The sequence below is a fragment of the Nerophis ophidion genome, linkage group LG26, assembly GCF_033978795.1.
Source record: "Nerophis ophidion isolate RoL-2023_Sa linkage group LG26, RoL_Noph_v1.0, whole genome shotgun sequence".
Taxonomy (NCBI): Eukaryota; Metazoa; Chordata; class Actinopteri; order Syngnathiformes; family Syngnathidae; genus Nerophis; species Nerophis ophidion.
In genome coordinates, this window is record NC_084636.1 from 12,813,169 (window position 1) to 12,885,257 (window position 72,089).

At 40.3% G+C, this 72,089-nt stretch overlaps 2 protein-coding genes across 9 annotated transcripts in view; one reads left to right on the plus strand and one right to left on the minus strand.

The window, feature by feature from the left end:
- Positions 1 to 500: 500 nt before the first annotated feature.
- Positions 501 to 28,578, minus strand: exoc1 (exocyst complex component 1). 7 transcript variants are annotated; one of them, XM_061888809.1, is made up of 20 exons: positions 28,476 to 28,578; positions 25,919 to 26,050; positions 23,031 to 23,161; positions 19,687 to 19,846; positions 18,796 to 18,983; positions 18,498 to 18,725; positions 15,818 to 15,950; positions 14,375 to 14,484; positions 11,994 to 12,062; positions 11,446 to 11,595; positions 11,182 to 11,290; positions 9,449 to 9,493; positions 8,375 to 8,538; positions 8,172 to 8,288; positions 5,635 to 5,714; positions 5,326 to 5,554; positions 1,513 to 1,696; positions 1,249 to 1,448; positions 982 to 1,176; positions 501 to 788 (listed from the first exon to the last, which is right to left on the minus strand). In XM_061888809.1, the coding sequence occupies exons 2-20, from the start codon at positions 26,040 to 26,042 to the stop codon at positions 636 to 638; spliced, it is 2,769 nt and encodes a 922-aa protein (XP_061744793.1). In that variant the 5' UTR covers positions 26,043 to 26,050; positions 28,476 to 28,578; the 3' UTR covers positions 501 to 635. The 7 variants fall into 7 exon arrangements, with proteins under 7 accessions (XP_061744793.1, XP_061744792.1, XP_061744798.1 ...); XM_061888808.1 differs by having other exon boundaries at positions 8,375 to 8,553; XM_061888814.1 differs by lacking the exon at positions 11,994 to 12,062.
- Positions 28,579 to 64,031: 35,453 nt separating this feature from the next.
- nmu (neuromedin U) overlaps positions 64,032 to 72,089 on the plus strand; it is a 22,956-nt gene continuing 14,898 nt past the window's right edge. The window contains exon 1 of one of the 2 annotated variants that reach the window (XM_061888243.1): positions 64,032 to 64,372. In XM_061888243.1, coding sequence (XP_061744227.1) covers positions 64,204 to 64,372 — 169 coding nt within the window. In that variant the 5' untranslated portion in view covers positions 64,032 to 64,203. The remainder of the gene's footprint in view (positions 64,373 to 72,089) is intronic. The other variant, XM_061888242.1, reaches the window with a different exon arrangement.

Consider the following 72,089-nt stretch of genomic DNA (forward strand, 5'->3'; position numbering starts at 1 on the left):
TTTGCAAATATGTATTTTATATAAAACAGTTTTTTGTGTTTGCAAATCTTTTTCCAGGTTACATATCTTTTGGAATTTTTTGGTTCCGCATCCATTTTTTGGGGGGTTGCATACAAATACGCACAGCTCACTGTCAATTGTTTATCTGTTGAATATCTATGTCCTATTTTTAATTTATGCTTAGTGTGTGTCAAATTACGTTTTATTATTGCACATTGGAGTATGGAGGAAACGCAATTTCAGGCTGCTTTGTAATGTACTGTGGCTTGGTCTGATTGACAATAACATTTGACTTGAATTTATACCTCTATATCGATTAGTGGAGCATTAAAATGTAAAAGAAGCCAACAATGGGATATGTACTCTCCTTAAAAAAGGGTAAAAGTTTGAGTTCATAGCCTTAAAAAGGTCAAAATCAGCAGAAATCAAATCTACCCATGTTTCATAAAAAAAAACTACAAATTCCTTTAACAATTGAAGAATTTAAAACAATAGAAGGATGAGATCAAGAGTGCAGTTTTATTAATAATGAATGAGATACTGCACCTGGGAATAAACTGTCTGTTGTATGTTCAGCCAGCGTGTGGCAGTAGTGAGTCATTGTTCTGGTCAGACTGGATGGCAGCAGAGTTAAATTAATGAGACTGAGCGATACTGGAGAAATACTCCAGCATGTCCTGAATTGTGAACTCCATGGTGATTCCAGATCCAGGATAACATCTGCCGATCAAATCTTCAAAGTGCTTGTACTGGCGGATGAACTCGTCTTGTGTGGAGTGCCACACCACCTGTGAAGAAGTGAAGTGAAGTGAATTATATTTATATAGTGCTTTTCTCTAGTGACTCAAAGCGCTTTACATAGTGAAACCCAATACCTAAGTTACATTTAAACCAGTGTGGGTGGAACTGGGAGCAGGTGGGTAAAGAAAAAAAAGTAAAAAAAAAGAAGAGCAGGCACTTTGAAAAGGCAAGAGATCTCACCTGTAGAAGACTCTCCTCTTCACACAAGTGTTTGTCAACCTTCTTGTAGAGGTTATCTAGACCCTTTTTAACCTCTTTGCCGGGGTATTCTTTGATGACCTTGCGTAGTTCTTGCTTGTTGAAGGCCAGCTGGTAGCTCACCTCCTCTTCCCGGACGCCTTGCGCCACGCGGGCTTCCACCCCCTCAAAGAAATGCTGCAAAGGAACCATAAAAATCAAACAGCACTTGCAAAATGTATGTTTTTTTTGGTGCAACATTTTTCTTACGTTGAGTTTTTCCAGAGGCTGACCCAAGGAGTTGATGACATAAGACTGCAAGTGGTCAGTGTACTTGTACTTGGCATCTCGCCTCTCTGCATCCAGGCAAGAGATCTTCAGTCGGGACAGCGTGGAAAAGATGTGGTGGAAGTTCTCCATCATCACAACATCCCGCGGCGTCTTCTGGCTTTCATTGGCCACCTTCTCCACTGATGAAGACAGTGCATTGTCAGAGCCTCTATTTAAACAAACAGTGCTCTCTCGCGTTCTCACCGTTCATGAAGACCGCCCTGATAAGTTTGACGTAGGCTTTATCCAGGTCCCCTCGGCGCTCCGCATTCCGGAAGATGGTTTCAGCCAACTCGGCAAACTCTTCAAAGCCGGTGACAAAAGGCAGGATTCCGACTTTGCTCTTCTTGGATATCTTGACCTCCTCCATTTGCCTTATCTGACCCGACTGTGAAAAGAAATACACATTCTCAGCTATATCTTATAATTACTGCCTTTTACCCCAAGTAAAACGTGCTATTTGTGATAACTGAAAAATATACTTTAATATAATCTTTTAAAAGTAATGCTTTTTTTAATATTACCCACCCTGAGTTGTAATGCGTCACACTACTTTTGTGTTATTTTTACTGAAAACAACCCAGCAGATTTTAATTCTAATACTAAAACAATGCCAAAACAACGATAATACTAATCTTACTAAAACTATTTTTCTATTGTCAAAGATCTGGCCAAATAAACAAATAACGGAATTACATGCTTAACGTGTAGATAGACTTAATGTCATCACCACTGTGTACGTGTGGTGTGGCATTAATGATTTTATATCAATATAATTGATAATATGGACGGCGTGGCGCAGTGGGAGAGAGGCCGTGCGCAACCCGAGGGTCCCTGGTTCAATCCCCACCTAGTACCAACCTCGTCACGTCTGTTGTGTCCTGAGCAAAACACTTCACCCTTGCTCCTGATGGGTGCTGGTTAGTGCCTTGCATGGCAGCTCCCTCCATCAGTGTGTGAATGTGTGTGTGAATGGGTAAATGTGGAAGTAGTGTCAAAGCGCTTTGAATACCTTGAAGGTAGAAAAGCGCTATACAAGTACAACCAATTTATTTATTTATTTATAATTATGCATCTATAGATACAAAGTAACTCGAAAGACTTGTATCTCAAATCAAGTAAATTTAATTGGTGCTTGCACCCTGAAACCACCACCAATTTTTACATTCAAAATGCCGTTTAAAAAGAAAAACTAGTTATGCAATATCTAAAAACAATAAAATTAATGTACCACAAACAGCTACAGTAGTTTTATGATGTCATGTAATAATAATGTACAGGATTTAGACTGTAAAACTGTGTTTGATCCAGCTGCTAACTCTCTGCCACACCACAATGTCAGCGTGGAGAGATTGGACGAGATGCGGAAGAAGAGATGAACGGGTCTGCGGAGCTAGCGTTGAGCTCCCCGTAGCCCTGGTTGAATGAGCACTTTGGTCTCCTGGACGGATTGTTGCTAATCCGCGCGGACTGGACATTCACTGACAGCTAGTGGACAGCCTCGGATGCAGTCAGCTCTCTTGGTTGCTTTGTTGGGCCTGTTCCTGTCTTTGGCCGTGTAAGTGGGTGTTGAAATTGTGTTTTTGTTTTGGTTTTGTTTGTCTATGCATGGTGCAATTGTATGTGAACTATGTGTATTATTATTGCTCTGTTTTGTTTTTTCATCATGTTTTTATTTTATAGCTGTATGTATGTATTTTTGTCTACTTTATACATTTTGTATGAGCCCTCTTTTTGTGCCCTTTTGTGCTTTATCATTTCCATCCTATGTGACTGAGCTACTGTGTGGAACAATTTCCTTCATGGATCATTAAAGTTTGTCTATGTCTAATGTATAAAATCGCACTGCTGAAGTGGCAACTGGTTGCATCACCTCTGTCCTTGTTTACTGTTTTTTTTATGTCCTTTCATTTTTTGTATCTGCTCTGCAACCACATCATTTCCAAATTGTGGGATAAATAAAGTCTATCCTATCGCATCCCCCATCCTAAATAGTTGGAAATGTACCAATAATACACCCAATCTGAAATTGGGTCTGTTTTGAGGAGGAACATGGGTTTTTGCTTTTGGACTGTATAATTTGTTTTTGTAGCAATCGCTTTTATTTTGAAAATACACTGTCAATAAAGCCACATAAATAATAAAAAATTGATGTGTTTATATTGGAAATATACATATGTGGTAATAAATCAATTGAATCAAATCTAAAATCTTAAAGTAATGCTCTTTTTAGTAAGTCAAGCTGAAAGAACTAGCTCTTCGTATTAAAGAAAGTTGATGCAACAGCAGAAAATACTTTTTTTTTTAAAACCGAGAAAAACTGTATTTTAACGTAATTTTCGGACTATAAGGCATATTCAAAAATCAATAAATTTTCTCAAAAATCGACAGTGCGCCTTATAACCCATGGATTATAATGCATGGATTCATTATGGTTGTGCTTACCGACATCAAATTTATTTTATTTGGTACATGGAGTAATGATAAGTGGGACCAGTGGATGGCAGTCACACATAAGAGAAAAGTGTGGACGGCAGATTGACTCCCATGTCAATAAATGACGCTAGGAAGTACCCGTAACAAGCAACACAATAACTTTTATGTCTAAATGAGAATATAAACACATTACACACTGTGCTCAAAAATCTGTCACAATGTTTTCGTACAACTTTGAGGTACAAAGCAGCACCATTTGGATTGTTGGAGCATTACGGCTACCATAGTCATTCATACATGCTGTGCTTCAACATACGAGCATTATTAAGATGTATGTGTATATGGACGCCAAAATGGCACCTATTAGAAAATGTATCTGGCGTTTTGTCCTGCAATATTTTGCAAAACCAACTTTCCTTACCTATTGGTCCCTGCTGTTGTGTATTTGAGATCTACATATGTCCCAAATAATGTGCGCGCATTTGCCATTGTAGTCAATAAACTCCTTTTGCCCTCGCTAATAAAATGTAACTTATATTTGTCAGTAGACTCGCTATGGCAGCGCTAAAAACAACCAGAACAACAAAGATGACGGGGAGAAGATGCAGTTTAAGTGAAGGCATGTAAATAAGACCACCCAAAAAGTGTTGCATCCTGTAAAGATGGTCAGAAAGCAGCTTGAAGATGATCTGTAAACCATAATCTACGCAACATTTTGACCAAAGAACCGCCATTACATGTTATGTGGACCACAAGGAACCTTTTTAAAATGTAGGAAAAAAATACACAATATGACTCCTTTAATGCCCTTAAAGTCTGGTGTGCCTTTTTTTATGAAAATAGACATGAAGAGACCCGCTTACGGCAGTGCGACTTATAATCCGGTGTGTCCTATCGTCTGACTTTTTGATTACTTATGCCTTACTACTGCGTAACATCACAAACTGGAAAGTACTCAGGGTGTCAAATATTTTTTTCCCCCCAATGAATCGCAATTCCTATCTGTAACGATTCTTAATAGATTTTGAAAAATATGAAATTAATTAAAAAAAATGTAAAAGTATCTATTCTATTTTATTTTTTAAATCTGTCCTGTGAGAACACTCAGACAAATCATATTGTTGATGTAGATGCCCATATCTGCTGTACAGGTTTACTTTACTTCTCTTGTTGCCTTATATGTATTTCACTTAATTAAATGTTTGGGTAGAATTTTATTAAACAAAACCAGTTTTTTTTTAACTAATAAAAATGTATCAGAGCTGTTGACAATTTTATGGAAGAATGTACTTGATCATAGAACTGGCACCCAATGTTATTAAAAATGTTTGATTTTGAATCGAGAATCAATTGTGATTTGAATGGTTACCTCCAAGAAATGAATCGAATAGTGAGGTGCCCAAAGATTCAGAGCTGTAGTAGTTACTCACATTGTCTTACTCTAATAACCCACAAATGGAACGTAAACCTGATGTCTTTAACCACAAGCCTGGTCATAGGAATAAACTCTCTTCAACCTATACAATCAATCAATTAATCATTCAAAGTCATAGGAATAAACTCTCTTCAACCTATACTCACAATGCATTTGTCAAAGTTCCTCTTAACAGTCACCAAGACGTTTCCCAAAGTGGTGCTGAGGTAAGAGGCCGGGTCCACGTTCTCGGCCGTCCACACGTGGTGACTCATTTTCACCAGCATGTACAGCGAGTGGAAGCTGTCAATCTTGTCCCCCAAAGCGATGAGGCTGTTAAGCTCCGTCTCAATGCTCTGGAAGATTTTATTCATCATCAGCCGCACCACGTCTTTGCTGTGGCAAGGGGGGAAACAAGTCGGGGAAGCGTGAGTTACACAAGTATGACGCTGGATGATATTTGCCATTAAACTCACTCTGATGACAAAGAGTGTCTGTGTTCTGCCTGGGGAGGCATTTTTGACGACGTGCTGCCATCCGATTCCTCTGCCTCTGGCTGACAGGACAACAGAAGTAAAACAATGACAACGCTTGGGAGATGGTTACTGACATCTTTGAGTGATGAAAGCTTGCCAGTGTCTGTTATTGCTTCACTAGATATTGTTTTTATGGCGACATAAAGAAAAAATAAGTGCGTCATTGGCCACTAAGAGATGCCAGAGAGGTATTTTTACTTTGTTTTGTTTGGTGAATAGCAAAAATAAGATGTTGACAAAAAAACAAAAAACAAATCCATTCCATTCTCTTAGAAAGTAATGTAATTAATCGGTTCCAGGGTAAAACTGTCACCATCAAAAAACCTTTATTGGCAATATTTAATGCGCATGAAAAAAAAAAAAAAATTCCAATAGTAAAATTCTTACTTATAGTTTAATTTTTTTGTTTGTTCTTCAAGTGTGAGAAGAAGTTAACCACTTAAAATTAGGGATGTTCTGATCAGGTTCGTAAACTGCTGATTTCGATACTAATAATCCATGAATGAGATCGGCCAATAACAATACCGATCACATGTATTAAATGTACATTTTTCAATATACGTATTTATGGTGAGTGCTATTGTTACTTCAGCAATATCAATACACTATTTAAACTTGTTCCATATTCTCTTGCATTGCAAAAAAATGTTTGAACACCACAATGTCAACAATACACAATAACTCCACAAAAGGAACAACTGATATCTACAACTCATCTAAATCTTTTGGGATGATAAAGATGATAAAAAACGCTTTGAAGATGTGGCTAATGGGAGTCACCATTGTAGCCTTCAAAGCCCTCTAAAACTTAAAAACCCTCCAGCAATGTTATAGATAGATAGATAGATAGATAGATAGATAGATAGATAGATAGATAGATAGATAGATAGATAGATAGATAGATAGATAGATAGTACGTTATTGATTCCTTCAGGAAAATTGAAATACATATTTTGTATACATACTGCAAGTCTATATAGTCACTAGAGAAAAGCGCTATATAAATATAATTTACTTCACTTCACTGTTTCTAAAAGCGAGCACAACGGAAGAGTAAGAAGTTGGAGTAGACGGAAGCCGAGAGACTGAGGTGAAGGTGAAGCTGCAAAATGTTGAATTGGAATCCGTACTATTCCAACATGAATGGAGTGCTTCCCCAAATAAACCATAAAAAAATGTCCTCTGCCAGCTGGATTAAAGAGACAACTGTCCATTGAGTGAGTAACACTTTACATTGATCATCATGCATGTTATTACAACAAGAGTACATATGCTGTCTGGCTAGCTGTGTACAAACAAAACATGAAATGTGGGCTAAAACATTACAGATACTGTAATATGATTGTTCATGTTTTTCAGTCAGTACAAATTGGTGTCTTATCACATTGTGTTGTGCAATAGAAACTCAAAAGTGTTTCGTGCTGACGTAGAAGCTAGCTTGTCCCTTGCCGTAGTTAGCTTTTACCGTAGCACGCCAATGTGTTTACTATGTTCTCAAGGAACATGTGCTTTTTAATTTTTTCTTATTGAGTTCTGTAACCCGCGTCCAAATGTTAACTTCATTTTTCCAGCACTCGTATGGCCTGGACTCGTCAAACCTCGGCGGTATTTTATAGTTTGCAGCCGTCCTCAACCATCCTCTGCTACCAATGTTAAGTGGGGGTGAAGAAACACAACGTTAATTCTCGTTCACAACTTTTAATCACACTAGCACAGAGGGGAAAAAGCGGAAAAACTCAATTCCTACTTCCTGCTCACAAACACTGCGCATGCGTTATCCCAGTATATGGAGAAACATGTTAACAACTACGCTATAAAAAGAGTTCCTCAGTGTTTACTCTTACAATAAGCTTGGTTATTATACAGGTTATAGAACGCAAATTAATCAATTGACATTTTTTTATTGCATTTTTAAAGGGATTTGGAGGTAATATTGATTGCTCCCATTAGCTGCATTGCAAGCCACCAATAATGAGCTGATTTTTTCATGTTAGATTGCAACAAAATCCAAAAACGTTTGTCTTCTTGTCTCTCATGATTGTGAACAATATGTCAAATAAAATAAAAATGCAGTTCACCTTTAAAATGTAAACAAACCATCCATTTTTTACTGCTTGTCCCACTCCACTTTGTCTGTTAGCTACCCCTTCTTTTTAGAATGAGAGACGCAAAAAGCCAAAGAAAAAGCAAAACACAACCAGAGTAAACACTTTACTGTTTGCTGTCTGAAGTGATGCCCTCATTATTTTTGTTAATAGTAGAAAATCCTAACAAAACAAAAAATCCAAAGTTTTGCATCTCAAGTGACGGTTCAACTTAAAGAGTTTAGTACAATAATTAAAAAATGTGTAGCTACGTTGAAAAATAGGTGAGGTCCAAGTAAAAGTGTGATTGACGATGATCAATACTGGTGCTTTCATTTATGCTGCATTTATTTGTGGAAAAATTACAAGAAAGCATATGAACAATGATTATACCTGAGCAAGAGGAGGCGATATGGTCGGGTGCTGCTGCTGCAGCTTGAAGAACTTGGTGACAAAGTCTTGTTCTGCGAGACACAGAGGCTCCAGTTCACTTAGGACCTGCTCAAAGATCTGCAAACACACATGGCATCCATTCCAGTTCATGAAATTTCGCACACAAAACCACGTCAGAGATTCTCCCCGATGGGCTACCTTACCTTGTCAAACTTGGTGCGGTCGGCCACGTCCAGGTCCGAGGCTGACATGTTTCCCATGTCCAGCAGTGAGGACGACTGGGAACGCCGGCTGTTGGCACCTTGCACAGTCAGCTTGTTCAGGCTGGACGTGGAACCTGTCAGCTTCCCTGAACTTCCATGAAGGCCTGAGTGCAAATGTACTGTGTTCATTACACACACACACACACACACACACACACACACACACACACACACACACACACACTAGACGTCAAAAGTCACATGAATATTCCTGATTTTTATGTTTGATGGTGCGTTTAGAGGTGACTATGAGAATGCAACACAAGCGTCAGGGCAGGTAGCTTCACATCAGACAGGGGTTGTTTAAAGTGTAGTTATGGAATAGGGCAGTGGTTCTCAAATGGGGGTACGTGTACCCCTGGGGGTACTTGAAGGTATGCCAAGGGGTACGTGAGATTTTTTTTAAATATTCTAAAAATAGCAACAATTCAAAAATCCTTTATAAATATATTTATTGAATAATACTTCAACAAAATATGAATTTAAGTTCATAAACTGAAATGGAATACAACAATGCAATACTCAGTGTTGAACACTATATTTTTTGTGGACATGTTCCATAGGTATTGATGTTAAAGATTTCTTTTTTTGTGAAGAAATGTTTAGGATTAAGTTCATGAATCCAGATGGATCTCTATTACAATCCCCAAAGAGGGCACTTTATGTTGATGATTACTTCTATGTGTAGAAATATTAATTTATAATTGAATCACTTCTTTATTTTTCAACAAGTTTTTATTTATTTTTATACCTTTTTTTCCAAATAGTTCGAGAAAGACCACTACAAATGAGCAATATTTTGCACTGTTATACAATTTAATAAATCAGAAACTGATGAAATAATGCTGTATTTTACTTTTTTTATCTCTTTTTTTCAACCAAAAATGTTTTGCTCTGATTAGGGGGTACTTGAATTAAAAAAAATTTCACAGGGGGTACATCACTGAAAAAAGGTTGAGAACCACTGGAGTAGGGTGTGTGACAAGTGACCTTTTAACCTCGTGGCTCACTTACTTTCCGTCTCCTGTTTGAGTGCACTCTCTTTCCGCGGAAGCGTGGCTGCAGCCAGTTAGAAAGGGCAGGCATCAAAGACAGAGAGAGGTTAGGCTTAGTACAGTACATGCAGCACAGGAGGCGGCGGGCTCAGGGTTAGATGGGCAACTTGACATAAGCTCACGTGCACCGCAGTGGAAAACAAATCCTTTGTCGGCTTATTTTGTACAACACAAAGTGCAGAAAGCAGCTCAAACAATTGCTCAACTTGCATATTAGACATTATAAAAAGTCAAGAACATAGCACATTTTACACATGAATAACAATAATGTAGTGTAAATGACAATAGGCCTGACTCCTAATGGACATTTTATCCTTATTGAATCAACTGTGATAAATAATGACATTTTAGTGTATGCAAGTGATTATTCAGTAGCATACACGGCCTCTGCAGTGGACATAATTAACTTTTTGGTGTATTTCTTTTGTCAAAGTTAGTAAAAGTCACTGCAGAGGACCCAGGTTCGCAGGAATATATATTGTAAAAGCAAACTTGTAATGTTTGAAATTAAAGGGGTTGTTTGCAACATTTACACATATGCCTGCCTAGAGGGCGCCAAGTTTCCAATGTATTTTAAGCATTATATGCCGCCCTTTTACGGCTTTTAGAACGTAATGACATAATTACGTACATGTGTAATAGAAGTAGGGGAAATAATCGATTTTTAGATGCATCGCAAGTCGAACATGGACGATTATAGAATTGATTAGTAGACCTCAATAATCGATAATCGATTTATTTCTTGTAAATAAAGTAATGCAGACAGTTTTTAAATTTGGCTGACTGCAGCGAGCCACCTCACTGAGAGATCCAACCAGCTCCTTTACCATCGGGCACTTATGGTCCAGTTTTGCAAACATTTTCATTAGTTTAATATATGTGGGAATTAATTTAACTGTTTCTTAGTACAAACTAATATTTCTTTAACGTTGCAAGTGATAAATAACTTATTCAGTGAAACGGAAAGAGATGTAAAACTGCATCAATATACATAAATAAATGATCGATATTTAATCGAAATGTAGCTCCTGAATTGCAATCGTAATCGAATCCTGAGGTGCCCAAAGATTCTCACGTCTAATACATAACATGTGCACGCGCATTACCTTTGGGTGTTGTTAGCTAATCACAGAGATTTGTATTGTTAGTGTTTGCTGTCGTTGAACATGGCTACAAATTGTTTGTTGCTTCATTTTGACTGTTTTTGTATGTGTGCACGTACTCCCTGCGTCTACGTGTTGACGAGACAGGATGAGTGACAGCCGTAAACACCAATCATATTATTCAGGCCGTAAATGTTTTTTATTATATGAATTTAGCAATTGTGAAAAATATATTTCAAAACAAATGTGTTGTGTCAAACCACGAAGGGTAACATTGTCTATCCAAAAGTGTTGTTATATTTCTTGGTTTGGAAAATTCCACTGTGAGCAAGTTGCAAACAGCCTCTTTAATTGAACAACTTAGGATCTGCACCCAATTCCAAACAAAGTTACATGTGATCATGACTTCCAAAATACACAACCATAATTTCAGGGAACAATGAGGATCCCGAACCTGACTCCAACCTTGAAGAATATGCTACACTGGTACAAGTCTGAAGTTATGTCCTGGGAAATGATAGCGTTTAATGTCAAAACCGTAACGAAAGAAAATCAAAAAGACAAAAGTTTCATTCAATGAACATCTTACCAAACTTGCCCTTGGCCTCTTTGCTCGTTCCCGCCATCTTTATCTTGGCAATCTCAAAGAAGTCTTTGATTTCTCGCTCATACAGTCGACTCATGTAGTCCACATAGGTCTGAAAACAGAATATGATTCCACTGTTAAACCACTTTACTTGTTAACATTAAACACACCGCAGTGCAATTCTCCTGGTGTGACAGTAAAATACTTAAAGGTCATCAGGATGTATTAAACATGGGCTCTTGACCCCTGAGAGGAGAGCACACTGACCCTTGACAAGCCCTCATATTTCTCCCTTTGGGTGTTCTTCAACCACTCCATGAGCTTGGCGTAGCGCAGGAGGTCCCGGTGGAGGGGGCTGTGTTTGGGCAGGGTCAGCTCTACGGTGTGCTGGGACAGTGTGGAGCTCTGGTCGTAGCCCTGAATCGCAGAGGGACATGAGCCCATCAACAACACATCAAAAACCACAAATAAAACTAGTAACTCTCACGGTAGTTGATATATTTCATTAATGATTTACGGTAAACCCCTAATTGCCGCTAATGTGTCTCGTTGTCCATCATTGTCGCACGTTTTTGGCTGCCTACTACACCCCCGATGCATGCTTGTTAGGGTGAATAAGAATATATTGTAAGACAAAAGCAATTTGCATGTTAGGACTCAGACACTGCAGACACTTGCAGGACATGGCTACAAGACAGGGTCTCTCTTGAGCTGAGGGGCTATAAGTCGATTAGAGATCAAGCCCATGCAATGAAATGTGTATTAGACTTGAGACAAGGCATGGAGGTACAGGGTAGGAGTGAGAGTGTACTTACTGGAAGTGAGAGACAGGAGGACCTATAGAAGTGAGGGATGGTCATTTTGAAGTGACTGAAGTGGTTGAACTGACAGAGACAGAGACAGCATAGAGCAAGAGTGCAGGATGATTCAAAGGGAGTTCCACTGACAATCAACAAGAGGAAGGAAGGAAAGAAAGAAACGAGGCGGTCCAGGAAGACGAGTCAGCACAAAACAGGAAGTCCGGTGCCACAGTGAGAGGAATTGGGCAGAAGAACTATAAGTATAAGAATTTGTGTATTGTAGTTTGCAGTAGGGTATATGCAGTGTGTCATGCTGTTTCTAACATTTTAATTACTGCATTACTTAGAAGAATAGGATAACATGGGGGAAAAAAAGCCAAAAGTAATAAACCAGAAATTCATTATCCTAGAGAACCACATATTTTACACAACACAATATTTGTATTTATCATAAAGGATGTTCAACAGAACGCTGCAGTTCTAACAACAAAGCCCACAATAAGGAAACTGATGATTATCTAGAGAATGACAATAATTGCAAGAGGGGAAAAAACAACTACTTTAAAATTGAAATTTAATTGTTGGGCCATTTTAATATCCTAAGTATTGTGCAAACACAACATTTTAACATGATGCAAATAAAACTGTCACCCGTGTTTTGTCTGCCTTATGTTTGTAAAGGCAGCATTTCCTTGAATCACTTTAACATACAGTAAATGTACTAAATTACCAGTAGAATGAGGAAAAACAAGTTCACTTTATATGCCTAACTGTGTTTCGCTGTATCCGTTAAACCATATCCAATTGTATTTACAATCCACACAGCATGTGAAAATACCATCTCAACATCACAAATGCCACTACTTCAGACGGCCGTTTACAATATTGAGTTTTGAATATATTTGGCAATTTCCGTAGATTCGACGACGTATGACGTCGGGATGGGAACGCCTTCTGCACTCGGACCATATAATCAGATCAGTCATACTGGAAATATGCAAACATTGGAAAGAGATCTGCTTTCTATCATTCACAATCCTTCTGTAGGACAAGAACACACATGCTTGGCTTTTTTTAATATATTGGAATGTGTAAATAAATAGCTAACAATTGAGTCAACAGATCGAAGGTCTATTGCGCCCAAAAAATGCACAATATTGTTATTATAAGCGCTAACGCAGATGGCCTATTTTAGCGACGCATTGATAGCAGTGAGCTAATGCTATCTTACGTCGCTACTGATGACACACTTAGCCGGCGGCTGCTTTTGCTTTGTCTCAAACTTGATAAAAGTAGATTCTAGATTATAATTCATGCATCTCTCATCTGGTAGTAGTCAAATGTGGCCATGGACCGACAGGCTCGTTGACTATGACATCCCCGGAGATGGCGAAAAAGACACAAAAAGGACGTAGTTGCGGAAACTTTTTTCAACCCTTCTTGAGGAGTGAGACTTATTCTTCATCTAAAAATATTTTTGAAGCCCAAATACCTTTATATTGCGCTTCATGCACCCTCTTTCTTAACCAGTAGAATTGCCTTTATTTGCCATTTTTGTTCTCCGCCCCGTTTCTCCTTGTGAGCTCAGTGAGTGTGCGCGCGCTGACACACTTAACATGCTCAACCGCTCTGTACGTGACTGCAGCACGGCATCATGCGGATGAAAAAGTGAAGTGAAGTGAATTATATTTATATAGCGCTTTTTCCTCAAGTGACTCAAAGCGCTTTACATGGTGAAACCCAATATCTAAGTTACAATTAAACCAGTGTGGGTGGCACTGGGAGCAGGTGGGTAAAATGTCTTGCCCAAGGACACAACAGCATTGACTCGGATGGCGGAAGCGGGGATCGAACCTGCAACCCTCAAGTTGCTGGCACGGCCGCTCTACCAACCGAGCTATAAAAAAAAAGTAAGGTATTTTTCAAAGGATAGTACATAAATAGGATAGTACCGTTTTCAATTCCTTAGCACCGCTTTCAATTATTTAGTACCGCGGTACTTTATTAGTACCGGTAATACCGTACACCCTACACTTGGCTAATAAAACTTATTGATCATTCTTCTTATGTTACGACTCAAAAATATAAGATTCTTGATCATATTTTTTTCCCAAAGTAATCATTGTTGGCCTCACAAGGTCTGCTTGATTAGCAGACGGATCATGAAATTGGCTTGCTCATTATCTCTAAAAAAGGCCTGGGAATCTCCGTGAGATTTACACAATTTAGATCATATCTATTTACCCACAAACTTCGTAAGTCTTTTGGTGTCATAAATCAGATGTATATGATTATAGCATCAATATGGGGGCAACTTGTTTTTCCATTCCACTTGTACTCAAACACTGTATGTAGTAGTGAACTAGAAAGGTTCATCGTGATGGTATGCACATTACCTGGTGCACAAACACATTGTTGAGGTGATTGGTGAGGCGGCGAGCAAACGTGTCTCTCAGCTCTGTAAAAAGGTGCTGCTGCTGCTTTACGGCCATCAGCTTGTCGTGGCCTGTGTAAACAAAACCGGGAGATCTCATACGGATTTGAACAAAAGTGTGTACATCTTTCGCATTCCAGCAACTATTATATTGTATATTCTCAAGGGACAAAACTATAGAAATGAAACGTGAATATAACATTCGAGAAATCTGTACTGCATGGAAAGCTGTTTGGATTTACTACAAAGCTGGCAACACCACGCAGTTAAGAGTTTAAACAAAAATGGTTGTGTGTTAACTCCTTTTTAATGGATTGTATATCTATGCTACCATACATGCTGTACACTGACTACTCCAAAATAAGTTTAATTTCTAAACTACAGGAATATTCAACTAAATTATTTGGTGGCCACATTTCCAGAAAGCTAAGGATTGGGGGCGCCAACTTCTCCCTTCACTGTTATTCTTATTTTGTATCTACCGGAGAACCACAGTCTTCGACGTTCGACATTTGCTTTTTGTCTATTTTGTCAAAAGTTACAGGGGTGCTCTGCTGTTTTTAAAAACCTTGTGCAAAAAAGTACCTCAAACATCATTTATATGACAGCAGTTTTTATGAAATGCTGAAGAAATATATCCCTCACAAGTTTTTTGAACTGAACTCACTGGCCACCAGTTGAATAGCCCAGGTGATGGAAAAGAGAGGACTTCAAATGGAACCTTGAGGAACACCACTTGTATAACTAAAGAAGTTAAACAAATGACTACTGATTGCATCTGAAGTAAACAAGCTACAGCAACAACTTAGTTACGTAAATCTCATTACAAATGAACGTCTAACTGCCAAAAAGGAGAGGACTTAAACGGGTGCCTTGAGGAACACCTCAATCATGTAAATCAAAAGTTTGGACCACAGTGTTCTATGTTTGCTGGCAAGGTTACTACGTCAATGCAAATATCTGCCAATGTGTTTACAGTGGTCCAAGTTCCTCTTGACAACAGAAACACTACTGTTTTTAGGAATATGCTACGGGGCGACTTGTGGCGACCCATCAGCGTTCCTGTTTTGTAAACCTGTACACTGTTTGTTTGTCTAATCTTGAACGGGCTTGTGCTGAAAACAAAGTTTTGTTGCACTTGTGCAATGACAATAAAGACCTATCTTATCCTATCCTTTAAAAATATTTGTACCCCAATGTTTTGAACTGAAATCGCGAGCCAGTATGGTGTTATTCCTGGGCCGCCAGTTGAAGAGCACTGCTATAGTATTTCGTAGAAAAACGTATTCGGGTGTTACCATTTAGTGGTCAATTTTACGGAATATGTACTGTACTGTGCAATCTACTAATAAGAGTTTCAATCAATCAATCAATTCCCTTTCGTGAAATATTGTGTTATAAATACCGGGAAGCAGGGCCACGTTCATGCACTGCAAAAGGGCTTCGGCAGCGTTGATACAAGCCTCGATGCCTTTCGGGGAGGACAGGTCTCCATCTTGCAGGGCTCTGATGTGTCCCTTGGAGAGGTCCATGTTGTGCTACGTGAGGAAAGGTGACACAGTCAGGCGGCAGCACTACAATTAACATTGTGTCCGTGAGGATTTCCACACATTTCACAGTGTCGCAAATAGAATTTAATTATAGCTGCTTTGTTTACAAGAAGATTAGAGAGTGATTAAGACACAATAACACTGTATGACTTAAAATGAGTAGAAAGCATGAATAGATGCTTGGGCTGAACAATTATGGCAAAAATAATACAATTATATTGATTGATAATGTAATCCCGATTTGTAACACGATTATTCATTAATTTGAAAAGATCAGTATTTATTGTAACCAGCCAAAACTCAACTTTAAACATAGATTAAATAAACATGTACAAACAAACATGCACATTAGTAACAAATAAAAAGTAATATATAAAAATATTTAGAAGTAACAATAAATTAAAATAACAATAGCAATATAAAAAACAACCAAATTCAGTTTTTTAGTTTTTATGGTTTTTAAGTCCATTTACCTTCTATACTTATTTTACCACCGTAGATTTTGTGCTTTTTGCGTCATATACATATTAATAAAATGTGTGTTAATCAAAAGGCAAAATCCTCATATTAATTGGTTCCAATAGATCTTTGGACAAGTTTGACCAGTATTTTAGTTCAAAGGACGTTCAAAATGTATCAATACGTGCTTTAATTATATTATGCTTGTGTAATGTACTTTTTTGAAACGTTCATTTTCTTAGCATACCGCACTAATATTGTGAAGAGAGGAAGTGTGTTGTGCCGCTGTTCTTTTCTTCACGACAAGTAAGGAGACAATTGGAGGCTGAAAAAAATAAAGAGAGAAAAAGCCTCTCAAATTGCGACTGCTGTTCTGTTTGTACATTGATTTTACATGGATGATGTGGGTGTATGGATTGTTCTTGCTTAAGCTTCGTTGTTTAGTCAGTGTTTCAAGTGGCTGTCTTGACATTGTTTGGTTCAGGACGAGGTGGTTGAGTGTTTTGTGGATAAAGGAGCAATACCGGCCATATTATTTTTCCAAACAAATGTTTCTTCTTCTCATTATGACATTATTTCACTTACCGTATTTTTCGGATTATAAATCGCAGTTTTTTTCATAGTTTGGCCGGGGTTGCGACATATACTCCGGAGCGACTTATGTGTGAAATTATTAACACATTACCGTAAAATATCAAATAATATTATTTATCTCATTCGCGGAAGAGACGAAGAAAATGTGAGCAATCGTCACACACACGTCAACCAAAAAGAATTCGGCGGGGGCGGGTCATGGCAGAAGTGCATTGTGGGTCATGTGATGCTAACTGCTATATGCTACTGCCGTAGCTATTAAAATAGATCATTTCAACATTGGCGGTAACATATAAAAACTGAGAAGGGCTGAACAAAAAAAGCACCGAAAAGGAAATCATGTACTGCAGATTACAAGCTGGACCTAGTGAAATATGCAGCAGAAAACGACAAGAGGAAGCGGCTCATACCTTTGGAGTTGGCAGAGTTGTTTAGAAGCGATATCGAGGAAGATTTCATCGGATTTATTGATTAGGAGTGACAGATTGTTTAGTTAACGTATAGCATGTTCTATATGTTATAGTTATTTGAATGACTTTTACCATAATATGTTATGTTAACATACCAGGCACCTTCTCCGTTGGTTATTTATGCGTCGTATGAGGTACACTTATTCAGCCTGTTGTTCACTATTCTTTATTCATTTTAAATTGCCTTTCAAATGTCTATTCTTGGTGTTGGATTTTATCAAATAAATTTCCCCCAAAAATGCAACTTATACTCCAATGGGACGGATATATGTTTTTTTCCTTCTTTATTATGCATTTTTGGCCGGTGCGACGTATACTCCGGAGCGACTAATAATCCGAAGTTTACGGTACGTTTATGTCAATTTCCATAATATCCTGCATTTAACAGCGCATTCAGTGTTATTGGCAAATTATTGTGACTCCGTCCATGATTACCGTATTTTTCGGATGATAAATCGCTCCGGAGTATACGTCGCACCGGCCAAAAATGCATTTATTTTCTCCGTCTCTTCCGTAAATAAGATAAATAATATTAATTAATATTTTACGGTAATGTGTTAATAATTTCACACAGAAGTCGCTCCGGAGTATATGTCGCACCCCCGGCCAAACTATGAAAAAAACTTCGATTTACAATCCGAAAAATACGGTGTATGAACGCGCAAATCAAATGCTCTAATTTTTTTGTTGAGGTAAGTGATTATTGATTATGCATACTAGTGCTGTGTCCAAAAAAAAAGTCACAACCATGGTGAGATCCCAAACTTCTAGTAAACTTGGTCTTTTTTCACTAATCTGCTCCTCATTTGTGTCACTGTTACAAGTTCCAGAATTTCTGCACGTTGCGAGACCCAATAATATATTTTTGTCTATGATTGTATTATCATGTTCGTGAAAGCCATAATCGAAATTGAAATAAAATTGTTATTAATAGTCCAGCTCTAATAGATGCATACACGGACACAAAAGCCATGCAAGGTTATTTTACATTCTTTCAAATAGGGTTCCTCACCACTAAGAACTGGATCTCGTCCAGCAGTTTGCCGTTGTTGGTGTTACTGATTTGGATGAGGCGGTTGCTCTGCGAAATCTGGTCCATCTGCTCCTTGACACTCTGCAGCATCTCCTCGTAGCTGCTCAGCTTGCCCTCGATGGTGTCCACCTCGCCTAGAGCCTCATCCAGCAGTTTCATCAGGATGTTGACCTGTTTCTCTGATGCCATGATGGACTGGATATTGGCCTTTAAAAATCAGGGATGAGAAAATAACGACTTGTGTCCTATACTGATGTTACCTTTTTGCATCACATACCCCATCTAGCACCTGCAGCTCCCTAGAGAGCTGCTCTGTAAAGGCCTCAGCATTGGAGATGGCGTAGTTGCACATCTCCATCATGCTCTCGATGTCCTGCTCCTCACGGGCACTTAGCTCCTGGTAGTCATCCAGAGCATCCTCATCGCCGCCGGCAACATTCTGGCTCTCGCCACTAGGCACAGACTCTGAAAAAAAAAAAGGAGGCATGCAAAACATGATCAAACATTCAGTTGTGTTCAATACAAATTGAAGTGTTGTTTTGTGGACTTGGACAGGTGAAGACATTCAGTTACAGGGAGGCGACTGACCTCATGATATTTTTGTCTTCAGTTTTAGAAATTGACGCTATAAAAACTTATTCATTTACCACAAGTTGGTCATTTACCAGCAGTTATGACAAAATGCAGCACACGTGTAAGGCTGTAAAATAAAATAAAAAATCCAGTACTCCAAAAATACACCAAAAAATATGGGAAGAAAAATTTAATTTTTTAAAACTATAAAATTAAAATATGGAGAACAGCTTTTGGCTAGATTAGGTAGAACATTATGAAACAAACACATTGTGGCGTAGACAGGTATGAGTTAATGCAAATAGCCAAGTTTATGGGGAAGTGTCAAATAATGAGGGTAATGATTTGATGTTATGGAGAACAATGGAGAGGGGGGCGAGAAGAGGGAGGAGGGTGGGGGGGAGTTAAGTCCTACCAACCTTCCGCTTTAGGAAGTTCTGGCCAGAGAAGGTTTAAGAGAGAAAAGTGAGAAGATATTTAAAAGCCATAACACAACCCAAAATGCAGAGACAAGCTTTGAAAACTCGCAACATGCTCGTCATAAATCCAATCAACACAGCAAACAAGAGAATGTGAAAGGGGGTAAATTACGCACCTTCCAGCAGCTGGGAACTGACATTGACAAACTCCACCTTCTTCCTCAAGTAGCGCTGGTTCAGCTTCCAGATGCAGGAGATGAACGAGTTCTTCTCTGCGGCGCTGCTGGCCACCCAGCGGTAGACCTTCTCAAAGTGAAGGTCAAATTCGGGATTTTCCTGAACAAAGGGAGCAAAAAACAGAAAGACTTTTACATAAATACTGAAAATATATATGGTGGGTGCATTTACTCAACAACAAGGCGATAATTAGCTGAATTTACTGTACAAAAAACTTTTTTTTACCTTAATAATGATGCGAAAATTAAAAGAGTCCTTTATTAACAAGAGCATTGCACATCACAGAAGCAACAAATCCAACTAAAATTTATTTATTTATTTTTTATATTATTTTTTACAATCTGTCCTTTCTAATCCATTTTCTACTGCTTGTTATTCTTGGTGTCTCCTAGGCGCTCAGGCAAATCATATTGTCTAAAAATGCATTTTCCCATCGATAACGTGACATCATCGGCAAAGTGCGCGCTCTTTCAGTCAATTATTGCGCAAACATTTTTTATATATATATGTAGAGTATATTTACAATAATAACAATGATATGAAATGTTCATAATTCATTACATTCCTATTTTATTGTAGACAACAGTGTGGCAACGTGCATTAGTTTCACACTAACATCTGAGTCGCGTCATTTTAAAGTGCATACATAGGTACAGTGGGGCAAAAAAGTATTCAGTCAGCCACCGGTTTTGCAAGTTCTCCCACTTAAAATGATGACAGAGGTCTGTAATTTTCATCATAAATACACTTCAACTGTGAGAGACAGAATGTGAAAAAAAATCCGGAAATTCACATTGTAGTAATTTCAAAGAATTTATTTGTAAATTATGGTGGAAAATAAGTATTTGGTCAACCATTCAAAGCTCTCACTGATGGAAGGAGGTTTTGGCTCAAAATCTCACGATACATTCTTTCCTTAACACGGATCAATCGTCCTGTCCCCTTAGCAGAAAAACAGCCCCAAAGCATGATGTTTCCACCCCCATGCTTCACAGTAGGTATGGTGTTCTTGGGATGCAACTCAGTATTCTTCTTCCTCCAAACACGACGAGTTGAGTTTATACCAAAATGGATACATGGATGATACAGCAGAGGATTGGGAGAATGTCATGTGGTCAGATGAAACAAAAATAGAACTTTTTGGTATAAACTCAACTCGTCGTGTTTGGAGGAAGAAGAATACTGAGTTGCATCCCAAGAACACCATAACTACTGTGAAGCATGGGGGTGGAAACATCATGATTTGGGGCTGTTTTTCTGCTAAGGGGACAGGACGATTGATCCGTGTTAAGGAAAGAATGAATGGGGCCATGTATCGTGAGATTTTGAGCCAAAACCTCCTTCCATCAGTGAGAGCTTTGAATGGTTGACCAAATACTTATTTTCCACCATAATTTACAAATAAATTCTTTGAAATTCCTCCAATGTGAATTCCTAGATTTTTTTTTCACATTCTGTCTCTCACAGTTGAAGTGTACCTATGATGAAAATTACAGACCTCTGTCATCATTTTAAGTGGGAGAACTTGCACAATCGGTGGCTGACTAAATACTTTTTTGCCCCACTGTATACAGTATACAGTAAAGTTGACTGCACATGATACGTCAAATGCAGCTGCTGTCTTCATGTTAATCAACTATTTAAAAACCTGGTAGTTATTTTTCTGTAGAGAAAAAGCGGTTTATAAATAAAATATATTAGAGGTTGAAATATATGAGCACCTTACGATTTGATTACGATTCAGAAGCAACGATTCGATTAAAAATGGATTATTAAATAAATGGGTTGTACTTGTATAGCGCTTTTCTACCTTCAAGGTACTCAAAGCGCTTTGACACTACTTCCACATTTACCCATTCACACACACATTCACACACTGATGGAGGGAGCTGCCATGCTAGGCGCCAACCTGCACCCATCAGGAGCAAGGGTGAAGTGTCTTGCTCAGGTCACAACGGACGTGACGAGGTTGGTACTAGGTGGGATTTGAACCAGGGACGCTCGGGTTGCGCACGGCCACTCTTCCACTGCGCCACGCCGTCCCTCATGCCTCATGCCTCATTAATAATATTATAATGTTGTTTTCATAAATTTAGCGTAAAATTAAATTTTTTTGTGTTTTATTTATACATTACATTGCAGTATTTGTCTTATTTTCTATTATTATTTAGTGGCGCTTGATAGAGACACAGTATTCACCAAGCATGACTTCTGTTTACAGGTTAAGGGTGACCTTTAATATAGAAAAACACAACCAGCTAATCTTGGCGCTACTGTATCTTATATCTTAACAGTGACAATCTCAAGTTGACCAGCTTTTGACAGACGAACTTTTTGCCGGACTTCATCTTTTAACTTCAGCTTCATCAATAACACATTTCTACATTGATAAGATTTTGACACGAGCGATGTCAAAAGACAAAACGCAAGACAGAACAGACTCAATTTCACAGCGCCATTATTGATAACAAGATAGCTATCTGCTATCAGTAATTTTAAGAGGGTATGCATTATTTTGATGCACTTCATCTTTGACATCAATAACACAGCTTTGGCTTAAGCTATGAGGAATAACAAACGCATACACACAGTGCTAACACGGAATGCTAAAATCACAGCTAATGATTGCATTTGCGAGTGTCAAATAGACACTCACCTGTGATTTCAGCACAAGTAAGGCCAAGGTCTAACTTAGAGGAATTACCCAGGATATGATGGAGTCCTTCCATCATAGTGGCCGGGCAACTGCCGTAGCAGTCATTGTTGGAGGATCCTACCGGGTTCCTGGTAAGAACTGGACTTTCACAATATTATGCTAGACCCACTCGACGTCCATTGCATCCGGTCTCCCCTGGAGGCTGGGGGGTGGGATCACCTACATCTGCGGTCCTCTCCAAGGTTTCTCATAGTCATTCTCATTGACATCCCACTGGGTTGTGAGTTTTTCCTTGCCCTTATGTGGGATTTGAACCGAGGATGTCGTTGTGGCTTGTGCAGCCCTTTGAGACACTTGTGATTTAGGGCTATATAAATAAACATTAATTGATTGATTGATTGAACTGTGATATACAGTAGACCACACACAAGACAATCATTTTGGGAGAAAGTAGTGTAAAGGTGACACTAAGGGTGTAACTTAATGCTTAGAGGGCTCTATTAATGTTAAAAAAACATATTAAGTAAATATCCTTTTAGGCCATAACTATGACGATATTTAATTTACTTATAATCAGTCTTTGCGGAAGTTTGTTAATCGTGGACTGTATAGCACCACATCGCTGACCTTGCTTGCATCTTTGGCGTCCACTTCCGTCAGGTCGCGAAGCTCCCAGGTCAGTTGTCGTTTGTAAAAGTCCCCTTTGTCAGATTTTTTCACCTTGACTACTTTTACCTGCACGGGCCGCTCGGTGGTGACTACAAAGGAATGAAAAAAAAAGGTCAGATTTTATTGGCAACATTCACCCATTTTGCTTCATGTCTCTTGTAGATTAGGGGTAACTAATTTTCATTAAGGGCCACATCCCATTCACGAAAGACCCTAGAGGGACGCTTTATTAGTCTGTCCCTTCAGAATTTTGTGATCGCGCCAATTCACACCATTTCAACCAATCACTGCAAATTATGCATGGCCTCAAAACTTTGTCCAATATCTGCAGATTATGCGTGGCCTCAAATCTTTGCCCAATCTCTGCAATTTCCCCACCCAGTTCAGCCAATCAAAAAGGTCCCGGCAGCACTCAAATGCAAGGCAACTGTCAAACCAATAAAATGTCTACCCTGCATCAATGGGGTTTATTATGCTGAAACTTTTAGAAAATGCTGCGGCTAATCACACATCCACAAAAAAAGCCCGCAAAATCCTCGAGGGATTTTTTTATTTATTTTTTTAATTAGCTTTTCATGTGATTTTATAATTTTTGTGTACCAACAAAGTGATGGACAACTTGCTTTGGAATCAGAAGGCAAAGTGACAGGCTAGAATTTAATTTGAAAAGGCTGTCAGTATTACAGAGAATCGCCGTGGGCTTTGCTGGGCCCGAGCTCATCTAAGATGGACTGATGCAAAGTGGAAAAGTGTTCTGTGGTCTGACGAGTCTATATTTGAAATTGTTTTTGGAAACTGTGGACGTCGAGTCCTCTAGACTAAGGAGGAAAAAGACCATCCGGTTCAAAAGCCAGCATCTGTGATGGTATGGGGGTGTATTGGTACCCAAGGCATGGGTAACTTACACATCTGTGAAGGCACCATTAACACTATCTCTAAGGGAGATCCCCGCCACACGGCGGAGGAAACACATTTCGGCCGCTTGTACCCGTGATCTTATCCTTTCGGTCATGACCCAAAGCTCATGACCCTCGGTGAAGATGGGAACGTAGATTGACCGGTAAATTGAGAGCTTTGCGTTCCGGCTCAGCTCCTTCTTCACCACAACGGATCGGTACAACGTCCGCATAACTGAAGACGCTGCACCGATCCGCCTGTTGATCTCACGATCCACTCTTCCCCCCACTCGTGAACAAAACTCCTAGGTACTTGAACTCCTCCATTTGGGGCAGAGTCTCCTCCCCAACACGGAGATGGCATTCCACCCTTTTACGGGCGAGAAGCATGGATTCGGACTTAGAGGTGCTGATTCTCATTACGGTCGCTTCACACTCGGCTGCGAACCGAACCGAACCGATCAGTGAGAGCTGAAGATCCCGGCCAGATGAAGCCATCAGGACCACATCATCTGCAAAAAGCAGAGACCAAATCCCACGGCCACCAAACCGGAACCCCTCAACGCCTTGACTGCGCCTATTTAATCCATTATTATTATTATTATTATTATTATGTGGCCCTCGGGCAGAGTTTGACACATGTGCAACGGATTTTCAAAGTTTGCAAAGGTCTGCTGAATTTTAAAGGCCTACTGAAACCCACTACTACCGACCACACAGTCTGATAGTTTATATATCAATGATGAAATCTTAACATAGCAACACATGCCAATACGGCCGGTTTAGTTTACTAAATCGCAATTTTAAATTTCGCGCAAAGTATCCTGTTGAAAACGTCACGGTATGATGACGTGTGCGCGTGACGTCACGGATTGTAGCGGACATATTGTTCCAGTCCGATCCCAGCTATAAGTCATCTGCTTTAATCGCATAATTACACAGTATTCTGGACATCTGTGTTGCTGAATCTTTTGCAATTTGTTCAATTAATAATGGAGACGTCAAAGAAGAAAGATGTAGGTGGGAAGCGGTGTATTGCGGCTGCCTTTAGCAACACAAACACAGCCGGTGTTTCCTTGTTTACATTCCCAAAGGTGAAGCTTTACTATGGAACAGAGCGGTCAAGCGAACATGGTTCTCTACTACGTCAACCGGCAAGTTTCGGTGAGCAAATTGTGGTAATAAGTCGGCTCTTACAGTAGACATGAGCAGAGCTTGTGTCGTTCCTCGTGCACCTGTCAAAGAGGCAGCTGCGGACTCTCTTGCCTCCTCCGACCCGCCGTCCCCGAACGTGGGATGCTTCCATCGTGAAGGAGTGGCAAAAAAAGCTCAGCCCAGCCCGACCGGCTGCCTTCGCTTCGCCTCGTCGATAAACGTGGCTTCCCTCAGAGACATTGGCGGTCACCACACCCGTGGCCACACCCCTCCGACTTTCAGGTACGACTATATAATCTCACTAAAACACTAGTAACACAATAAGCAGATAAGGGATTTTCCAGAATTATCCTAGTAAACGTGTCTAATAACATCTGAATCGCTTCCGCATCCCTGTCTTTTTTTTTTCTTCTAGTCCTTCACTCTCACTATCCTCATCCACGAATCTTTCATCCTCACTCAAATTAATGAGGATATCGTCGCTTTCTCGGTCCGTAACGCTCTCGCTGCTGGTGGCCATGATTGTAAACAATGTGAGGATGTGAGGAGCTCCACAACCTGTGACGTCACACGCACATCGTCTGCTACTTACGGTAAAGGCAAGGCTTTTTTATTAGCGACCAAAAGTTGCAAACTTTATCAAAGATGTTCTCTACTAAATCCTTTCAGAAAAAATATGGCAATATCGCGAAATGATCAAGTATGACACATAGAATGGACCTGCCATCCCCGTTTGAATAAGAAAATCTAATTTCAGTGGGCCTTTAAAAAACGATTTTGTTACGATCCACATACCCGTCGCACACAAAAAGCAGTTCTTTTTCTTCTTCCCCGCCTTACAGACGTTCACAATGCCGAGTAGACGCTCGTCATTGGGTGTGAAAATGTCCCTCTGGAGAGCGTGCTTGATGGCTGTCATGATGGATGCTGTCATACAGAAGAGGCAGAGGAATTATTGTAACCATTATTCATGGTTACACACACAAACACAACCTTATTGACTACGTATGTTAGCTTCACTTCTGTTCTTCCCATCACCCCTAGGTTGCATTGTTATACGTGGATAACCAATGATACATTCTATTGACATGACAAACATATGTCCCGGCAAGAAATCTGCGTTCAAAGGACTCCGGCTTATTAGTGATTCCTAGGGCCCAAAAAAAGTCTGCGGGCTATAGAGCGTTTTCCATTCGGGCTCTAGTACTCTGGAATGCCCTCCCGGTAACAGTTCATGATGCTGCCTCAGTAGAAGCATTTAAGTCTCATCTTAAAACTCATTTGTACACTCTAGCCTTTAAATAGACCCCCTTTTTAGTCGAGTTGATCTGCCGTTTTTATTTTATTTTTCTCCTACGTTCCTCCCCTTCCCCTTGTGGAGGGGATCTGGTCCGGTGGCCATGGATGAAGTACTGGCTGTCCAGAGTCGGGACCCAGGATGGACCGCTTGTCCAGAGTCGGGACCCAGGATGGACCGCTCGCCTGTGTATCGGTTGGGGACATCTCTGCGCTGCTGATCCGCCTCTGCTTGGGAGGGTTTCCTGCTGGCTCCACTTTGGACGGGACTCTCGCTATTATATTGGATCCACTTTAGACTGGATTCTCACGGTTATGTTAGATCAGTGGTTCTTAACCTGGGTTCGATCGAACCCTAGGGGTTCGGTGAGTCGGCCTCAGGGGTTCGGCGGAGCCTCCGCCATGGAGGTCAAGACAACCCGACTCATCGTGTAAATAAAAACTTCTCCCTATCGGCGTATTATGGATATCCCCAAACAATATTCCCTCTAATTTTCCATATGCGTGAGCAAACGCAAAAACTCCTTGAGCATTCAGTGGAGCACATGTGAGCGACGTTAGACGTGCACATGCACTGTGGCCACACCAGCAGCACACCGGTCCCAAACCTGACTAAATAAGTTAAATGTTTTATTATAATCAATTGACAGCAGTCATTTCCATGAGATTATTTTCTAATATAAGTATTTTGGCCCAATTACAATAACAGTAACAAAAAATATTGTTTTTCATGAGCTGTGTACTAGTATTTTATGTCTGGGTGGGGTTCCTGCTTTGGAAATAATCCGTACCCCTTTCAGATATCGCATTTCGTTCCCACTATAACGTTCACATGTTACATAATAAGATGCAAACATGGGATCATGTGTACATTCCTGTAACTTTGTTTGTAAAATAAATCTTTATTAGTATTTATTTAATATAATATAATTTAATGGTTGATATTTATAAATTATGAAAAGTTTTTATTGTTCACTAAAGAAGAGTTAGGTTTCTGTGCATATGAAACTGGTGGGGTTCGGTACCTCGGTTAAGAACCACTCTGTTAGATCCACTATGGATTGGACTTTCACAATATCATGTTAGATTCGCTCGACATCCATTGCTTTCGGTCTCCCTTTGTTGCAAGTTGGTGTGATATACATCCATCCATCCATTTCCTACCGGTTATTCCCTCTAAATGTTTGCCATGCTATGTGAGGTTTTTTCCTTGGACTCAGTCTGGACCCTTCCTGAGGGTCTAGCCTTAGACTGATATTTTCTTTACTCCCCCTCTCTCCCATCGTCACCCTTTTCTCACCTTTTTAAGGAGCACCATAAGTGGGTGTTCCGTTGGCGGTCTAGTCTTGTCCTCACCTGTAACGTATGTCTGCTCTTAGCGGGACTTGTACCAAAAAATCAATCTCGTTGTACTTGTGCAATGACAATAAAGATCTATTCTATTCTACGTGGGGGGGGGGGGGGGGGGGGGTGTTTGGTTGCCCACATATGGGGTCCTCTCCAAGGTTTCTCATTGTCATCATTGTCGACGTCCCACTGGGGTGAGTTTTTCCTTGCCCTTATGTGGGCTCTAGCGAGGATGTCGTTGTAGTTTGTGCAGCCCTTTGAGACACTTGAGATTTAGGGTTACATAAATAAACATTGATTGATTGATTGATAGATTGATTGATTGAAAAAAACAACAGTGATGGTCTAACGTTCACAATATTTTAAAATCCACTTATCTCAGTGGAGGAATGACAGCAGAACAAATGAACAATATAAGCAAGAACTGCGTGTATGCCTGCAGACGACATCAGGGTCGGACTAATATCAACATTAGCAACACGGAAAAAAAACATGTTTAAATCCAAAATGCCCTAATTTGCAGCTCGTAAATACATTCTGAAATGACAACATCCTAACTAGCTCAATGCTAATGCTAGCTTGAACGCACTAACGACTCCGCTGTTTGCTAGTAATATGAACGCCGCACCTACAGCACAACTTTGACCAGGTTCCCATATCGGAGTCCACATTCGAGACATGATTAAATAAACACAGAAAATGTCATTACCTTGTTGGAGTCTAGCCCAGCACCGCCATCCTCAGACATCCACCAAGCAAGCCCCGCCCGCTCACTTCCTGGTCTGGCAGAAACCACGTCACGTGACCCCAACAGCGCTCATTGTTTGCGCATGTACGGCCTTCAAAGGTCACTTTTTGGCAGCAACAAAGTGACCGATTAGGTATATTTTAGCTTTGGGTTAATTGAACAAGTAAACAGCACAGTAGGTGTTTAATGTTGATATATGTAATGCTCATAAGGTTATTTTGGTAAAATATGTAGAGCAGGGGTCTCAGACACGCAGCCCGCGGGCCAATTGAGGCCCTCGAGATGTTATTTTGCGGCCCCCACCTTAATATGAAAGTTTAATGTTAGTGTGAGTTTTATATGAATGGCGCGTTACAGCATTGTGTTATTTAGGTCCAAAATGTCTCTTTCAACGTTCTGGGTTGCCTACCCTGCGTTAGTGGAAAAGCGGCAAATAAGTGAAAGCGACAGAAACATTGCCATGGAGACAAGGGTTTTCTTATTTGCCTGGCTGCAGTCACACCGCGACACCTGTCCGTCAGTAATAACAGTCCCTGATTAACCTGGACCAATTAAAACCGTTTTTTTTTTTTTTTGTTTAATTTGCATTGCCTCACACGATGAACACTACATATATTTCTATATGACGCCGTATAACACTACGGGGGCCGTCACTCGCTATCCCGGTACTTTCCCGGCTATTACCGCCGTGTTGCTGTAGTGAGGATAAGCGGAACGACACACATTGCGGAAATAACATTCTCCGTGCGTCGACTGAATACAAATATATTCCGCAACACCAAACATTCCTTTTTCAAAGTTTGCAATGAAGAGAAGGGTTCGTGATGAGCAAAGAAAATTCCAGGAAAAGTGGGAGATACAATATTTTTTTGTTGAGCACATCGGCACAAATACGTGTTTTATTTGCACAGAGAAATTTGCAGTGAAAAGGGGATACAAGTTGAAATGTCATTATAAAACTAAACATGCTGAAGAGTATGCAACATTTTTTTAAAGAAATATTTTTTTGCGGCCCAGCCTCACCCAGACTCTGCGTTCAGTGGCCCCCAGGTAAATTCAGTTTGAAACCCCTGATGTAGAGATAACCCTGCGATGAGGTGGCGACTTGTCCAGGGTGTACCCCGCCTTCTGCCCGATTGTAGCTGAGATAGGCGCCGGTGCCCCCCACGACCCCAAAGGGAATAAGCGGTAGAGAATACATGGATGGATGTAGAGATAAGATATGTGTCAGTGTCAAAATATTACTTAAAATAAATTTTGGGCAGCAACAAAGTGGCCATTTGGGTATATTTTAGCTCTGTCAAGGGTATTTCAATAAGTAAACAGTACAGTACGTCAGTGCTTTTCAACCACTGTGCAGTCTGGTGTGCCGTGGGAGATATCTAATTTCAGATATTTGGGTTAAAGATATTTTTTTGCAAATCAGTAATTATAGTCTGCAAATGATGTTTTGTTGTCGAACCATGTAATACTCTTCCATATCAGTAGGTGGCAGCCGGTAGCTAATTGCTTTGTAGATGTCGGAAACAGCGGGAGGCAGGGTGCAGGTAAAAAGGTATCAAAAGCTTAAACCAAAAATAAACAAAACGTGAGTGCCCCTAAGAAAAGGAATTGACGCTTATGCAGAACTATGCTATGCAGAACAAAACTAAAACTGAACTTGCCGCAAAGTCAACAAAAACAGAATGCTGGACGACAGCAAATACTTACTGTGGAGCAAAGACAATGGACATCCGAACATGACATGACAATCAACAATGTCCCCACAAAGAAGGATAAAAACCACTGAAATATTGATTGCTAAAACAAAATGGATTGGAGAAATGACATGAAAGGAAGACATGAAACTGCTCCAGGAAAATACCAAAAAAAGAGAAGAATCCACCAAGATAGGAGCACAGGACAAGAAGTAAAACACTACACACAGGAAAATAGCAAAAACTCCAAATAAGTCAGGGTGTGACACAGGTGGTGACAGTACACCTACTTTGAGACAAGAGCTATAGTGATGCATTCTTGGTTATGCTTTAAAGTCATATCCAACAATTGCGACAGCGCCTTTTTACTGTCACCTGAGTTCTGTATTTTTAATGATTTCTGCTGGTGGTGTGCCTCTGCATTTGTTTTACGCAAAAAATGTGCGTTGGCTCAAAAAAGGTTGAAAAACACTGCAGTAGGTATTTCATTTTGATATATGTATTGGTCATAAGGGAATTCTAGTAAAATATGCAGAGATACGATGTGTCAGTCAAAATATTACTTGAAATACATTTTTGGCAGCAACAAAGTGGTCGTTTGTGTAAGGACTGATTGGCATAGTAATGCCGGGTTTGTCCCTCCGTGGATGCGTCGACAAGTACACAGCAATAGTAAGTTTAAATGATTTATTAAACTAAACAAAAGCAGGCTATGAACACAAATACTGGAGCTAACAGACAAAATAAACCAAGGGCGCTAGCATAAAAGCTAGGAATAGAAAACATAAAAACTAAGACTGGCACAAAGGCACACAAAAAAGGAAAAGCAATTCATCAGCGTGAGAGCTGGAATAAAACAAAAGTTTTTGGGTGAAAAGCTAGCGAGAATATACTTACATGAAGTCAGTCAATACAGTTGCTAAAAGGCAAATTTATGGACCCAGACTGGACAAAGAAAAGAGGAAAGCTTATATAGGGAGAAATCAAGGAGAACCAGGTGTGTGTAGAAAACGAGGAGCAGGTGAAATCAATGTGTAACCATGGTAAACGGACTAAACAGGAAGTAAGTGGGTCAGAAGAGAATGAAACAAAGATGGAAAAATAAACATGTGAAGATCTGAGTCACGGATCGCAACAGTTTGGGTATATTTTAGCTTTGTAAAGAGTATTTCAATAGGGAAACAGTACAGTAAGTACTTGATTTATGCTCATAAGGGTATTCTAGTAAAATATGCCTGTGTAACAATGCGATGTGTAAATATCCAAATATTACATTGAATTACTTTTTGTCAGGCAATATTACATTTAATGTCAATTTTACAAAAATGAATGCATTCAAACTTTTTTTACATATTTATTATGTGCACAAAGAAATAACAGTTACAATTGAATGTATCTTCCAAACCAGAAAGAGGCTTTATCACAGGGGTAGGGAACATCTGGCTCTCGAGCCAGATGCGGCTCTTTTGCTGACTGCATCTGGCTCTCAGATACGTCTGAGCTGACATTACTTAACACAATAAGTAATGAATAATTCTGCTGGTAATCACAGTGTTAAAAATAACATTCAAAATTTAAAATATTGTCCTGCATTTTAATCCATTCATCCGTTTTTTTTTCTTTACCGGACCATATCAAGAAGTCGCATTAATAGTAAGAAGTATTTTATTTATTATTGGTTAGCTTCAGAATAACAATGTTATTTAAAAGAATGACAGATTTATTATACTCTAAAAATGCTGGTCCTACTTAAAAATGCACACATTTAGTTGTAATCAGTGTTAAAAAAAAAAAAATCAAATGGCTCTCACGGAAATACATTTAAAAATATTTGGCTTTCATGGCTCTCTCAGCCAAAAAGGTTCCCGACCCCTGCTTTATCACATCAACATCGGACTAATAACAGTTCTTTAAATCTCATCAATAACACAGAAAAGGCAATCGGTCAAAGATAAAGTGTTTTTCTCACACCGAGTAATCTGCTGTGGACAGACGAAGTCAAAAAATGCAGGTTTAGCGAGCGGTGAGCGATACAGCGACCGGAAATACATTTATGGCAGTCATTCACATTTTGGCACAACACCGGCTGGGGTGCTGTTGCTACACTCAACGTGAACTGTTTAAGAGTCACAATTGATAGTTTAAATATCTAATAATTAAGTATTTTATGAGAATACTCTTTGTGACACACTTCATTAGAATTGTCAATCAATCAATCAATCAATGTTTATTTATATAGCCCCAAATCACAAATGTCTCAAAGGACTGCACAAATCATTACGACTACAACATCCTCGGAAGAACCCACAAAAGGGCAAGGAAAACTCACACCCAGTGGGCAGGGAGAATTCACATTCAGTGGGACGCCAGTGACAATGCTGACTATGAGAAACCTTGGAGAGGACCTCAGATGTGGGCAACCCCCCCCCCTCTAGGGGACCGAAAGCAATGGATGTCGAGCGGGTCTAACATGATACTGTGAAAGTTCAATCCATAGTGGCTCCAAGACAGCAGTGAGAGTCCCGTCCACAGGAAACCATCTCAAGCGGATCAGCAGCGTAGAGATGTCCCCAACCGATACAGGCGAGCGGTCCATCCTGGGTCCCAACGAGCGGTCCATCCTGGGTCTCGACTCTGGACAGTCAGTACTTCATCCATGGTCATCAGACCGAACCCCCTCCACAAGGGAGGGGGGGACATAGGAGAAAGAAAAGAAGCGGCAGATCAACTGGTCAAAAAAGGAGGTCTATTTAAAGGCTAGAGTATACAGATGAGTTTTAAGATGAGACTTAAATGCTTCTACTGAGGTAGCATCTCGAACTGTTACCGGGAGGGCATTCCAGAGTACTGGAGCCCGAACGGAAAACGCTCTATAGCCCGCAGACTTTTTTTGAGCTCTAGGAATCACTAATAAGCCGGAGTCTTTTGAACGCAGATTTCTTGCCGGGACATACGGTACAATACAATCGGCAAGATAGGCTGGAGCTAGACCGTGTAGTATTTTATATGTAAGTAGTAAAACCTTAAAGTCACATCTTAAGTGCACAGGAAGCCAGTGCAGGTGAGCCAGTACAGGCGTAATATGATCAAACTTTCTTGTTCTTGTCAAAAGTCTAGCAGCCGCATTTTGTACCAACTGTAATCTTTTAATGCTAGACATGGGGAGACCCGAAAATAATACGTTACAGTAATCGAGACGAGACGTAACAAACGCATGGATAATGATCTCGGCGTCTTTAGTGGACAAAATGGAGCGAATTTTAGCGATATTACGGAGATGAAAGAAGGCCGTTTTAGTAACGCTTTTAATGTGTGACTCAAAGGAGAGAGTTGGGTCGAAGATAATACCCAGATTTTTTACAGAGTCACCTTGTTTTATTATTTGGTTGTCAAATGTTAAAGTTGTATTATTAAATAGAGGTCGGTGTCTAGCAGGACCGATAATCAGCATTTCCGTTTTTTTGGCATTAAGTTGCAAAATGTTAGCGGACATCCATTGTTTAATTTCATTAAGACACGCTTCCAACTGACTACAGTCCGGCGTGTTGGTCAGCTTTAGGGGCATGTAAAGTTGGGTGTCATCAGCATAACAGTGAAAGCTAATACCGTATTTGCGTATGACGTCACCTAGCGGCAGCATGTAGATGCTGAAGAGTACAGGGCCAAGGACCGAACCCTGGGGAACTCCACACGTTACCTTAACATAGTCCGAGGTCACACTGTTATAGGAGACGCACTGCATCCTATCAGTAAGATAAGAGTTAAACCATGACAGGGCTGAGTCTGACATACCAATTCGTATTTTGATACGCTCTAATAAAATATTATGATCGACGGTATCGAAAGCAGCGCTAAGATCGAGGAGCAGCAACATAGATGACGCATCAGAGTCCATCGTTTGCAATAGATCATTAGTCAATTTTGCGAGGGCTGTCTCAGTCGAGTGATTTGCCCTGAAACCGGATTGAAAGGTTTCACATAGATTGTTAAACGCTAAGTGCTCATTTAGCTGCTCTGCAACAATTTTTTCGAGGATTTTCGAAATAAAGGGAAGGTGAGACACCGGTCGGTAGTTTACCATGAGGTCAGGATCGAGGTTAGGTCTTTTAAGGAGAGGATGAATAACCGCTTTTTTGAATGCAATGGGAACAGTGCCCGAGGAAAGTGATAAGTTTATAATATTTAGCACTGATGGACCTAATAATACAAAAAGCTCCTTGATAAGTTTCCCAGGAAGTGGGTCAAGTAAACATGTTGTTTGTTTTATTCCATTTACACGTTGTAACAATCCTTCTAATGTTATTTCATCAAAACGAGAGAAACTATTTTGGATATTTGCAGTATCCGCCGTATATACAATCGTATCTGTGTTACTATAACCCCGTTGTAGCTGAGACGCATTGTCTTTAATCTCCTTTCTAATAAGTTCAATTTTCTTATTAAAGAACTTCATAAAGTCATCTGCCGAATGGGTGGAGCTACTGGAAGGAGTCCCTTGTTGGGTTAGCGATGCTACTGTACTAAACAAAAATTTTGGATCGTTTTTATTAATGCGGATGAGATTTGAGTAATAATTAGTTTTAGCTAAGGTAAGCATGCGTTTATAAGTTATTAAACTATCACTCCATGCTTGATGGTGCACCTCAAGTTTAGTCGTGCGCCATTTGCGTTCCAGCTTTCTACATAATAATTTCTGAGCTCTAGTTTCTTCAGTAAACCATGGCGTACGCCTTTTTGGAGCCTTTTTTAACTTCAGCGGTGCTATACTATCAATGGTTTCGCGCAGGGTGTTGTTAAAGTTGTTAGTGAGGTTATCAATAGAGCCCACATACTTTGGGAACGGTGCCATTACCGAAGGCAGTAGGTCCGCAAGAGTCGTCGTTGTGGCAGCATTAATGTTGCGGCTGCTATAGCAGTTATTATTATTATTAGCTTGCCGAACATGAGTCTGAACTTCGAATTTTATAAGGTAATGATCGGACATTACTTTAGTATACGGGAGTATCATAACTTTGGAGACGGTGATACCTCTGACAAGCACTAGGTCTATCGTATTACCGCTGCGATGCGTCGGTTCATTTATTATTTGTGTAAGACCACAGCAATCAATTACAGTCTGGAGCGCCACGCACGGTGGGTCCAATGGGGTATTCATATGGATATTAAAGTCCCCCATTATAATTATATTATCGGCGTGCGTCACTAGATCAGCAACAAACTCTGAGAATTCACTAATAAAGTCCGAGTAGGGCCCTGGGGGGCGGTAGATAACGGCCAGGCACAGAGGCAGAGGTGTGGCAGACTTCATAGAAAGCACCTCAAACGATTTATATTTATTATTTAAGTTAGGACTAAAGTTAAAGTTTTCGTTGTATATTAGTGCGACACCCCCCTCCCCTTTTGAGGTGACGGGCAATATGCGCATTCGTATAGTTAGGAGGGGATGCCTCATTTATCGCAAAAAAGTCGTCTGGTTTAAGCCAGGTTTCGCTAAGACCGATGACGTTAAGGTTGTTGTCTCTAATGACCTCATTGACTAATAACGTTTTGGGAGACAAAGATCTGATGTTTAGAAAGCCCATATTATAGGTAGTGGGCTGTTTTATTGTCCGTTGTAGTCAGTGTCCAGTTTCTGAAAGAAGTAAAAGCAGCAATGTGTGCACTTTTAAGCCATACCAATTAAGTAAAAATTATGGATGTTCAAATGGTCAAGTGGTCTTTTAAATGATTTTTTATAAATAATGCATCCTTTATGAAATTTGAGTTACAAGCTTCCCCATCAATAGTTTGCATAGCAAATGCCACCGTAAGATCCAACCAAAACATCTGGTCTCACTAGCATTAGCTTATAGCTAAAGATCACCATAACTTTGTACGACCCAATCCAAATAACCTTCCCTAGTCATGGTGATATTTTTAAATAATTAAAAAACTAGGATTTGAACTTTCACATACTCTTAATAAACAATTAGAAGTTAGTAGAAGCATTTAAGTCTCACCTTAAAACTCATTTGTATACTCTAGCCTTTAAATAGACTCCCTTTTTAGACCAGTTTATCTGCCGTTTCTCTTCTTTTTCTTCTATGTCCCACTCTCCTTTGTGGAGGGAGTCCGGTCCGATCCGGTGGCCATGTACTGCTCGCCTTTGTATCGGTTGGGGACATCTCTGCGCTGCTGATCAGCCTCCGCTTGGGATGGTTTCGTACTGGCTCCGCTGTGAACGGGACTCTCGCTGCTGTGTTGGATCCGCTTTGGACTGGACTCTCGCGACTGTGTTGGATCCATTATGGACTGGACTCTCGCGACTGTGTTGGATCCATTATGGATTGATCTTTCACAGTATCATGTTCTCATATGTTCTCATAGTCATCAGTATCATCAGTATCACAGTATCATGTTCTCATAGTCATCATTGTCACCGACGTCCCACTGGGTCATTATTGTCACCGATGTCCCACTGGGTGTGAGTTTTCCTTGCCCTTATGTGGTCCTACCGAGGATGTCGTAGTGGTTTGTGCAGCCCTTTGAGACACTAGTGATTTAGGGCTATATAAGTAAACATTGATTGATTGATTGATTGAATTATAATAATAATAAATAATACATACATACATACATACTTTTGGATGTTGTTTTGGATGTTCTGTCATGTCTATGTGATCATGTTTTGTTTTAGTCATGTTCTGTTTGTTTTTTGGCCACTCAGTTCCTGTTTTTGCACTTCCTGGTTTGTTTTGTCACCATGATTACCCATTAGTTTTCACCTGTCCTCATCTCTCACACCTGTTTTCACTAATCACCACAGTATTATTTAAGCCTGTCGGTTTCTGTTGTTCATTCTGTCAACATCACCCTCCATCACCTGCTACGCACCTTGTAATCCATGCCAACGATCCATGTCCTGTTCTCGTTCCGTTCCAAGTAAGTTTTCTCGATATTTATGCCACAGTGAAAGTTTAACTAATAAAAGTTAAACTTTTATTAGTAGATAGCACAGTATAGTACGTATTCCGTAAAATTGACCACCAAATGGTGACACCTGAATAAGTTTTTCAACTTGTTTAAGTCGGAGTCCACGTTAATCATCCATCCATTTTCTACCGCTTATTCCCTTTTGGGGTCATGGGGGGCGCTGGCGCCTATCTCAGCTACAATCGGGCGGAAGGCGGGGAACACCCCGGACAAGTCGCCACCTCATCGCAGGGCCAACACAGATAGACAGACAACATTCACACTCACATTCACACAATAGGGCCAATTTAGTGTTGCCAATCAACCTATCCCCAGGTGCATGTCTTTGGAAGTGGGAGGAAGCCGGATTACCCGGAGGGAACCCACGCATTCACGGGGAGGACATGCAAACTCCACACAGAAATATCCCGAGCCTGGATTTGAACCCAGGACTGCAGGACCTTCGTATTGTGAGGCAGACGCACTAACCCCTCTGCCACCGTGAAGCCCTCCACGTTAATCAATTCATGGTAATTCAATTCAATTCATGGCATTGATTTGAATTTCAATTACTATTTTTTTATGATGACTATATTTCATGATTTTTAACCTGAATTACATTTATTGTCATGATTAGTGTATTTTCATTTCCGCCTTCTTGTAATATCCTGTAAAGCACTTTGAGTTGCCTTGTGTACAAATCGTGCTTCAAAATAAACTTGCCTTGCCTTGCCATTGGCTTCACTTGAGCCATTTTACGTGTGCCATCACTCCATACTAAAACTGTACTATTACAAGATCCCTGACTTGTACTATTTTGTTGGTTTCTGTTGTGAATGGTGGAGATTATCGTTAATAACGGGTGGGAGGACCTCTGGCATTGCTCCAATTAAGATCAGAGATGTCATAGTGTATGTGTTTGGGTCAAGGTGACTGTTTTCTTCCATTGCGCTTTTTTGTTTTGCTACATGTATCTCGTCGTCATGATTCACCCACTCCTCTGTGCAGACCCCCCCACCCCCGCTCCCTGCCCCCAGATTTCATTTTGTAAATGTCAAAAGGTTGACGCGGCTGATGCAAAATACAACACAACTCCCAAATTGCCCCTATTGCGAACGAAGGCTGTTTGCTTATCAAGATGGAGTGCAAGTCTTTGGGGGTGAGTGTCATCGTCATCACTGTGGCACTGCAGTTTGTGTTAGATGCCGGAGGTTTTTTTGTTTCGAATGAGCCGCCAGGAAGCCCACCTCGGTCCCTGACAAGCGCCGAGGTTGATGTGCGGGTACGACTCGCCGACAAAAGGAGGCTCCGCGGCATCGGTGAAAGATGATTACATCTGTGTGATCTACATTTGACATTCACACCAACGATGGACGCCGTGATTGCCTTTCTCATTCTGCGCAGAATCTGAATTTCCTATCTGGATGGCATTTTGCGCAGCCCTTTAATGGGCCCGCAGATCACATAAGCGGTCATTGACAGAATAAGAACGCAAGTGAATACATTTGCATTCATCGAAGTTGAATTCTTGCGCTTGCAGGGTTCGCTACGACTTGAAGCGGATGGAATAGCACAAAGTCGAAAAGAGACTTACTCCAAGCCGGCAGGCACAAAACATTAAAACAACGTTGGGAATTTGTTGAATTAGGTCCTGACATTGAGCAATTCATAGATAACGTTGAAAAAACATACTTTTAAGACAGTGGCTCTCAACCTTTTTTCAGTGATGTACCTCCGTGAACATTTTTTTTAATTCAAGTACCCCCTATTTGGAGCAAAGCATTTTTGGTTGAAAAAAAGAGATAAAGATGTTATGATCCGCTGCCCGGATCATCTCATGTTCTAGTTTTGTTCCGTTTTTGTATCACATTCTGTTGTTTGACTTCCTTAGTTCCTGTTTGTTCTGTCACCATGGTTGCTTATTAGTTTTACCTGCCCCTTGCTTTCGACGCACATCTGTTTTTGCTTATTACTCCCCTTATTTAAGCCTGCCTTTTCCGTTTACTCGTCCTGGCATCCTAATTTGTTTACACGCAACAAGTGACGACTCCTATTTCTATGTTTTTACTTGCTAGCTTTTGCGCTATGCCATGTTTACCTTTAGCTCCTATGCTAGTATCTTTTGTTTTCCCTTTTGTCCCTCGTGCAAGTGTTTTCTGTTCATAGTCTGTTTTATTCGTGGAATAAATCTTTATTTCTTACCTTCACGCTGTGTTCAAGCCCGACTGCATCCACGGAAGGACTAACCGGTATCACCATGCCCCGCAATCGTCACAAAAGAAGTAAAATAGAGCACTGTCATCATTTTCCGATTTATTAAATTGTATAACATTGCAAAATATTGCTCATTTGTAATGGTCTTTCTTGAACTATCTGGAAAAAAATATATAAAAATAACTAAAAAACTTGTTGAAAAATAAACAAGTGATTCAATTCTAAATAAATATTTCTACACATAGAAATGCGATGAGGTGGCGACTTGTCCAGGGTGTACCTCGCCTTCCGCCCGATTGTAGCTGAGATAGGCGCCGGTGCCCCCCGCCTCCCCAAAGGAAATAAGCGGTACAAAAATGGATGGATGGAAGAAGTAATCATCAACTTAAAGTGCAATCTTTGGGGATTGTAATAGAGATCCATCTGGATTCATGAACTTAATTCTAAAAATGTATTCGCAAAAAATAAATCTTTAACATCAATATTTATGGAACATGTCCACAAAAAATCTGGATGTCAATACTGAATATTGCACAGTTGTATTTTTTTTCACAGTTTATGAACTTACATTTTGTCGAAGTATTATTCAATAAATATATTTATAAAGGATTTTTGAATTGTTGCTATTTTTAGAATATTTTAGAAAAATCTCACGTACCCCTTGGCATACCTTTAAGCAACGTTCCCGCAATTTCACACTGCTCACCGTCCTCTGCGCACGGCATATCTAGGCCGCGCACAAAATCGAATAACAAGATAAGCGCATAACAGTGTGCACGTCTGCCATCGCTCACATGTGCGTCACTGAATGCTCAAGGAGTTTTGGCGTTTGCTCACACATGTGAAAAATTGGAGGGAAAATTGCCTTCAAGTACCCCCAGGAATACACGTAGCCCCATTTGAAAACCACTGCTTTATGACAATGTTTAATGTTCAATGTTGGGTTGTGACGTTGACGTATTATTTTCGGGCCTCCCCATGTCTAGCATTAAAAGATTACAGTTGGTACAAAATGCGGCTGCTACACTTTTGACAAGAACAAGAAAGTTTGATCACATTACGCCTGTACTGGCTCACCTGCACTGGCTTCCTGTGCACTTAAGATGTGACTTTAAGGTTTTACTACTTACGTATAAAATACTACACGGTCTAGCTCCATCCTATCTTGCCGATTGTATTGTACCATATGTCCCGGCAAGAAATCTGCGTTCAAAAGACTCCGGCTTATTAGTGATTCCTAAAGCCCAAAAAAAGTCTGTGGGCTGTAGAGCGTTTTCCGTTCGGGCTCCAGTACTCTGGAATGCCCTCTCGGTAACAGTTCGAGATGCTACCTCAGTAGAAGCATTTAAGTCTCATCTTAAAACTCATTTGTATACTCTAGCCTTTAGATAGACCTCCTTTTTAGACCAGTTGATCTGCCGCTTCCTTTCTTTTTCTCCTCTGTCCCCCCCTCCCTTGTGGAGTGGGTCCTGTCTGATGACTATGGATGAAGTACTGGCTGTCCAGAGTCGAGACCCAGGATGGACCGCTCGTCGGGACCCAGGATGGACCGCTCGCCTGTGTATTGGTTGGGGACATCTCTACGCTGCTGATCTGCCACAGCTTGGGATGGTTTCCTGTGGACGGGACTCTCGCTGCTGTCTTGGATCCGCTTTGAACTGAACTCTCGCGGCTGTGTTGGAGCCACTATGGATTGAACTTTCACAGTATCATGTTAGACCCGCTCGACATCCATTGCTTTCGGTCCCCTAGAGGAGGGCTCTAGGGGGGAGGGGGGGGGGGGGCTGCCCACATTTGAGGTCCTCTCCAAGGTTTTTCATAGTCATCATTGTCACTGGCGTCCCACTGGGTGTGAGTTTTCCTTGCCCTTATGTGGGTTCTTCCGAGGATGTCGTAGTCGTAATGGTTTGTACAGTCCTTTGAGACATTTGTGATTTAGGGCTATATAAATAAACATTGATTGATTGATTGATTTAACCATTAAAATTTGGCCATTTCTCAACCAATATCCAACCACACAAATACAAGGTTGAAAAAACATGCTTTTGACGACTTTGATTCAATGTCAGCTTGTGATGTTGATTTGACCATTGATCAACCGACAATCCGTTCCCAACCGACAACGTGGATCCAACTGGAGCTAAAAGAATTGAAACTTTTTTTGATTGAAACTTTTATTAGTAAGTTGCACAGTACAGTACGTATTCTGTACAATTGACCACTAAATGGTAACACCCGAATAAGTTTTTCAACTTTTTTGAGTCGGGGTCCACGTTAATCAATTCATGGTACAAATATATACTATCAGCATAATAAAGTCATCACACAAGTTAGTCATCAGAGTATATACATTAAATTATTTACATTATTTACAATCTAGGGCAGGGGTGTCAAACTCAAATACAGAGTGGACCAAAATGTTATACTGAACAAAGCCGCGGGCCAAGGTTGAACAAAGTAACCTTTTAATAGGGACCCCAAAAAGTTTTGCATCGAATATTGAACGAGCAAGGCTTGTATAACTTTATAGTGACATGCAAAATCGATTTTCCAATATTGTAGCATCCCGGAAGAGTTAGTGCTGCAAGGGGTTCTGGGTATTTGTTCTGTTGTGTTTATGTTGGGTTACGGTGCGGATGTTCTCCCTAAATTTGGTTGTCATTCTTGTTTGGTGTAGGTTCACAGTGTGGTGCTTATTTGTAAAAGTGTTAAAGTTGTTTATACAACCACCCTCAGTGTGACCTGTATGGCGGTTGACCAAGAATGGCTTGCATTCACTTGTTTGTGTGTAAAGTCCGCATATGGTATGTGACTGGGCCGACACAATGTTTGTATGGAGAAAAAGCGGACGAGACGACAGGTTGTAGAGGACGTTAAATGCAATGCCTTTAAGGCACGCCCCCAATGATGTTGTTTGGGTGGAAATCGAGAGAAATTCGGGAGAATGGTTGCCCCGGGTGATTTTCGGCAAGAGCACTGAAATTCAGGAGTCTCCCGGGAAAATCGGGAAGGTTGGTAAGTATGAGTATTAGCGGTGAATGCGGTGTTATAATACCGGCGGGCCAGTTCTAATGTTAATTTGATTATGCCTCAAGGGCCAAATTAAATTACACAGTGGGCCAAATTTGGCCCTCGGGCCAGAGTTTGACACCCATGATCTAGGGGTTGGGATGTGGGGCTTAAATTTGGTTGATATCAGCACTTCAGTCATCAACGATTGCATCATCTGAGAAATGGACATTGAAAAAGTGCAGGTCTGACTTGGTAGGATATGTACAAGAAATAGTAGACAGTGAGATCAGAAAGCATAAGAATAAGTATATACATTTGATTATTTACAGGTGGGATGTGGAGGGGGGATGGTGTTAGTCTAGGGTTGTAGCTGCCTGGAAGTGTCCTTTTAGTGCGGTTTTGAAGGAGGATGGAGATGCACTATCTTTTACACCTGTTGGGAGCTGCTGCTCTTAAATTTTTGCTATTTGTCCCTATTGTTTTTTTTTTATTATTATTTCAATCTGGTTTATTCTTTTGTATTTTCTTGGTTGCTACTTTTCCTATATCACGATGCTTTGATTTGTACTTTTTCATACCTCTTTGGATTTTTTTCAAGCATTTGCTTAGTTTTTCATTGTTTATTTTATTTTGTATGGATTTCTAACCTTATGATTTGTTTTTTTGACTGCTTGCTGTAAGATTGATAAACCTAACTTCGAGACTTTAGACCAGGTACTTGAACTCCTCCAAGTGGAGGAGTTCAAGTACCTGGGAGTCTTGTTCATGAGTGAGTGAAGAGTGGAACGTGAGATTGGCAGGCGGATCGGTAATCAGTAATGCGGATGCTGTATCGATCTGTTGTGGTGAAGAAGGAGCTGAGCCGGAGGGCAAAGCTCTCAATTTACTGGTTGATCTACAAACGTTTGCACGTTCCTATCCTCACCTATGGTCATGAGCTTTGGGTTATGACCGAAAGGACAAAATCACGGGTACATGCGGCCGAAATGAGTTTCCTCCCCCGGGTGGCGGGGCTCTTCCTTAGAGATAGGGTGAGAAGCTCTGTCATCCGGGAGGAGCTCATACTAAAGTACCACTTCGAGAGGAGCCAGATGAAGTGGTTCGGGCATCTGGTCAGGATGCCACCCAAACGCTGCCCTATTTTTGTTGTAATATTTCCCGAATGTGTTTGTTCTATTTTCGGCCAAAGTAAGACAAAGAAAACCATCTGAAGTTGTCTTTATTTTTTTTAGTTTTAATGCCATGATTTAAATGGACAGATTTTTCCTATATGAGGCCCCTGAGCTAAAATGAGTTCGACACCCCTGCCTGAGACCAATGCAAAGACCGAACCCTCTTGCAGGAAACGACAGACGAACAAAACAAACACACACAGACGACAATTTAATTTATCCTTGGATTAATTATCTCCACCTAGAAGTTTGCCTTTTGTCTGTTAGTAACGTAGCTTAACAAGTTATAGGTGGATTTATATTCAACTTTAGAGAAAAATCAGAAATAGGATTAGGCATGACCCGGATCACCGTCTGGATAAAAAAATGTTTTTTAAAGGATTCTTCACTATTGGTAGATAGGGCACGGCGGAAGTCTGCAATTACCGAGTGCTTTTGTGGAAGACCCATCACATTAATTGCTTGAAGTGTAACATTTCGCCTAAAATCGGCATGTATGTTGTCTACAAAACAAAAGTATGAAGTGAATTATATTTATATAGCGCTTTTCTCTAGTGACTCAAAGCGCTTTTACATAGTGAAACCCAATATCTAAGTTACATTTAAACCAGTGTGGGTGGCACTGGGAGCAGGTGGGTAAAGTGTCTTGCCCAAGGACACAACGGCAGTGACTAGGATTGCGGAAGCGGGGATCAAACCTGGAACCCTCAAGTTGCTGGCATGGACACTCTACCAACCGGGCTATACCGCCCCTTTAAAATACAGTCAGGGTTTCTAATTAGTGCCGGATTGAAAAATATAGCATCAAGAGCTGTGGCTGTGGGGAACCTCCTGGTATTTTTCAATTACCTCCCCAAGATATCTGTACCTACAATAAAGCATCATGGGTGGCAGTATCCAGCAGCTTTATTGACCTCTGCATGCACTATAAAATGGTTTGAAACACATGTGTGTTAAAGTTGCTGTATTATTAACAATACATTTATCAGCACTATTAATGCTGACTCAGCAGTTTGCGCCTTAGCGCTATTAGAATAGAATTGAATGGAATAGAAAGTACTTTATTGATCCCTGGGGAAATTCAGCACCACAGTTCGCTCACAATAGACAATAATATTAATAAACAATATAATATATAATATATTATAAATATAATACATAATATATGAATAATATAAATATATTATACATACATTCTACATTCAACTGCAGTCAAGAAGGAACATATGCATTATACTAACATAGCACCGCTAAAGTTAAAAAAGGCTCCAAAAAAGCGCACCCCGTGGTTTACAGAAGAAACTAGAGCTCAGAAATTATTATGCAGAAAGCTGGAACGCAAATGGCGCACGACTAAACTTGAGGTGCACCATCAAGCATTTAGTGATGGTTTAATAACTTATAAACGCATGCTTTCCTTAGCTAAAGCTAATTATTACTCAAATCTCATCCACCGTAATAAAAACGATCCTAAATTTTTGTTTAGTACGGTAGCATCACTAACCCAACAAGGGACTCCTTCCAGTAGCTCCACCCACTCAGCTGATGACTTTATGCAATTCTTTAGTAAGAAAATTGAAGTCATTAGAAAGGAGATTAAAGACAATGCGTCCCAGCTACAACGGGGTTCTATTAACACTGACACGATTGTATATACGGCGGATACTGCCCTCCAAAATAGTTTCTCTCGTTTTGAGGAAATAACATTAGAGGAATTGCTACAACGTGTAAATGGAATAAAACAAACAACATGTTTACTTGACCCTCTTCCTGGGAAACTGATCAAGGAGCTCTTTGTATTATTAGGTCCATCAGTGCTGAATATTATAAACTTATCACTTTCCTCGGGCACTGTTCCCCTAGCATTCAAAAAAGCGGTTATTCATCCTCTTCTTAAAAGACCTAACCTCGATCCTGACCTCATGGTAAACTACCGACCGGTGTCTCACCTTCCCTTTATTTCAAAAATCCTCGAAAAAATTGTTGCGGAGCAGTTAAATGAACACTTAGCGTCTAACAATCTATGTGAAACCTTTCAATCCGGTTTCAGGGCAAATCACTCGACGGAGACAGCCCTCGCAAAAATGACTAATGATCTATTGCTAACGATGGATTCTGATGCGTCATCTATGTTGCTGCTCCTCGATCTTAGCGCTGCTTTCGATACCGTCGATCATAATATTTTATTAGAACGTATCAAAACACGAATTGGTATGTCAGACTTAGCCCTGTCTTGGTTTAACTCTTATCTTACTGATAGGATGCAGTGTATCTCCCATAACAATGTGACCTCGGACTACGTTAAGGTAACGTGTGGAGTTCCCCAGGGTTCGGTCCTTGGCCCATCACTCTTCAGCATCTACATGCTGCCGCTAGGTGACATCATACGCAAATACGGTGTTAGCTTTCACTGTTATGCTGATGACACCCAACTCTACATGCCCCTAAAGCTGACCAACACGCCGGATTGTAGTCAGCTGGAGGCGTGTCTTAATGAAATTAAACAATGGATGTCCGCTAACTTTTTGCAACTCAACGCCAAAAAAACGGAAATGCTGATTATCGGTCCTGCTAGACACCGAACTCTATTTAATAATACAACTCTAACATTTGACAACCAAACAATTAAACAAGTCGACACGGTAAAGAATCTGGGTATTATCTTCGACCCAACTCTCTCCTTTGAGGCACACATTAAAAGCGTTACTAAAACGGCCTTCTTTCATCTCCGTAATATCGCTAAAATTCGCTCCATTCTGTCCACTAAAGACGCTGAGATCATTATCCATGCGTTTGTTACGTCTCGCCTCGACTACTGTAACGTATTATTTTCGGGTCTCCCCATGTCTAGCATTAAAAGATTACAGTTGGTACAAAATGCGGCTGCTAGACTTTTGACAAGAACAAGAAAGTTTGATCACATTACGCCTGTACTGGCTCACCTGCACTGGCTTCCTGTGCACTTAAGATGTGACTTTAAGGTTTTACTACTTACGTATAAAATACTACACGGTCTAGCTCCATCCTATCTTGCCGATTGTATTGTACCATATGTCCCGGCAAGAAATCTGCGTTCAAAGGACTCCGGCTTGTTAGTGATTCCCAAAGCCCAAAAAAAGTCTGCGGGCTATAGAGCGTTTTCCGTTCGGGCTCCAGTACTCTGGAATGCCCTCCCGGTAACAGTTCGAGATGCCACCTCAGTAGAAGCATTTAAGTCTCACCTTAAAACTCATTTGTATACTGTAGCCTTTAAATAGACTCCCTTTTTAGACCAGTTGATCTGCTGTTTCTTTTCTTTTTCTTCTATGTCCCACTCTCCCCTGTGGAGGGGGTCCGGTCCGATCCGGTGGCCATGTACTGCTTGCCTGTGTATCGGCTGGGGACATCTCTGCGCTGCTGATCCGCCTCGACATCTCTGCGCTGCTGAGCCGCCTCCGCTTGGGATGGTTTCCTGCTGGCTCCGCTGTGAACGGGACTCTCGCTGCTGAGTTGGACCCGCTTTGGACTGGACTCTCACGACTGTGTTGGATCCATTGTGGATTGAACTTTCACAGTATCATGTTAGACCCGCTCGACATCCATTGCTTTCCTCCTCTCTAAGGTTCTCATAATCATTATTGTCACAGACGTCCCACTGGATCATTATTGTCACCGATGTCCCACTGGGTGTGAGTTTTCCTTGCCCTTATGTGGGCCTACCGAGGATGTCGTGGTGGTTTGTGCAGCCCTTTGAGACACTAGTGATTTAGGGCTATATAAGTAAACATTGATTGATTGATTGATTGATACAGTGTATATATCTATATATATATATATATATATATATATATATATATATATATATATATATATATATATATATATATATATTTGCTATTTGTCCCTATTGTTTTTTTTATTATTATTTCAATCAGGTTTCTTCTTTTGTATTTTTCTTGGTTGCTACTTTTCCTATATTACGATGCTTTGATTTGTACTTTTTCTTACCTCTTTGGATTTTTTTCAAGCATTTGCTTAGTTTTTTATTGTTTATTTTATTTTGTATGGATTTCTAACCTTATGCTTTGTTTTTTGACTGCTTGCTGTAAGGTTGATAAACCTAACTTCGAGACTTTAGACCAGGTACTTGAACTCCTCCAAGTGGAGGAGTCTTGTTCACGAGTGAGTGAAGAGTGGATCGTGAGATCGACAGGCCGGATCGGTTATATATATATATATATATATATATATATATATATATATATATATATATATATATGTATATATATATATATATATATATATATATATATATATTTATATATATATATGTATACGTCATTAGTTGGGTTGTGCAATATACTTGATAATAAATAATCATGTGGTCAAAGAAAGAACTGTTTTCCTTTCTACTTTCTCATGCATTCCAAATTATTATCAAAGTTAAAAAAATAAATTTTTTTTACAAATCTTTACAAACCAACAAAGAAGGAAAAATTGCCGGGTATTTAATACGCTTAGAAGAGCGAGCACACCGAGCACCTCTTCAATACTCTTATTTAAGAATCATTCTGCCAAGTGCGTACAATGTGTGACCCCCTGACCTGTTCCTACACAAGAGAGGACATTATTTGCGTGAATACCCTACTTTGGTAACCTCATCCCAAGGTGAGGCCCTTGCCCGCCGCTCTCCAAATTGCATGTAAAGACGCGCTCGCTGGTCCTCCAAAAAAGAAAGTATAAGCACGACAGCAGCGGATAATTACGTGAGCAATGATTCGCAGGGAGCTCTTTGCTCGTTAGGGAGCTTGGCCGCGGGCGCGATTTTGTTTTGAAGCAATCATGTAATTTCCAGCGTGTGACCTCGAAACAGTTGCCTAAGAGCGTGTACAGTGACGAGGAAAAGTGGTATACAGGCGGGTAAGAGATTGTTGATTTATTGTAGAAATTTGTTGGGAAAAAAAATCAGATTATGCATGTCAATTAGCAAATTAAAAAGGCCTCCTTTATATGAAAATTTAGCGTGGAAGTAAAGTATGTGTACTAATGTTATGAAAAGAATGCATCTTGAACAATCGCAAATTGTAACATAATGCAGTTTTTTCTGGCAAAATATGCAACATTTTCAAACTGCCATCTTGGCTTTTTGGGCGTGAGTCCCTGAAATATGCAATACCAATTTTAATAATTTAATACCAATTCAAACAAAAACATCGGGTGTGGTTCAAATATAGAGATGAGGGTCTTTAATTTGACCTGCTGTTGTACTCTGTTTCAAAGTGTTAACATGTGCTCAATGTTTCCTTACCATTACTGCTATGTTGTCTATTACCATTGTTGCTATGTTGTCTATTACCATTGTTGCTATGTTGTCTATTACCATTGTTGGTTTATTGTCTATTACCATTGTTGGTATTTTGTCTCTTACCATTGTTGGTATTTTGTCTATTACCATTGTTGGTTTATTGTCTATTACCTTTGTTGGTTTAATGTCTATTACCATCATTGGTATTTTGTCTATTACCATTGTTGTTTATTGTCTATAATTACCATTGTTGGTATTTTGTCCATTACCATTGTTGGTATTTTGTCTATTACCATTGCTGGTGTATTGTCTATTACCATTGTTGGTTTATTGTCTATTACCATTGTTGGTATTTTGTCTATTACCATCGTTGGTTTATTGTCTATTACCATTGTTGGTATATTGTCTATTACCATTGTTGGTTTATTGTCTATTACCATTGTTGGTATTTTGTCTATTACCATTGTTGGTTTATTGTTTATTACCATCGTTGGTATTTTGTCTATTACCATTGTTGGTTATTGTCTATTATTACCATTGTTGGTTTATTGTCTATTACCATTGTTGGTATTTTGTCTATTACCATCGTTGGTTTATTGTCTATTACCATTGTTGGTATATTGTCTATTACCATTGTTGGTTTATTTTCTATTACCATTGTTGGTATTTTGTCTATTACCATTGTTGGTTTATTGTCTATTACCATTGTTGTTATTTTGTCTATTACCATTGTTGGTTTATTGTCTATTACCATTGTTGGTATTTTGTCTATTACCATTGTTGGTATATTGGCTATTACCATTGTTGGTATTTTGTCTATTACCATTGTTGGTTTTTTTTTTTCTATTACCATTGTTGGTTTAATGTCTATTACCATTGTTGGTATATTGTCTATTATCATTGTTGGTTTATTGTCTATTACCATTGTTGGTTTATTGTCCATTACCATTGTTGGTATTTTGTATATTACCATTGTTGGTTTTTTGTCTATTACCATTGTTGGGATATTGTCTATTACCAATGTTGGCTGATTGTCTATTACCATTGTTGGTTTATTGTCTATTACCATTGTTGTTATTTTCTCTATTACCATTGTTGGTATATTGTCTATTACCATTGTTGGTATTTTGTCTATTACCATTGTTGGTTTATTGTCTATTACCATTGTTGGTATTGTGTCTTCCTCCATAAAAGGATAGCCCCTACTAGGAGGATCGCCATACTCACTTTGAGTGACCGCCGATGATGATATTGTCTATTACAGTGGTTCTTAACCTGGGTTCAATCGAACCCTAGGGGTTCGTTGAGTCGGCCTCATGGGTTGGACGGAGCCTCCGCCGCGGAGGTCAAGACACACCCGACTCATCATGTAAATAAAAATTTCTCCCTATCGCAGTATTATGTATACCCCCAAACAATGTCCCCTCTAATTTTCCATCTGATTTGCAGGTGTGTCGTTTGTTGTGAGTTCTTGCACTGTGTTGGTTTTGTACTTTGAACAAGGTGATGTTCATGCACGGTTCATTTTGTGCACTAGTAAAAAAAACATAACTTTGTCTTGAATTTGAAAAACAAAGTACATTTTAATTTTCACTAAAGAAGGGTTCGGTGAATGCGCATATGCAACTTGTGGGGTTCGGTACCTCCAACAAGGTTAAGGAACACTGGTCTGTTACAATTGTTGGTATTTTGTCTATTATCATTGTTGGTATTTTGTCAATTACCATTGTTGGTTTGTTCATTCTTCCTACATTGTTGATACAAATTATTGTTACAGTTTAATAATGATTGTTAGCTGTGGTATTGCCACTATGATTTGTATAATCCTTAAACAAAGTAACAGTGAAACTCAATGTATTAATCACTGAATTGAAAACTGGGGGTGGGATTAAATAAATTATCTTTTTTCCACTCCCTTTCAGGCAAAACTGGACCATCATGCTTACAAACTGTACATTACATTTACTTTATATTTATATATATTAATACATGTTTTCAACCTTTTTATATTATTGCCTTAAATAAATGAATGACTGAAAACAATTACAAACACAGTTTCCATATGAGTTGGAAAATTGTGTTAGATGTAAATATAAACGGAATACAATGATTTGCAAATCATTTTCAACCCATATTCAATTGAATTCACTACAAAGACAAGATATTTGATGTTCAAACTCATAAACTTTATTTTTTATTTTTTTGCAAATAATAATTAACTTAGAATTTCATTGCTGCAACACGTGCCAAAGTAGTTGGGAAAGGGCATGTTCACCACTGTGTTTCATCACCTTTTCTTTTAACAACACTCAATAAACGTTTGGGAACTGAGGAAACTAATTGTTAAAACTTTGAAAGTGGAATTTTTTCCCATTCTTGTTTTATCTAGAGCTTCCGTCGTTCAATAGTCCGGGGTTTCCGCTGTTGTATTTTACGCTTCATAATGCGCCACACATTATCGATGGGAAACAGGTCTGGACTGCAGGCAGTTCCTGAGCCCATGTGGTGATATCTTTTAGAGATTGATGTCGGTTTTTGATAGAGTGCCATCTGAGGGATCGAAAGTCACGGTTATCTAATGTTGGTTTCCGGCCATGCCGCTTACGTGGAGTGATTTCTCCAGATTCTCTGAACCTTTTGATGATATTACTGAACGTAGATGTTGAAATCCCAAATTTTTTTGCAATTGCACTTGGAGAAACGTTGTTCTTATACTGTTTGACTATTTGCTCACGCAGTTGAGATTAGATTAGATTAGATTAGATAGTACTTTATTTATTCCGTCAGGAGAGTTCCTTCAGGAAAATTACAATTTTCAGCACAGTTGTGGGCAAAGGGGTGTACCTCGCCCCATCCTTTCTTGTGAATGACTGAGCGTTTTTTGGGAATCTGTTTTTATACCCAATCATGGCACCCACCTGCTCCCAATTAGCCTGCAGACCTGTGGGATGTTCCAAATAAGTGTTTGATGAGCATTCCTCAACTTTATCAGTATTTGCTGGCACTTTTCCCAACTTCTTTGTCACGTGTTGCTGGCATCAAATTCTAAAGTTCATGATTATTTGCAAAAAAAAAATGTTTATCAGTTTTAACATCAAATATGTTGTATTTGTAGCATATTCAACTGAATATGGGTTGAAAATGATTTGTAAATCATTGTATTCCGTTTATATTTACATCTAACACAATTTCCCAACTCATATGGAAACGGGGTTTGTATATGAAAATGAATAATGTCACGTTAATTGTCAAGAAACCATCCACAAAAAGTCATGACGTTACAACGGCCATGTTGTCATTCGACGCTGATTACAACATGTTGTAAATTCAGCCATTGTCAGAGTGAACATTAGACCAGGAAGGCTAATGACGCATTCGGGAAGGAGGGAATTGGGAGAGGGCACGGATCCGATTTAATGACAAAAATATAATTCTCACAACGTAACATAACACCGCCACACAGCACAAGTAAAACGAGTCTAAACGAATTTGCCACCCGTGCAATTAACGCATGTGGAAATTATCATACATCTCCTTAGTTGATACTTCAGGTAGAGATGCCATAAGTCTCTTATTAACAGACATAATGACATCAGTATTCAACATTATTGCATCACTTGGGTCCAATCTACGCTGCAGGTTATGAGTCCAACTCAAATTGGAACACGACTGTGACACATCCATGATGGAAATAAGATGCATAATATTTGTTCATATAGGGCAGGGGTCTCAAACTCATTTTAGCTCAGGGCCCACATGGAGGAAAATCTGTGCAAAATCATGGAATTAAAACTAAAAAAATAAAGACAATTTCAAATTGTTTTCTTTGTCTTACTTTGGCCAAAAATAGAACAAACACATTCTGAAAATATTACATAAAAAATATAGGAAGAAAAAAAAACACCGGCAGCGGTAAAGTTTAGATGCATGAAGGAAAGAAGTAAGTGAATGAATGTTTACAACTGAATACATTTACACATGCCTAAAAATGTTTTCTTTAGTATTTTTATTTTTTAAATGAATGAAATAACGTTTATGACAACATTTTTCCAAAACACAATATAGGATGTGAGATAATAACAGGACAAAGCATACATTTATTATTTGTTTTCAAAACGGTTACAAAAAGTGGGACCTCATTTTTATGACCAGGGGGTGGGGGGGAGTTGGCGAGGCCGGATGGCTTCCCGGCCTAAGTCTGGCGGTGGAGGTATGTGGAGGGGGGCGTGGTCGGCGCGCTTGCGGCAGGAGCGGGGTGTGCCAGGGAACACAACTGACAGATGATTAGATGGCCCAGCTGGAGCTAGTTGTCTAGTCACCTGTTGTTCCTAACAGTAGCGGCCGGGAGCAGGAGTGTGTGGGAGTTAGAGAGCAGAGCGAGAGACACTGGAGAGCAAAGCAGCAAGAGAGACGGGGACTGAAAAGTCAAGGGAGGTGCTGCAGCGTGTCACAATAAAAGTGTTGTTGAACCCTGAACACTGGGCTCTCGTGGCATTGTGTGGTAGTCAGAAGAACCCACTGGAGGGAAACTTCCACAGTAACTATTCAGAATGATGAAAAAATATGATTCAAAGTAAATATTTGTTTCCATGTTCGGTTATTTTGTTGTTTGTTATGAAGTATGTACGTTATGAATACATAAGAATTGCCTAAATGGTCTATACCAGTGGTTCTCAGATGGGGGTACGCGTACCCTTGGGGGTACTTGAAGGTATGCCAAGGGATTACGTGAGATTTTTCAAAAATATTCTAAAAATAGTTCCAATTCAAAAATACTTTATGAATATATTTATTGAACAATACTTCAACAAAATATGAATGTAAGTTCATAAACTGTGAAAGGAAATGCAACAATGCAATATTCACTGTTGACAGCTTGATTTTTTGTGGACATGTTCCATAAATATTGAGATGAAATCTTTCTTTTTTTGTGAAGAAATGTTTAGAATTAAGTTCATGAATCCAGATGGATCTCTATTACAATCCCCAAAGAGGACACTTTAAGTTGATGATTACTTCTATGTGTAAAAATCTTATTTATAATTGAATCATTTTTTAGTTATTTTTATGTCTTTTTTTCCAAATAGTTCAAGAAAGACCACTACAAATGAGCAATATTTTGCACTGTTATACAATTTAATAAATCAGAAACTGATGACATAGTGCTGTATTTTACTTCTTTATCTTTTTTTTTTTCAACCAACAATGTTTTGCGCTGATTAGGGGGTAATTGAATAAAAAAAAATTCACAGGGGGTAAATCACTGAAAAAAGGTTGAGAACCACTGGTCTATATGATGGCAGATACTATGTTTTTACTTCTTTTTGCTGATTTTCATTCATGATTTATTTTTTTAATGTTATGTTGTTGTTTTTTTACTTTAAATGAATGAAATAAAAACAAACTCACTCGGTTGGTAGAGTGGCCGTGCCAGCAACTTGAAGGTTGCAGGTTCGATTCCCGCTTGTGCCATCCTAGTTACTGCCGTTGTGTCCTTGGGCAAGACACTTTCACACCTGCTCCCAGTGCCACCCACACTGGTTTAAATGTAACTTAGATATTGGGTGTCACTATGTAAAGCGCTTTGAGTCACTTGAGAAAAAGCGCTATATAAATATAATTCACTTCACTTCACTCACTCACTCACTCACTCACTCACTCACTCACTCACTCACTCACTCACTCACTCACTCACTCACTCACTCATTCACTCACTCACTACTCAATGACTGATTCACTCACTCACTCACTGAATCACTGACTTACTGACTCACTGACTGATTGACTGACCGACAGACTGACTTACTCACTGAATCATTGACTCACTGACTTACCGACCGACTCACTCACTTATTTTCTTTCTCCCTCTCTCTTTACCTCCCTCACTCACTCATTGACTGACTGACTGACACATTCACTCACTCACTCACTCATTCACTCACTCACTCAATCACTCACTCAATCACTGACCCACTGACTGACTGACTGACTTACCGACCGACTCACTCACTCACTCACTCACTCACTCACTCACTCACTCACTCACTCACTCACTCACTCACTCACTCACTCACTTTATTTCTTCCTCCCTGCCTCCCTCACTCACTCACTCATTGACTGACTGACACATTCACTCACTCACTTTCTTTCTCCCTCACTCACTCACTCACTCACTCACTCACTCACCGACTGACTGACTCACTCAGTTAACGACTCACTGAATCACTGACTTACTGACTCACTGACTGATTGACTGACAGACCAACCGACTCACTCACTCACTGAATCATTGACTCACTGACTGACTGACTTACCGACCGACTAACTCACTCACACCCAATCACTCACTTTCTTTCTTCCCCTGTCCCTGCCTCCCTCACTCACTCATTGACTGACTGACTGACACATTCACACACTCACTCTGTCACTCACTCACTGAAACACTGACCCACTGACGGTCTTACCAACCGACTCACTCACTGACTTACTCACTCACTCACTCACTCACTCACTCACTCACTTACTCACTCACTCACTCACTTTCTTTCTTTCTTTCTCCCTCCCTCCCTACCTCCCTCACTCACTCATTGACTGACTGACTGACTGACTCACTCACTCACTCACTCACTCACTCACTCACCACTCAGTCACTTTCTTTTTCCCTCCCTGCAGGCCTCCCTCCATCCCTCACTCACTCACTCACTCATCCACTCCTCACTGACTGACTGACTCACCGACTCACTGACTTACTGACTCACTGACTGATTGACTGACCGACCATCCGACTCACTCACTCAATCACTGAATCATTGACTCACTGAGTGATTGACTTACCGACCGACTCACTCCCTCACACTCACTCACTCACACACTCACTTTCTTTCTCCCTCCCTCCCTACCTCCCTCACTCACTCATTGACTGACTGACTGACTGACTCACTCACTCACTCACTCACTCACCACTCACTCATTTCTTTCTCCCTCCCTGCAGGCCTCCCTCCATCCTTCACTCACTCACTCACTCATCCACTCCTCACCGACTGACTGACTCACAGACTCACTGAATCACTGACTTACTGACTCACTGACTGATTGACTGACCGACCATCCGACTCACTCACTCAATCACTGAATCATTGACTCACTGAGTGATTGACTTACCGACCGACTCACTCCCTCACACTCACTCACTCACACACTCACTTTCTTTCTCCCTCCCTCCCTGCCTCCCTCATTCACTCATTGACCCACTGACTGACTGACTTACCGACCGACTCATTCACTCACATACACACTTACTCACTCACTTTCTTTCTCCCTCCCTCCCTACCTCCCTCACTCACTCACTCACTCACTCACTGACTCACTTTAATTCTCCCTCCCTGCAGGCGTCCCTCCCTCCCTCCCTCCCTCCCTCACTCACTCACTCACTCACTCACTCACTCACTCACTCACCCACTCCTCACCGACTGACTGACTCACTCACTCAACGACTCACTGAATCACTGACTTACTGACTTATTGAATTACTGACTGATTGACTGACCGACCGACCGACTCACTCACTCAATCACTGAATCATTGACTCACTGATTGATTGACTTACCGTCCCACTCACTCACTCACACAGTCACTTTCTTTGTCCCTCCCTCCCTCCCTGCCTCCCTCATTCACTCATGGACTAACTGACTGACTGACACATTCACACACTCACTCTGTCACTCACTCACTCACTGAATTACTGATCCACTGACTGACTGACTTACCGACCGACTCATTCACTCACTCACTCACTCACTTTCTTTCTCCCTCCCTCGCTGCCTCCCACACGCACTCATTGACTGACTGACTGACACACTCACTCACTCACTCACTCACTCACTCACTGAATCATTGACTCACTGACTGACTGACTTACCGACGACTCACTCACTCACACTCACAATCACATAACAATCACATGGATAAAAAGTGTGAGCGGTATTTCCACTGGAATGAACTGCTCTGTATTAAATATAGAAAACCAGCCCAACAAATGCTAATGATTCACCTTCATCTCAATTAATGTTGTGTTGTGTTGCCTGACAAGATCGACGGTTGTGTGTTTTTCACACAACTCTCCTCAGCACACCTCGGTTTTACCTCGACCGAAGGTTTTTGTTGTCTTCCTTTAATCCGGGGCACGCAACTCCCCGTCCTAATCAAGTCGTTAAAAGGTCATGACATTTCCACACCTCCAGAGAGCCAGGGGGCCCTCCAGCCGAGTGGGATCAAGACGCTGCAACAAAGTGAAGTCTTAATTTCACTTCAGAAGAATTCATTTGAGTGCGGATGCAAGTCTTATATCCACTATAGCTCGTCATTAGGACTTTTTAGTTCCTCCCAGAGGATGTGTGTGGTGGAGTGTGGGAGGCTGACAAGGGTGTGGACTCCTTGGAAGCCATCTGTTTTTGCACGTGAAAAACACTTATGGGAATTAAAATATTTCTGTTCAAGTCATTTCTTTTTCAATCAATCAATCAAGGTGACGAACCTGTTATATTTCTTCATATTGCACTCTACTTAAAAGTCCTTAATATGCAAAGTTGACTTTTGATGAGCCCTGTGGTTCGAGTGTCCGCCCTGAGATCGGTAGGTCGTGAGTTCAAACCCCGGCTGAGTCAAACCAAAGACTATAAAAATGGGACCCATTACTTCCCTGTTTGGCACTTAGCATCAGGGGTTGGAATTTGGGGTTTAAATCACCAAAATTGATTCCCGGGCGCAGCCACAGCTGCTGCTCACTGCTCCCCTCACCTCACAGTGGGTGATCAAGGGTGATGGGTCAAATGCAGAGAAAAATGTTGCCACACTTTGTGTGTGTGACAATCATTGGTACTTTAATTTTATGACACAAGTAATTAGCAATAACAGATGTATTTACGCATGGAAAATTGGAGCAAAAAAAGATAACATTAGCGTATCTAAGTATGAAATATTGCACAAAATATGAATGCAAATGGAAATACCGTATTTCAGCTTCCTCCATTTTGAAAATGGACGAAGCTGATTTCAATAACGGTAATTTGAAATCGCATAAAGGGAAGAAGATTAAGAGCTATTCAGTTGGATTTAAGGTCCAAGCTTACATCACACTCAAATTTTTAATGCATGCCTTTGGTAAGTGCCGGAGTAAGAAGAGGTTTTAAAATAATTAGCGCATGCTTACTTTTACCGCATGCCTCTGGTAAGCACAGGAGTGAGAAGAGGTTTTAAATTAATTAGCGCCCTGGCGGCAATTCTAGGAAATACGGTAGACAGAAATCCATTGTAACTAATGGCTTTATAACAAATCCACGCTCCTTTCCTTGAATGTGATGTTTCACCTACAACCCATCAGATACTAAAGCCAAAAAAAAAAGCCTACTACTATAGCAAAAATGAGTACAAAACAAAAGTCTATGGAGTGCTTTTTTACAAAGGCCAGGGGTTTGCAAAAAAATAAATCCGGGTACGGCTTGGCGCAGTTGGGAGAATGGCCGTGGCAGCATTCTGAGGGTTCTTGGTTCGATCCCCACCTTCTACCAAACTTGTTGCGTCTGATGTGTCCTTGCTCCTGATGGGTCGTGGTTGGGGCTTGGCATGGCAGCTCCCGCCATCAGTGTGTGAATGTGTGTGGGAATGGGTGAATGTGGAAATAGTGTTAAAGCGCTTTGAGTACCTTGAAGGTAGAAATGCACTATACAAGTATAAGCCATTTAGCATTTCCCACTCATTCAACATTAGGGTGAGTTTTTTCTTGTATAAATTCCTCATGCACTTATTTGCTGTGTATGTATTTATCCGCCACATGTGGAAAGCCGGTCCCTGAAAATAATGCCTACAATAAACTGGTCCCTGGTGCAAAAAAGGGTACAACTGGGTTATAGGATTATTTATTTAAACTCATATTCTGGCCACTTAATATTGACATTTTTGGCACTCTGAGGCCTCAGTTCTCAAAGCAAATCGTTCCTTTAACGCAGCGGTGTCAAACTCAAATACAGAGTGGGCCAAAATTTAAAACTGAACGAAGCCGCGGGCCGAAGTTGAACAAATTAACCTTTTAATAGGGACCCAAACAAGTTTTTCATTGAATATTGAACAAGCAAGGCTTAGATAACTTTATAGTGACATGCAAAATTGAGTTTCAAATAATAATAACAATAATACCGGTAATTAAAAAATACCAATGGCATATCAAATCACATTTAAATAAAAATTGAATCCTTCTTTTGTATTTGCAGTCTTCTGAGGTAAATATCAACTTTTTCCAGAGGCTCATACATTTGAAAATAAAATAACAATGAATAAATCAACCATTCAGGCCTCTTTACTGCTCAGTTAATGTCGGAGCTCAGGTGGGCGGGGTTTGTTGGTAGCAGGGAGGGGGGTGTAAATTGTCGTGGTCCGGAAGAGTTAGTGCTGCAAGGGGTTCTGGGTATTTGTTCTGTTGCGTTTTTGTTGTTTTTATGTTGTGTTACGGTGCGGATGTTCACCCGAAATGTGTTGGTCATTCTTGTTTGGTGTGGTTTCACAGTGTGGCGCATATTTGTAACAGTTTTAAAGTTGTTTATATGGCCACCCTCAGTGTGACCTGTATGCTGTTGATCAAGTATGCCTTGCATTTACTTACATGTGTGTCGAAGCCACATATATATTACGTGACTGGGCCGGCACGCTGTCTGTGAGGAGGAAAAACAGACTTGACGACAGGTTGTAGGGGACGCTAAAGGCAGTGCCTTTAAGGCACACCCCCAATATTGTTGTCCGGGTGGAATTCAGGAGAATGGTTGCACCAGAAGATTTTCGGGAGGGGCACTGAAATTTGAGAGTCTCCCTGGAAATCGGTGAATACGGTGTTACAGCGGCACCGCTGTATAACACCGGCGGGCCAACTGTAATGTTAATTTGTTATTGCCTCAAGGGCCAAATGAAATTACACAGTGGGCCAATTTTCGCCCGCGGGCCACAGTTTGACACCTATGCTTTAACGGTATGCATGCCCTTTTAAGTATTTTTAGTGCCAATCGCAATGTAATGCCATAATGCTCGCGGACGTGCGGTAAATCTGACACTACTTCTCTGAGGCAATATCAGCAGGGCTGCCAAGTGCAAAATATGCTACGATAAGAATATTTAATAACAATACGAGGATTTTGTTCCAAAAGGAAGTAAAAAAAGTTAGTTTCCATTGGAAGGTCGGCTGGCGTCGTCGCTCTGACGTCGCTGGCAGCACTTTTTGCTCAGATGAAAACGATATTTATTTTGCTTTAATAAATGAGGTCAGTGTCCCACAAACTGACCTCAAGACCGCTCAATAATAAAAGTGTGCAATGACAAAGATGGTCATGTCCACGTACTTTGAGGGTACAAAAGAGGATTTTCTGTAGCACTGCGTGTACACTGATATGGATCCTTAGATATGAATGTACTGTATAAAACAACCCAGTGTGAGTGTTAAGTGTTTCACTTTCGCTTTCAGCTCGTTTCGCCCCTGCATGGACGCTCGTCTTTGTTTCATGATTGTTTTGTTGCAAAACCACTAAAAACCGGGATTTCATTGGCTGTCAACATGAAACGTGTGGTGTTTTCATAGGAACTTCCCCAATCAATCAATCAATCAATCAATCAATCAATCAATCAATCAATCAATCCAAGTTTATTTATATAGCCCTAAATCACAACTGTCTCAAAGGGCTGCACAAGCCACAACGACATCCTCGGCTCAGATCCCACATCAGGGCAAGAAAAAACTCAACCCAATGGGATTACGATGAGAAACCTTGGAGGGGCCCGCAGATGTGAAAGAATGGACGGCTCTCAGGAGCTCAGGGATTTCCAGCGTGGAACTGTCATAGCATGCCACCCGTGCAACAAATCCAGTCGTGAAATTTCCTTGCTCCTAGATATTTCAAAGTCAACTGTCGGCTTTATTATGAGAAAATGGAAGAGTTTGGGAACAACAGCAACTCAGCCACCAAGTGGTCGGCCACGCAAATTAAATATTATGAAGTGCATAATGCAAAGAAGTCACCAACTTTATGCACAGTCAGTTGCTGCAGAGCTCAAAACTTCATGTGACTTTCCAATTAGCCCACGTACAGTACGAAGAGAGCTTCAAGGAATGGGTTTCCATGGCCGAGCAGCTGCATCTAAGCCATACATCACCAAGTCCAATGCAAAGCGTCGGGTGCAGTGGTGTAAAGCACATCGCCACTGGACTCTAGAACAGTGGAGATGCGTTCTATGGAGTGATGAATCACGCTTTTCCATCTGGAAATCTGATGGATGAGTTTGGGTTTGGAGGTTGCCAGGAGAACGGTATGGTGCCGAGTGTGAAATTTGGTGGAGGAGGAATTATGGTGTGAGGTTGTTTTTCAGGAGTTGGGCTTGGCCCCTTGGTTCCAGTGAAAGGAACTTTGAATGCTCCACGATACCAAAACCTGTTGGACAATTCCATGCTCCCAACCTTGTGGGAACAGTTTGGAGCAGGCCCCTTCCTCTTCCAACATGACTGTGCACAGGTGCACAAAGCAAGGTCCATAAAGACATGGATGACAGAGCCTAGTCTGGATGAACTTGACTGGCCTGCACAGAGTCCTAACATTAACCAGATAGAAAATTTTTGGGAGACTGAGAGCCAGGCCTTCTTGACCAACATCAGTGTGTGACCTCACCAATGCGATTTCGAAAGAATGGTGGAAAATTCCTAGAAACAAACTCCGCATCCTTGTGGACAGCCTTCCCAGAAGAGTTGAAGCTGTAATAGCTGCAAACGGTGGACCCACATCATATTGAACCCTATGGGTTAGGAATGGGATGGCACTTCAAGTTCATACGTGAGTCAAGGCAGGTGGCCAAATACTTTCGGCAATATAGTGTATGTTGTTCACATGGTAAATATGAGATTGAATGGTTGCAAACTCTGAATATCTGAAGTGTTTTTTCAACTGAAAAATGAAAAAAAAAATAGTTATGAGCAGAGGTGGGTGAGATTACCCAAACGTTGTAAGATTAGGCGTGTCAAAACTTTTTCCACAGAGGGCCGCACATGGAAAAATTTCGGCATGCGTGACCCATTTTGATATTTTTCAAAATACATGGATTTTTTTTATTAATCCTTAGGGCTCCTGGGGAGCATAGTGGGTCTCAGTCACTAAAATGTTAAAAAAAAAGTCAAACTACTCTTATTATTTTTTATTTAATGCTTACAGTAAATCTCTATATCAACTTGAGGTTGATATAAAGTAAAACAAATAGGGTTTTATGCCTTTTCTGTCAAAGACAACTTTGTTTTTTATAGTAAAACTGAAATATGCAGTATTTAGATGGATAAATAGATAGATAGATAGTACTTTATTGATTCCTTCAGGAGAGTTCCTTTATTTAAGAATTAAAGCCCTCAAAGATCAATAATGCAGGACACCATAGATTTTAATAATTTAATCTTTTTGATTAATCACAGTGAAAGTTAAATAAAATCCTACTAAAAATATTTGAGATCCGAAAGGTTCCCCACTCATAAAGTGATGCACTTTTATTATTATTATTTTTTTTTTTACTTTTAACACTTAAATTTCAAGCTCAACTTCCGATATATCTTTCGGTTTTCAGTTTGAACTATTATTTTGTTTGTTTTATGCTCTTTTGTCAAAACTTGATGTTTTTATATGGCAACCACACAACATATGCAATATTTTTTCCACATAAAACATTTTAAAGTGATAATGTTGAAGTAATAATTCACTATAACAATTTTTATTGTCCTTTTTTTTGAGCAATGGAAAAAAATAAAAAATAAAGACAAAAGGGGAAAAAAAACTGCCTGCATGGCAGCTTTGTGTCAACATTGCCACTTTTTCCTCATTAGATTTCACCTCATTCCATCCATCCATCCATTTTCTACCGCTTATTCCCTTTTGGGGTTGCGGGGGGCGCTGGCGCCTATATCAGTTACAATCGGGCGGAAGGCGGGGTACACCATGGACAAGTCGCCACCTCATCGCAGGGCCAACACAGATAGACAGACAACATTCACACACTAGGGCCAATTTAGTGTTGCCAATCAACCTATCCCCAGGTGCATGTTTTTGGAAGTGGGAGGAAGCCGGAGTACCCGCAGGGAACCCACGCATTCACGGGGAGAACATGCAAACTCCACACAGAAACATCTCGAGTCTGGGATTGAACCCAGGACCTTCGTATTGTGAGGCAGGCGCACTAACCCCTCTTCCACCGTGAAGCCCTCACCTCATTCCACTTTTTTAAAATGTTTTTTTAAATTTTTGCAATACTATCACTTTTCCATTTTTGCAGAATGTGTAGCGGTCCGGTAAACGATTCGCTGCGGGCCGCAAATGGCCCCCGGGCCGCACTTTGGACACCCCTGCTGTCAAGCTTTCCCCTGACAGTTTGTCTGTGTTTTAGTTTTTTCCTCTGCATTTGTCTGTTTCCTCTGTGTGTGGTGTCTCCTGTCTTCAGTTCGTGTCTAGTGCTCTTATTTTGTCAGCTTCCTGTCTTGTTCCCTGAGTGCTGTGTTCCTCCTCAGCTGCGGCTGATTGGCACCTGGCCACACCCGTTGCCAATCAGCCTGCTCCTATATGTACCTGCTTTGTCTTGTGTCACTTGCTGGATCATTGTATTGTATTGTATTGTCGTTGCCTCATGTCACTCTTGTGTCTTTGCTACCTGTCGTGTCTGGCATCATTTCAGCTGTTGCCTGTCGTGCTACATCTTGTCCTGGTCGTCGTAGCGGTAAGCTGTTTTTGTTAGCCATTAGCTATTTCCAGTTTTTCTGTTTGTTATCCTCTAGCTTCCATGCTAAAGTTCTGTTTTGTTTCTTGTTTGCTTCTATGCTAAAGGGACTTTTGTTTGTTATCCGCCCACGTGCGCGCTTTTGGTTTGAACCCTTTGTTTGATTTTGTCTTAGTATCTTTATTAAATCATGTTTGCTCACTCCATGCCTGCCTCCCTCTCTGCATCTCGGGGTTCAAAAACAACAACAAACATCCCTGACACCTGCTTTAGTACAAAACCCAAAACAGGCGCAGTTTTTGCTTGGTGGAGAGACCAAATTTGCCATCAATCCCACGTGGGTCCTCGGGCCCCAAGTCACCCACGGGGATCGGCGCCTATTAGTGTACCTAATGTTCTGTCCACCACAGATGCCACGAAGACGCCCGCACGCCCAATGCAACGTTCTCGTCCAATCCCGTCCCCTTTCCAGTTTCCACGCGTGGGCCTGCGGTGACGCAATCCAACAATGCACGTTCGTATTTGTCTGACTCCGGGCTCCCAACTCTCACATATACATACCGGGGGCGCGGGCAAGAGGAAACATGACGAACCAGACTCAGAACCAGAGTCAGTACCAAAACTCTTCGGTGCGGCGCGAAGCCTCCAGCAGCAGAAACAACGCGAAGTGGAGCGCAGGAATCATGAATCCTCTCAGCCTGGCGTCCATCAGCCTCGCAGCCTCGCTGCTCCTCGTCGTCCCACTTTGTCACAGTAAGTCTTTTGCAAACTTTTTCCTTCTGTTGAGTTTGTTTAATTAATTGTTATACCGGTTGATGTCACGTGATAACAATGCGCGCACTTGTCATGTATTTTTTCTTGAAACTGGTATTTTATTTTATTTTTCAGTGGTAAAGGCATCTCATTAACTTGGAATATTTCTTTGAAAAAATATTTTCGGTAGTTCCATTCAAAAAGTTAAATTCTTATACTTTAGGAATTTTACAGCAACCTTTTTTAAGCCAAGTCACATTTTATTTTTCACTGAAAAAAATCCAGAGGCACACCATCAGCAGAAAAAAAAAAAAAGTACCTTAGCAGCCGATATTGACAGTAAAAAGTCGTTCTTGCAAGTGTTGGATATCAATCAATCAATCAATCAATGTTTTTTTCAGTGATGTACCCCCTGTGGACATTTTTTTAATTCAAGTACCCCCTAATCAGAGCAAAGCATTTTTGGTGGAAAAAAAGAGATAAAGAAGTAAAATACAGCACTATGTCATCAGTTTCTGATTTATTAAATTGTATAACAGTGCAAAATATTGCTAATTTGTAGTGGTCTTTCTTGAACTATTTAGAAAAAAAAGTTGTGAAAATAACTAAAAACTTTTGAAAAATAAACAAGTGATTCAATTATAAATAAAGATTTCTACACATAGAAGTAATCATAAACTTAAAGTGCCTTCTTTGGGGATTGTAAAAGAGATCCATCTGAATTCATTAACTTAATTCTAAACATTTATTCACAAAAAAAGAAATCTTTACCATCAATATTTTTGGAACATGACCACAAAAAAATCGAGCTGTCAACACTGAATATTGCATTGTTGCATTTCTTTTCACAGTTTATGAACTTACATTCATATTTTGTTGAAGTATTATTCAATAAATATATTTATAAAAGATTTTTGAATTGTTGCTATTTTTAGAATGTTTTAAAAAAAATCTCACGTACCCCTTGGCATACCTTCAAGTACCCCCAGGGGTACGTGTACCCCATTTGAGAACCACTTCCCTAAATCACAAGTGTCTCAAAGGGCTGCACAAGCCACAACGACATCCTCGGTTCAGATCCCACATAAGGGCAAGGAAAAACTCACAAACCAGTGGGATGTCAATGAGATTGACTATATGAGAAACTTTGGAGAGAACCGCAGATGTGGGTGAACCCCCCTTCTAGGGGAGACCGGATGCAAAGGACGTCGAGTGGGTCTAGCATAATATTGCGAAAGTCCAGTCCATAGTGGATCGAACATAATAGTGAAAATCCAGTCTATAGTGGATCTAACATTTTTCACTGAAAAAATCCGGAGGCACACCACCAGCAGAAAACATTAGAAAAATGTTCAACTCGGCAGCCGATATTGACAGTAAAAATGTGTTCTTGTAAGTGTTGGATATCAATCAATCAATCAATGTTTATTTATATAGCCCTAAATCACAAGTGTCTCAAAGGGCTGCACAAGCCACAACGACATCCTCCGTTCAGATCCCACATAAGGGCAAGGAAAAATTCACAACCCAGAAAGATGTCAATGAGAATGACTATGATAAACCTTAAAGAGGACCGCAGAGGTGGGTGACCCCTTCCCTCCGCCCCCTCTAGGGGAGACCGGATGCAATGGACGTCGAGTGGGTCTAGCATAATATTGTGAAAGTGCAGTCCATAGTGGATCCAACATAATAGTGAGAGTCCAGAGTCCAGATCATCCCGAGCGGAGACGGGTCAGCAGCGCAGAGATGTCCCCAACCGATGCACAGGTGAGCGGTTCAACCCGGGTCCCGACTCTAGACAGCCAGCACTTCATCCATGGCCACCGGACCTGTGCCCCCTCCCCCTCCCACAAGGGAGAAGGAGGCCGACTTGAAACCATAACCAAGCATGCATCACTATAGCTCTTGTCTCAAAGTAGGTGTACTGTCACCACCTGTCATATCATGCTGTGACTTATTTGAAGTTTGTTGCTGTTTTCTTTTGTGTAGTGTTTCAGTTATTGTCTTGCGCTCCTATTTTTGGTGTTTTGTTTCTGTTTTGTTGGTATTTTCCTGGAGAAGTTTCATGTCTTCCTTGAAGGCTATTCCCCGCACCTGCTTTATTTTCGCAATCAAGACTGTTCAAGTTATGCGGACGGTATCCTTCTTTGTGGGGACATTGTTGGTTGTCATGTCATGTACGGATGTACTTTGTGGACGCCATCTGCTCCACACGTCGTAAGTCTTTGCTGTCGTCCAGCATTCTGTTTTTGTTTACTTTGCAGCCAGTTCAGTTTTACTTTCATTTTGCATAGCCCATCCCTAAGCTTCAATGGCTTTTCTCAGTGGCACTTGCCTTTTGTTTATTTTTGGTTTAAGCGTTAGATACCTTTTTACCCTAACGCTGCCTCCCGCTGTCGTCTGCATATTGTGATCACGACATAAATCTACAAAGCAATTAGCTACCTGCTGCCACCTACTGATATGAAAAAGTATTACATGGTTACACTGCCGAGCTCTAGACAGTGCAGACACATTTGCGGATTATAATTGCTGGTTTGCAAAAATTATTTTTATCCCAATTAGATCAAATTACATATTCTCCCACGGCACACCAGACTGTATTTCCCGGCACACTAGTGTGCCGTGAGATATTGTCTGGTGTGCCGTGGAAAATGATGCAATTTCACCTAGTTAGTCAAGAAAATAATTTTCGCAAATCAATAATTATAATCTGCAAATAATGTGCCTTTCCTTGGTGTCTGTGCTGTGTAGAGCTCGGCAGCGTAACCATGTAATATTCAACGTCAGTTGGTGGCAGCTAGTGTTGTAACGATACCAATATTTTGGTACCGGTACTTCAATTATTTCGATACTTTTCGGTACTTTCTAAATAATGGGCACCACAAAAAATTGCATTATTGGCTTTGTTTTAACAAAAAATCTTAAGGTACATTAAACATATGTTTCTTATTGCAGTTAAGCCCTTAAATAAAAAATGAACGTACAAGACAACTTGTCTTTTGGTAGTAAGTAAACAAACAAAGACTCGTAATTGGTCTGCTGACGTATGGAGTTACATATTGTATAATTTATTCTATTATTTTGTCAACATTATTAAGGACAAGTGGTAGGAAATTAATTGTTATTCTACTTGTTCATTTACTGTTAATATCTGCTTACTTGCTCTTTTAACATGTTCTGTCTTCACTTCTGTTAACATGTAATAATCACTTATTCTTCAATTGTTTGATACTTTACATTAGTTTTGGATGATACCACAAATTTGGTTATCGATCCGATACCAAGCAGTTACAGTATCATACATTGGTCATATTCAAAGTCCTCATGTGTCGAGGGACATATTTACTGAGTTTATAAACATAATATACATTAAAAAAAAAAGATGTTGTGATGCCAAAAAATATTGTCGTAATCATAATAATATCGACTAGATATGTGCCTGTACTTGATATCCTTACAGTGGATGTTAGGTGTAGATCGGGGGTCAGCAACCCGTGGCTCTCTGGAGCTTTTTCAAAAATGTATGAAAAACGGAAAAAGATGAGGTTAAAAAAATATTAAAATATATATTTTTTGTTTTAATAGGGTTTCTGTAGGAGGAGAAACATGACAAAGACCTCCCTAATTGTTATAAAGCACACTGTTTTTATTAAACATGCTTCACTGCGTCGAGTTTTTGGCGAGCGATGTTTTGTCCTACTAATTTTGGCGCTCCTTGAACTCATCCTAGTTTGTTTACATGTATAACTTTCTCTGACTTTCAAAGCCATGTTTTATGCCACTTCTTTTTCCGTCTCATTTTTTCCACCAAACTTTTAATGTTGTGCACGAATGCACAAAGGTGAGTTTTGTTGATGTTATTGACTTGTGTGGAGGGATAATCAGACATATTTGGTCACTGCATGACTGCAAGCTTATCGATGCTAACATGCTATTTAGGCTAGCTATATGTACATTTTGCATCATTATGCCTCATTTGTAGCTATTTTTGAGGTCATTTGGTTTCCTTTAAGTCCTCTTAATTCAATTTATATCTCATGACACACTATCTGTATGTAATATGGCTTTTATTTTTGGGGGGCCCCAGACATATTTGTTTTTGTATTTTTGGTCCAATATGGCTCTTTCAACATTTTAGGTTGCCGACCCCTGGTGTAGATCCACCAATGGCATTTGTTTACATTGTGATGCCGGAGAGCTACGGTGTGTAGTGAAGTATGTTTAGCTATTCCTCGTCCTACTGGGATGATACTTGTAAGAAACTTACTTTATTTGTCACCATAGAGACCAGGATTAGTGATTTAGAAGTAGCTACATCAGTGCTGACGGCGGATGGATGTTAGCTGGTAGCTAGCTCGCTATGTCATAAAGCACCTCTTCCTCAGGTCATTTCAGTGTTATAACTTCACATTTATCTTTAGTTTTTACACCAAAATGTGTCCGTTCTCCCTTTTCTGTCTACACACTCCGTCTGCTTGTAAGTACATTTCAGAGGCGATATAGTACCGAATATGATTCATTAGTATCGCGGTACTATACTAATATCGGTATACCGTACAATCCTTGTGGCAGCAGGTAGTTAACTGCTTTGTTGAAGTCGGATTGTGTTGGGTGAGATGAGGAGGGTTTGGTGTGAACCCAATATGCAAAAGGTATGTAACGCTTAAACCAAAAATGAACAAAGGGGAAAGGAAAAGGCATTGAAGCATAGGGATGGCTGTGCAAAACAAAAGTAAAACTGAACTGGCTACAAAGTAAACAGAAACAGAATGCTGGACGACAGCAAAAACTTGCAGCGTGTGGAGAAAAGACGGCGTCCACAAAGTACATCCGTACATGACTTGGCAATCAACAATGTCCCCACAAAGAAGGATAGCAATAACTATAGTCTCCAAATATTGGAGTCTTTTCTTTTCTTTGCAACAACTTGACTCTGTTATGAAACGTAGGGAGGACTGAGGGGGTGATGGCAAACAGACACCAGAGGGTAGTAATGTTCAATAATTTATTATACATATAGTCGTTATATGTAATAAGAATAATAAACACAACTAGCTGATAAACTAAGGAAATGAAGTGTGACAAAACTCAAGAGTGTGAATGGTGTAAGACTATGTGTCGAATTTAACTGAAGTGTGTGTTACCAAAGTGTTGAACGAGATACGAGGAACGAGGCAGTCCGTGAGGCAGGCCGGGGATAAGGGGCGAGAGAGAGGCATCAGAGTCCAGGGGCGAGAGAGGAGTCGAGGAACGAGGGAGGCAGTCAGAGGACAGAAGGAGATCCGGGGAAAAGTGAGACGCACAACTCACTTACCAGGCAACAGAGGGTATTGCGGGGACACAGGAGAAGACAAGGGGACAAGTCAAGCCGCGGAGAGGAAACAAGAATCGAGCATAAAGCAGTCGCTTACAGTACACCATGTAAACTAAGTTCCTGCGCCGATCCTTGGGTCCACTGGTCTTTAATCCAGATCGCCCTCATGAATACCAGGTGTGCAGATTGACAATCGAGTGCAGGCTTGTCGCTGCGTGGGTGTACTGCGCTCAGCGTGAGGGGGGACGTGTCCGGGCGCGATGTCAGCGGATCCTTTCTGGTGCAATTTTGTTGTAAGAAAATGTGATTCTGGAACAGTTTTAAACATTTATTTGTCATTTATTTGCACCAAACTTACTAACAGTTTTATCTACAGTTCTTTCGGGCTGTATTTTGGTATACAGGTGCAGAAAATTGCACTACTTAAAGGCCAAATGCTCTTTTGTGTCTAATTTTAGAATTTTTGTACCATATTGTGTTTTTTACTTTCATTACTTTACAGAATATTTTTTATACACTATTCTTTCAATGCATATCATACGGTACACTGTAATCTAGTGAGTTAAAATAAATGTAAAATGTTCTAAAATACTGCATTTTTATTCTTCCATCAGTTAATAAAAACATCTTTGACAATCAAATATGTTATCGAACGTAGTAGCGTATAAAATAACAAAATGAAAAAAAAAAGATTACTTTGCTGAGTAACAAATTACTCTTACAATTAGGTAACTGAGCAAACGCACTTACTTTTTGGGAGGAGTAATTTGTAACTGTAACTAAATACTTTTTTGTAAGATGTCACACCAAAGACTATAAAAATGGGACCTATTACCTCCCTGCTTGGCACTCAGCATCAAGGGTTGGAATTGGGGGTTGAATCACCAAAAATGATTCCCAAGCGCAGCCACCGCTGCTACTTACTGCTCCCCTCACCTCCCAGGGGGTGAACAAGGGGATGGGTCAAATGCAGGACAAATTTCAACACACCTAGTGTGTGTGTGACTATCAGTGGTACTTTAACTTAAAGGCCTACTGAAACCCACTACTACCGTCCACGCAGTCTGATAGTTTATATATCAATGATGAAATATTAACATTGCAACACTTGCCAATACGGCCGGTGTAGTTTACTAAATTGCAATTTAAAAATTCCCGCGAGGTATCCTGTTGAAAACGTCGCGTGCTTGTGACGTTATTGGTTGGAGCGGACATGTCAGCCCAGCACCACTCACGGCTAAAAGTCGTCTCTTTTCATCGCATAATTACACAGTATTTTGGACATCTGTGTTGCTGAATCTTTTGCAATTTGTTCAATTAATAATGGAGACTATAAAGAACAATGCTGTTGGTGGAAAGCGGTGGATTGCAGCTGCCTTTAGCAACCGAAACACAGCCGGTGTTTCTTTGTTCTTTGTGAAGCTTTAACACAGAGCGGTCAAGCAAATATGTTTCTCTACGTCAACCAACAAGTTTTTGGATGGGAAAATTGTGATATTAAGTCGGCTCTTACCGGAGACTTGAGTGGATTATGCGACTTCCTCCTGCAGCTGTCAAAAAGGCAGCTGTGAGCTTGGCTCCTCGGCTTCTCTCAGAGACTCTGGCGTTCATCGCAGCCCTCCAACTTTCAGGTATGACTTTATAATCTCACTAAAACACTATTAACACAATAAGCAGATAAGGGATTTTCCAGAATCATCCTAGTAAATGTGTTTAATAACATCTGAATCGCTCACACTACCGTCGCCTTTTCTTTTTTGTTTTTTTAGTGCTTCACTCTAACTTTCCTCATCCACAAATCTTTCATCCTCGCTCAAATTAATGGGGAAATTGTCGCTTTCTATGTCCGAATTGTTCTTGCTGCTGGTGGCTATGATTATAAACAATGTGGGGATGTGAGGAGCCCTACAACCAGTGACGTCACGCACACTTCGTCTGCTACCTCCGGTACAGGCAAGGCTTTTTTATTAGCGACCAAAAGTTGCGAACTTTATCGTCTGGAAACACCAGTTTCCATATCAGTTGGGAAATTGTGTTAGATGTAAATATAAACGGAATACAATGATTTGCAAATTCTTTTAAACCCATATTCAATTGAATGCACTACAAAGACAAGCCGTTTGATGTTCAAACTCTTAAGCTTTATTTATTTTTGCAAATAAAAAATATTTACTTAGAATTTCATGGCTGCAACTAGTGCCAAAGTAGTTCGGAAAGGACATGTTCACCACTCTGTTACATCACCTTGTCTTTTAACAACAATCAATATACGTTTGGGAACTGAGGAAACTAATTGTTGAAGCAGATCCCTTCCCCACCAACAACAATACAAAAGTTTTGCAGATTTTGTGAGAGACAGAAACGATTACTTTGGGCAAAATGATGATCCAGAACCTTATA

Excerpts from the sequence above, each read along its gene's own strand:
- exoc1 (XM_061888808.1), bottom strand. The coding sequence starts at position 26,042 with ATGACAGCCATCAAGCACGCTCTCCAGAGGGACATTTTCACACCCAAT. Across the intron at positions 23,162-25,918 it reads CTGCTTTTTGTGTGCGACGG|TCACCACCGAGCGGCCCGTG; the intron begins GTATGTGGATCG and ends ATTCCTTTGTAG. Across the intron at positions 1,177-1,248 it reads AGCCTCTGGAAAAACTCAAC|CATTTCTTTGAGGGGGTGGA; the intron begins GTAAGAAAAATG and ends GTTCCTTTGCAG.